The following is a 72089-nucleotide window of genomic DNA, read 5'->3' as shown; positions in this document are numbered from 1 at the left end:
CTTCATCTTCGTGATGTTTTTAAAACTGGAGAGCTTGTACCTCTTAATCCCCTTTATCTATTTTGCTCATCCCCCACCTTCCCTCTGGCAACCAGCAGTTCTCTGTATTTAAGAGTGATTTTATTTAGTTCGCCAGGGTAGCTTGATTGGTAAAGGATCTGCCTTCGGCTCAGGTCATGGTCCCAGGGTCCTGGGATAAGTCCTGCACCGAGCTTCTTGCTCAGCAGGAGCCTGCTTCTCCCCTCTCCCTCGCTGCTCCCTGTTTGTGTGCTCTCACTCAGTCTATCTCTCAAATAAATAAATAAAATCTTAAAAAGAGTGTTTTTATTTATTCATTTCTTCATTTGTTCGTTTTGTTTCTTAAATTCCACATGTGAGTGAAATCATGTGGTATTGGTCTTTCTGTCTGACTTATCTCATTTAGCATAGTACCCTCTGGTCCATCTGTGTTGTCGAAAATGGCAAGATCGCATTCTTTCTTATGGCTGAGTACTATTCTACTGTGTATATCTCTCTCACATGTGTATTTATATATCTCACGTCTTTATCCATTCATCTGTCCATAGCTACTTGGGTTGCTTCCATATCTTGGCTATTGTAAATAATGCTGTCATAAGTGTGAATGCCTATATCTTTTGAATTAGTGCTTTTGTTTTCTCTGGGTAAATACCCAGTAGTAGGATTACTGGATCATATAGTATTTCTATTTTTAATTTTTGAGAAACCTCCATACTCTTTTCCACAATGGCTACACCAATTTTTATTCCCACCGACAGCACATGAGGGTTTTTCTCCACATCCTCACCAACACTTATTGTTTATCTTTTGGATTCTAGCCATTCTGACAGGTGTCAGCATACCACATATGCTCTATCTACCCATCAGTGGGTTGCCTCCAATTCTCCAATACATGGGTTGCCTCCAATTCGTGGCTATTGTGAATAGTGCTGTTAGGAGCATGATTATGCAAATATCTCTTTAGACCCTGCTTTCAATTCTTTTGGAATATATACCCAGAAATGGGATTAATATAGCATATGGTAGTTTCATTTAAAAATTTTTAAAGACCTCTATATTATTTTCCATAGGAGTTGCACCATTTTACAATCCCACCACAATTTCTCCACATCCTTGTCAACACTTGTAATTTTTTTTTTGGTAATAACCATACTCACTTGTGAAGTGATATTTTCACACCAATTAGCATGGTTTTCATTTGTTCAGATGATTAGTGATGTTGATCATCTTTTTACATGCTTCTTGGCCATTTGTTTATCACCTTAGAGATATGATTCTTTGTCTGTTGCTCATTTTTTTCCTATTTATTTATTTATTTATTTTTATAATTATTTTTTTATGCTATGTTAATTCACCATACGTATATCCTTAGTTTTTGATGTAGTGTTCAAGGATTCATTAGCGTATTATAACACCAGTGCACCATGCAATATGTGCCCTCCTTAATACCCATCACTGGCTACCCCAGTCCCCATCCCCCTCCTCTGAAGCCCTCAGTTTGTTTCCCAGAGTCGATAGTCTCTCATGGTTCATTCCTTCTTCTGTTTACCCCCCCCTTCATTCTTCCCTTCCTTCTCCTACCAATCTTCCTGCCATTTCTTATGTTCCATAAATGAGTGAAACCATATGATAATTGTCTTTCTCTGCTTGACTTATTTCACTTAGCATTATCTCCTCCAGTCCTGTCCATGTTGCTGCAAATGTTGGGTAATCATTCTTTCTGATGGCTGAGTAATATTCCATTGTATATATGGACCACATCTTCTTAATCCAGTCATCTGTTGAAGGGCATCTCGGCTCCTTCCACAATTTCACTATTGTGGACAATGCTGCTATGAACATTGGGGTGCATATGGCCCTTCTCTTCACTACGTCTGTATCGTTGAGGTAAATAACCAGTAGTGCAATTGCTGGATCATAGGATAGCTCTATTTTTAAATTTTTAAGGGACCTCCACACTGTTTTCCAGATAGATAGATAGATAGATAGATAGATATAGATAAAATGTTACCACCAAAGACCTTAATAAGGTTAAAAAACTTCCAAATTTCCAAAAGAAGGATGTGCACTTACGTACTATGCAAACAAAGAAAACATAGATCGTATGGCAAAAGATAATTTTAACACACATATGCACAAACACAGGCACAAAATAAGGAGATAAAATTTGGGGCAATCTGTTATAGCAACCAAAATTCATTGCCACTTGTGTAAAATAAAAATTGCTGATTATGAAATGCATGTAAGCAAAATGACTAAAGATATCGAAAATAAAAATATGGCCCAGTACACATTTGGGACTTATAGTTAAATAAATAAATAAATAAATAAATAAATAAATAAATAAATAAATAAGAGAGTCAATAAAATAAGACCTCACATATATAACATGTATTAATACTTGTCCCCAGACTTCCTTTGCATCAAGTTAAAAAATGAACAAAATGTACAGATCCCACTAAAGCTGTTTTTTTCTCTTTCCTTTCTCCCAAAGTTAACATCTAATCTGAGCTTGATGTGGACAATTTGCATGCATGCTTTTTACTCACCATAAATATGTGTTCATAAATAACATAAACAATTGTTTTATGTAATTTTCTACATTGCGTGGTGCTCAAAACCCAAGCATCTTTTGTTTTAAGGCTTTTTTTTTCCTTCAGATAAATTTTCTTACCTTTGCCACCATCTCCCACACCGCCATCACCCACACATCAGGTAGGAATTCACCCAACCCTTTTTTTTTTTTCCTGAAAACCTAAATTGTACTTCACATTGGTTGTTGCTAACTTTGTATTGTGTATTTGTATTTCACATTTAAATTTTACTCATATAAGCCTCCCAACAAATCACACAAAGTATAACATAGTAGATGCTTCATAAATATGGACCGAATGACTGTTGAAATACTCATAAGACAAGAAGAGCGTATCACTTTATGAAATAAAGACTGAGAAGTTGATTTTAGCCTTCTATCCCATGTACCTCCTCTATATTTGATAATACGAACATGATAAAAGAACTGTGCCATTCTAAAAATAAGTACAATTCTTAGGGTATACAAGCAGGTGGTGGTGTTTTGTTTTGTTTTTTTTTCTTTAATTAGGCTCCACACCTAACGTGGAGACCAACACGGGGCTTGAGCTCATGTCCATGAGATCAAGACCTGAGCTGAGCTCAAAAGTCAGATGCTGGGGTCGCCTGGGTGGCGCAGTCGTTAAGCGTCTGCCTTCGGCTCAGGGCGTGATCCTATGTTCTGGGATCGAGCCCCACATCAGGCTCCTCTGCTGGGAGCCTGCTTCTTCCTCTCCCACTCCCCCTGCTTGTGTTCCCTCTCTCGCTGGCTGTCTCTCTCTCTGTCAAATAAATTAACAAAATCTTAAAAAAAAAAAAAGTCAGATGCTGAACCAACTGAGCCACCCAGGCACCCCTATAAATGTGGGTTCTATCAATATTGCTCTTCATTTTAGTGGCTGGACTTCAGGCAAAGGCTAATAGGGCTAGCGCTGCTGGCACACTGCCTGACCATAGCTATAAAAATAGAAATGTTTCTAGGAAGATATCTGTGGTTTTCCTGTGCCTAAAGGCAACTGACCTATTTTGTCTGCTGTGGAAATTTCTGAACTTTAAACATGAAACATTTCTGTGCAGTTTCTTTTTCTCGTCATAACGTTGAAAATGTTCTCATATTGCCGTAATCCATTATGAAACAAGCTATAGACAGTGCGTTAACTATTTGAAAAAATTTGTATTTTGTCTTGAATTAATCAGCGAGTTCAGCTGGTGTTTAGATATCTTTTTTTTTTTTTTGTAAGATTTTATTTATTTGTCAGAGAGAGAGAACACAAGCAGGGGTAGCGGCAGGCAGAGGGAGAAGCAGGCTCCCTGTTAAGCAGGGAGCCCAACATGGGACTCAATCCCGGGACCCTGGGATCATGACCTGAGCCAAAGGCAGACACTTAACTAACTGAGACATCCAGGCATCTCATAAATATCTTTAATTTTTGCAGTATGATCAGCTTATTATTAATAATACCAAGTTCAGTTATAGACACCCCAAACCATCTTTTGCAGCCAAATATAATCATTAGCCTGGTTTAAAAGTGGAAAATTCATTAGGATATGTTATGGATTGAATTGTACTCCCCCAACCGTCCCAAAAAAATAGTCATATATTCACAACCTAGCCTTAGCACCTCAGTGTGTGACTGTACTGGGGGAAAGGGTCTCTAAATAGATAATTAAGTTAAAATGAGGCTGCTAGTGTGAGCCCTTATCCAATATGACTGGTGTCTTTATTATTTATAATCTCTTTTATTTGAAGAGATTAGGACACAGATGCAGAGAGATCATGGAAAGACAGAGAAAAGACAGCCATTCACAAACCAGTGAGAGAGCTCAGCCTTAGAAGGAAGGAACCCTGCTGACATTGTGCTCTTGGACTTCCAGCTGCCAGAATTATGAGAAGATAAGTTATCTGTTGTTTCCGACGCCCAGTCTGTGTGCTACCTTGTTACGGCCGCCCTAGCAAACCAACGCAGGCAGCGTTCCACATCTACTCCCCAGGGCAAATTGAAACACAGGACGATCACAGCACGTGCATTACACATTCATGCAGCACTTCAACGTATATCCACGTAGTTATTCTCTGGCATTACAAAACAGCCATGCTTCAAGGGAAATTTTCCATTTAATACAAAACATAGCTATTAACACATTGCAAATAAATCATAAACATGCTTTACGTGCAAGGTCTGCAGGAACGCGGAGCGAGAAGGGATAAAATGTATCTGTTTTTACAGAACACTGAATACAGACGTAAACAAAAAAAAACCGGATGCTTGTGCTGTGCAGCTCACTAATGAGAGAGAAAACAAAGCAAAGAGATGACAGCCGGTAGTAGCCAAATGCTGAGTTCTTTAGTGGTTAGCAATTATTTCTCTTACTTCTCTGAAACCTGCATCTTACCCTTCAATATTTTACAATTTTCTTAAAGGGCAATGAGTTTAATTGTTTAAATCCAGTAGGAATCATTTTGTTTATAATTCTGTATCTGAATAAGCTAGTGAATAGTGCACATAAGTTCACAAGTCGATGTTAAAGGAAGGAGAACATAAGTAAGGCCATGCTGTTGCACACTTGAATTCTTAAAGATTTTATTTATTTATTTGACAGAGATAGAGACAGCCAGCGAGAGAGGGAACACAAGCAAGGGGAGCGGGAGAGGAAGAAGCAGGCTCCTAGCGGAGGAGCCTGACGTGGGGCTCGATCCCAGAACGCCGGGATCACGCCCTGAGCCGAAGGCAGACGCTTAACCGCTGTGCCACCCAGGCGCCCCTACACACTTGAATTCTTAGAGACGTTTACTCCATTCCCATCTCCCAATATCCCCCTGCATTCCTCCAACAATTGACCAGTTTCCAATTCTCTGGGTGGGAAGATATTCCATTGAAAATACTGTCCTTGCATGTTGAGTGTTTTCAGATAATATAACCTCCTTTCCCTTATTTGTCATTACCGAACACTAGTCTTTCCCCGGGTACACATCTTTTATTTTGTATTTTTTTCTACTGGGACAATAACACATAAGGACATAAAATTTACCTCAACAGTTTGTAAGTGTAGTTCAGCAGTGTTAACTATATTCACATTGTGAATTGCAAATCTGAAACTCTCTACCCATTGAACCAATGACTGGTCCCCCTCCCGCCAGTAGTCTACTTGCTGTTTCTGTGAACTTTATTACTTTAGATGCCTCATCTAAGTGAAATAATACACTATTTGCCTTTTTGTAACTGGCTTATTTCACTTAACGTAACACCCTTGAGATTCATACATATTGTAATGTGTGACAGGATTTCCTTCCTTTTTAAGGCTGAATAATATTCTTTTGTATGTATATATCATATTGTTTTGGTCATTTCTTTTTTCTTTTTTATTAAGTGTAATTAACATACAGTGTTATATTAGTTTCAGGTACACAACACATTGATTCAACAATTCCATGCATCACTTAGGGCTCACCGCGGTAAGCGTAGTCACCATCTGTTACCATATAACGTTATTACAATATTATTGACTGTTTTCCCTACGCTGTACTCTTCATCTTCGTGATGTTTTAAAACTGGGAGCTTGTACCTCTTAATCCCCTTTATCTATTTTGCTCATCCCCCCCCCCACCTTCCCTCTGGCAACCAGCAGTTCTCTGTATTTAAGAGTGATTTTATTTAGGGTCGCCAGGGTAGCTTAGTTGGTAAAGGATCTGCCTTCGGCTCAGGTCATGGTCCCAGGGTCCTGGGATCAAGTCCTGCACCGGGCTTCTTGCTCAGCGGGGAGCCTGCTTCTCCCTCTCCCTCTGCTGCTCCCCTGTTTGTGTGCTCTCACTCAGTCTATCTCTCAAATAAATAAATAAAATCTTAAAAAGAGTGTTTTTATTTATTCATTTCTTCATTTGTTCGTTTTGTTTCTTAAATTCCACATGTGAGTGAAATCATGTGGTATTGGTCTTTCTCTGTCTGACTTATCTCATTTAGCATAGTACCCTCTGGTCCATCTGTGTTGTCGAAAATGGCAAGATCGCATTCTTTCTTATGGCTGAGTACTATTCTACTGTGTATATCTCTCTCTCACATGTGTATTTATATATCTCACGTCTTTATCCATTCATCTGTCCATAGCTACTTGGGTTGCTTCCATATCTTGGCTATTGTAAATAATGCTGTCATAAGTGTGAATGCCTATATCTTTTTGAATTAGTGCTTTTGTTTTCTCTGGGTAAATACCCAGTAGTAGGATTACTGGATCATATAGTATTTCTATTTTTAATTTTTTGAGAAACCTCCATACTCTTTTCCACAATGGCTACACCAATTTTTATTCCCACCGACAGCACATGAGGGTTTTTTTCTCCACATCCTCACCAACACTTATTGTTTATCTTTTGGATTCTAGCCATTCTGACAGGTGTCAGCATACCACATATGCTCTATCTACCCATCAGTGGGTTGCCTCCAATTCTCCAATACATGGGTTGCCTCCAATTCGTGGCTATTGTGAATAGTGCTGTTAGGAGCATGATTATGCAAATATCTCTTTAAGACCCTGCTTTCAATTCTTTGGAATATATACCCAGAAATGGGATTAATATAGCATATGGTAGTTTCATTTAAAAATTTTAAGGAGCCTCTATATTATTTTCCATAGGAGTTGCACCATTTTACAATCCCACCACAATTTCTCCACATCCTTGTCAACACTTGTAATTTTTTTTTTTGGTAATAACCATACTCACTTGTGTGAAGTGATATTTCACACCAATTAGCATGGTTTTCATTTGTTCAGATGATTAGTGATGTTGATCATCTTTTTACATGCTTCTTGGCCATTTGTTTATCACCTTAGAGATATGATTCTTTGTCTGTTGCTCATTTTTTTCCTATTTATTTATTTATTTATTTTTATAATTATTTTTTATTATGCTATGTTAGTCACCATACAGTATATCCTTAGTTTTTGATGTAGTGTTCAAGGATTCATTATTTGCGTATAACACCCAGTGCACCATGCAATATGTGCCCTCCTTAATACCCATCATGCTTGACTTATTTCACTTAGCATTATCTCCTCCAGTCCTGTCCATGTTGCTGCAAATGTTGGGTAATCATTCTTTCTGATGGCTGAGTAATATTCCATTGTATATATGGACCACATCTTCTTAATCCAGTCATCTGTTGAAGGGCATCTCGGCTCCTTCCACAATTTCACTATTGTGGACAATGCTGCTATGAACATTGGGGTGCATATGGCCCTTCTCTTCACTACGTCTGTATCGTTGAGGTAAATAACCAGTAGTGCAATTGCTGGATCATAGGATAGCTCTATTGTTACTTTGAAGTAGTCACATTGACCCAGCCAGAGGGTCATTTAGATGCCAATAGAAAAAGTTTCGTTTTTATTTGCTTTAAGAAATGGTACAGTAATGGCTCAACAGACATCCTCCCGGCTTCCTGAACCTCTCATGGGCAAGTGGAACTGGCATAAGGTGGTATCTAAGTGTGGTTTGGATTTGAATTTCCCTGATGTCTAATGATTTTGAACATTTTTTCATGTGTCTGTTAGCCATTTGTATGTCTTCATTGGAAAAGTGTCTGTTCATATCTTCTGCCCATTTTTTGATTTGATTATTTGTTTCTTGTCTATTGAGTTTGAGAAGTTCTTTATAGATCTTGGATACCAGTCTTTTATCTGTAGTGTCATTTGCAAATATCTTCTCCCATTCCATTGCTCATTTTTTGATCAGGCTCTTTGATTTTTTGTTGTGCTGTAGATGAGTCATAGAAATTCCTTATATATTCTGGATATTAACCCTTTATCAGATATATGATTTGCAAACATTTTCTCCTATTCTGTAGGTTGATTTTTCACTATGTTGTGTCCCTTAATGCACAAAAGATTTAAAGTTTGATGGGGTTTTTTGGGGTATCATATAAAAAAATCATTGCTAAGTTCAATGTTATGAAGATTTTCCTGTATGTTTTCTTCTAGAACTTTTATAAATTTAGGCCTTGCATTTATGTTGTTAATGCATTTTGAGTTAATTTTTATATGTCATGTAAGATAAGATTCCAACTTCATTCTTGTGCATTTAGACATCTACTTCCCAATATCATTTGTTGGAGAGTTTCCTTTTTCCCCTTGAGTAGTGTTGGCACACTTGCTGAAGATCATATAGCCAAAAACATGGGAGTTATGTCTAGGTTCTCTATTTTATTGATTTAATTTTCTGTCTTCACACCAGTACCACATTGTTCTGATTACTGGAGCTTTATGATATGTTTTAAAATCAGAAAATGCAAGTTCTCCAACTTTGTTCTTCTTTTTCTGTTTTGTCTATTTGAAGTTCCTAGAGAATTTTAGGATGATTTCTTTCTATTTATTTTTTTAAGATAGGAGGGGCAGAGGGAGAGAGAGAGAATCCCAAGCAGGCTCTAAGTCCAGCACAGAGACCAACATGGGGCTCAGTCATGATCATGATCTGAGCTGAAATCAAGTGTTGGACACTTAACTGACTGAGCCACCCAGACACCCCATTTTTCTTTGTATTTCTGAAAAAAAAAAGTGCCACTGGAATTTTGATAGGAATTGCATTTAATCTAAAGTTTATTTTATGCTGTATGCACATTTTAACAATATTAAGTCTTCCGANNAATCCATGAACGTGGGCTGCCTTTCCATTTATTTATGTATGATTTAATTTCTTTCAGTAATGTTTTATAGATTTAACTGTACAAGTCTTTCATTTCCTTAATTGGGTTTAGTCCTAAGTATTTTATTCTTTTTGGTGCTATTGTGAATGGATTAATTTTCTTCATTTCCTTTCCTCCCATGTCTGCCTGCAATACTGTAGCTCTGCTTGCTGCTCACCTCAGTTTTCAGTAGCTTATCTTGAGCTGGTCCCCTAAGCACTCTGAGTCAGGCAAGACTGAAACCAGTTCCTTGAGTAGCCCTCAGACAATCCAGAACGTTGGGTGCATGGTCCACTCTTTTTTTTTCCGCCATCTTGAAGGAGGTTAACAGGGTTTCCACCTGATGTCTCCACAATATGCTGTGTAGGGGGAAGGGCACTAATGAGTGTACCAAATGCTGGGAATTATCCTACTCCTTTCGGTGGAATGTTTTCTCGGTTTTACATTGGCCTGGTGCTGCAGTTTCTCAGCTGGTCTCTAGAGCTCTTACAGAGGTATTCTGGTCCATATATTGCTGTCAATTCAGTGGACGAAGGTGGGCCTGTAGTTTCCTAGTCTGCCTTTTCTTTTATATTATAAGCCTGGAAGGGATTTTCTTGTCTCATGATTACCACATATTGCCTCTTGTGTTTTCACCTTCTCGCACCACATTATTCTCCTATCGCTCGTTTCTCCATTTGCTAGCTATCTTCTGGCCTCTACTATATTTCTTCACATTCAAAAGTAACTTTGTTTTTATTCTACTCTCTTTTCCTGTCCACTCCAACTCCCACCATTAACCTAGGAAAGCTCAATGTCAAAATAAGTGATATAATAAAAAGAAATCTATCTTTATTGTTTTTTGAGCTACTCAATATTTTTGCTACTATTACACATTCTGAATCTCAGAGTTTGTAATCATTCATTCTCTGAAATATTTAGCTTTAACATCGTGTATATTACATGTGTGCCTATCGCTGTATGTATGTGTATGTGTGTATATATACATACACAAACATATATAGTCAGGAATGTACTGTCACATATATATACATATAACATATATACATATATATGTGACAGTATATTCCTAAATTCTGATATGCTTTTTGCAAAAGTGCCATCTAGATGATTAGATGAACAAAACTAAAAAAATTCTCCAAGTGTGAATTCTCATAAAGGGTTTATTTCGTATGTATACAATAATGATTGCACAATAAGGGTCTTTTGTGATCAATGATTGTAAAGATGGCTGTAACAAGCAAAATGAATCATCAATATGTTGGGTAGTACATATGGACAAGTAAAGACTCATCTTTTGTTTTTAATTCTCTTTGATCCAGCTCATGCTTTTGCAGTTCAGACTTTTACAAGCTTCTGTTTGAAGGAAACACTCTGAAAGGAACATTGAAATAAATTATTTTTCATATGGCCATTGTGGATTCCTAATAGTCACAATCATGCTGCATAACTTTATTTTTTTAAGATTTTATTTATTTATTTGAAAGAGAGAGAGAGCACGAGCATGGGGAGGGGAGAGGGACAAGCAGACTTCCCACTGAGCAGGGAGCCTCTATCCCAGGACCCTAAGATCCTGACCTGAGCCAAAGGCTAATCTTTAATGGACAGAGCCACCCAGGCGCCCTGGTGCTGCGTAACTTTGAATTAAACTTTAGTGCACTAAAAGCATTATTTAAATCCCCTGATTATCAGACTTCTGTTCACTCTTTTGATCTTTCTCAAATATCCCCACACTTTTTACTTGCTACATCAGTGTTTCTTTACTTGTGGTTCATGAACCACCTGTGTTACCTGGGATGATTTTTTAGCACATCCCCCACCTCAGACTAACTGAATCTTAGGAGGGGAAGAGTATATGTGACGAAATTCTACATTATTAACAAGTTTTCAGGTGCTCCTTATATAGCCACTAAAATTCAAGAACCGTTGTTCTATATAGGTGACCCAGTATACCCTTCCATAATCCTGGCAGATTATGTTTACTCTAAAAACGTAGGTGACGAACGTGACAAAACCAAATATCATAGCACAAAGAAAGTGACTCTTACTACCAAATAGTCAGATCCTTAAAGAACATTGTCACTGAATCACTCAAGAGTGCATATAAGCGTATTATCAACCTAAGCTAGTTTTAGCGACCCAATATATCATACTCAAGACGCAGAATTTTGGGGGAGGCTGAAAGGTTCACCTTCTAAATAATGGTGGATAAGCATTGGTGCATCCCTCTAAAAATTAAACTCTCACAAGAAAATTTTTAAAAAATCTTAGGGATTTTTAAATTCAGAATATTATCATCGACAATGCTGGATATATTTTTATAATATATGAGCATATATTTTTCATATGTCTCTAAAAACAGCAACCCCTTTTGTTTTTCCCACCATCAGCTTAAGGGTGCATAGATTATAAATGTAATGGGGCACATGGGTGGCTCACTCGGTTAGGCATCGGCCTTCAGCTCAGATCATGATCCTGGGGTCCTGCGATAGAGGTCCTCCCCGTTGGTCCCCTTCGGGCTCCCTGCTCCGAGGGGAGCCTGGGTCTCCCTCTCCCTCTGCCACTCCCTCTGCTTGTGCTCACACACACACACTCTCTCTCTGTCAAATGGATAAACAAAATCTAATAAAAAATGAAAAGAAAAGTCATATTTTTCTTTTTGGTCACTCAACTCTCACACATGCTTACTTTTCATAATTATCAGTAATCTTTAAGGACTAAGCCTATGTCTCTATGGCAGGCACAGAATGAAAACTTTCTGGGGTGAAAAGACACGTTCTGCCTGCTGGGGAACCAAAGCCAGGAGACTGGTTTCACTGTCCAGTGATTTTGAGCGTTGGGTACAATTCTGCCCTGATTACAGTAAGTGACTTTGAGGAAACCCCTGGTTTTCTCTCTTCTCGTTTGTACTGTAGGAATGTCAGACTTGGTGGCATCCAAGGTCCTATGCCTGAAAATCCTTGAAAGAGGAAATTCCACAGACTCAAGTGCTCCACTTTCTGTAATTCTGGCAGCTTTCAATTTTTTTACTTATGTGGAGAATTTGTTACACTCACAAGTGCCTTTAGAACTAAGCTAAGAGTGGTTTATGGATGCTTTTTAAAATTATCTTATTAAGAGGCCATTTCCACATTTGAATGCCGTTTTCCATATTTTACAACTTTATTTGGAACACAAATATTTCAGGAAGAATTTAGAGCTTTTAAAAGGCATCCTGCCATTTTTTGCATAAATGTTTATTTTTTGCGACATTGCATTAACTATTATTTCTCTCGGTTACTGAGTCTTTTTGGAGAGTCCCTTAAATGCGTACGCTAGATGAATGTCTCATTTGCCTCATCCTGGTCCTGACCCTTAGAAAGATACTCAAAATGGATGGTTAGAAGGACAACAACAAAAGCTTGACCAAATTTTGTCAAACAACAGACCAATTAATTAAGCAAAGTAGATATTACATATCTAAGTATATTGGACACCCAATAAGTGGATTGTCTCACTAATTTTGGAGAAAACCCACAGCTAAAAATGCAGGTGGGAGGGGATACCAGAGACACAACAAAGCATTTCAGACTGGGCACTTCCTTTTGCTGATCTTAACTCATAGACCTTGGAGTCTGTCCTTACACACAAGTTCAGTGCCGTATTCCCCTGCTTGCAATGGATGGACAAGTGGTGTATGCTGACTTAAACTTATCCAGGGGTTCTTGCCTTGCAAGTTCATCAGCCCCATCACTTCCTCAGAGTAAGTACCTTTAATTTTCCTTTTGGCATTTGTTTATCTTCCACAGTTAGAATTTCGTCTTGTATTTATGGTTTTATTTTATTTTATTTTATTTTATTTTATTTTATTTTATTTTAAAGATTTTATTTATTTATTTGACAGAGATAGAGACAGCCAGCGAGAGAGGGAACACAAGCAGGGGGAGTGGGAGAGGAAGAAGCAGGCTCCCAGCAGAGGAGCCCGATGTGGGACTCAATCCCGGAACACCAGGATCATGCCCTGAGCCGAAGGCAGATGCTTAACTGCTGTGCCACCCAGGTGCCCCCATGTATTTATGGTTTTAAATCACTGCTCTGAGGATGAGCAGCAGTCCTATATAAATGTTACGGTAGTGCAGCATCGTTTGTCTGTAGGTAGCAATAACTGTGAAGAAAAGCACACACCTTGTAGATTTCGTTTTTTTAGATCAAGATATTAGTGTGGGGGCACCTGGGCGGCTCAGTGGGTTGACTGTCTGCCTTCAGCTCAGGTCATGATCTCATGGTCCTGGGATCAAGCCCCGCATCAGGCTCCCTGCTCGGTGGGGAGCCTGCTTCTCCCTCTCATGCTCCCCCTGCTTGTGCGTGCTCTCCTTCTCTCTCTCTGTCAAATAAATAAATAAAATCTTTATTAAAAATATATGAATGTGAAAAGTGAACATCACTTCTATTACTGAGCCTCGGTTAAAAACCAGGAAGAAATATTTTACAAATATGAACAAAGTAATATTTTAGAGACACATTGCTACCTTGCTGTAATGGCAACCTACCTTATTCCCAATCTTTCCACAAAATATTAAGATTAAGCTCCAGTGAATTTACTTCCATAGTATTTTTTCACAATGCAAAGTATAAGCTTAATGATTAACATCCTTCACTCTCCAAAGAGAAGAGGGAAAAAATTCTGGAAGAAAATCATATTCAAGATCAAAGACTTCAATATAATTACAATGTGATGGTTTCTAACTTTGAAACGATACTTGAAAAGTATCACAGTTTAGAAGAAGATAAGCCATGAGACATAGTATCATTAACGAACAAACCTATTTGACACATGTTGAAATCAGCACTTTTCCATGTCAGTGAAAAAAAATGGGGAAGTGTAATATGAAGTAATAGGTGAGGGATGCCATGACCTGGACATGGATGAAAAAAGACCAGAAACTAGGCAGGAAATACATATGAAATTACCATGACTTTCTGAAATCTAACCAAAGTAATATTGGGATTTTTATCTAACCTAGTATTTGTTTCATATTGTGCTAAGCATGTAGGCTATATCCTTTTAGGATGATTTGGCATAGGTTTGAAACTATTAAATTATCAATGTTCCAAATTGGGAAAAATGTTTAGAGTTACCAAATAAGTTTCACTATACTTTTCATATGGGAGTTAAGGAGAATTGAAGGATTTTAATAACTACAGTTGGGGGTTAGTGTAGCCACAGTTATTTTTTTATGGCAAAGAGTAAGTCTTCTTATTCAGATCTAGCAAAAGTGGAGAGAAAGGAAGATGGTGTTGAAAGGGAATGTCAGAAAAACGGAAGAAAAATAAAGGCAGAGAGATTTTCTTCAAAAGCTACTCTCTATGACCCCAAATCAATGGGTCCAGAAAATTTGTCTAGTCTGATCATATTTTTATCCTACAAAATACCATCCTGAAAGGGAACCTAAAAAAGGTAGAATAAAGTCAACAAAATGTGTCATTAAAAAACATTGACCTGATATTATAATTACTGTGAAACCACTACTGAGTTTCTTGGCTAAAATTTTCAGGCTGTGGTTACTGTAAAATAGTGAAAACAACCAAAGGAGTCAGTAAAACCAGACAGAGATGTGAGCGTTGACCTATTTTGTTACAGCCAAGGGGTTTGGTCCTTAGAAAAGTAAGGTGTTGGCAAAATGTCTCTAGGGGTTATTCATTCATTCAAAAATAAGCACCTGCTATGTGCCAGAATGCGAGCACAGCAGTGAACAAAATAGAGAAAAAAATCTTTTCCTTTATTGTGTTTATATTATACTACTATAGACACATAGAGATAAACAAAGAACTAAGTATATGTAAAAAGATCACGTGATATTAAGTGCAATTGAGAAAAGTAAAAAATAGAAATAGAATTTAGCTTTGGGGGAGAGTACAGTATCATATGGAATATTTCCAGAAGGTAATGCCAAGATGACATTTGAGTCAAGACCTGAAAGAATCGTGGGACAAATTTTTTTATTAGAAAATGACTCTCATTATTTTTCCCTATGAAATCCAAATTTTTAAAGATGTCTAGAACCAGATACCTGGGTGGCTCAGTCAGTTAAGCATCTGCCTTTGGCCCAGGTCATGATTCTGGAGTCCTGGGATCGTTGCATTCCCTGCTCAGCAAGGAGCCTGCCGCTCCCCCTGCTTGTGCTCTCTCTCTGTCAAATAAGTAAATAAAATCTTTAAAAAAATAAAACAAAGATGTCGAGAACCAAAATACATTGATACATTTATGATTAATTTAGGCTCCCATTTCATTAATTAATACAGTCACGATTTCTGATGAACATGAGATATAGAATATATTGTAAATGATATGATTACAGAGAAATACAAATATTTGATATTTTGTTAGACTATACAATGTTGTAGACATAAGTGTGTGCTATGTTCCATTCACTGAAATACTGAAAATAATATGCAGCTTCACAGAACACTCTTCCTTGAATGCCATACATCTGACTCAACTTGGAGATAATTGTTTTAGACAACAATAAAGTAGAGGAATCCATGTCCAAGAGTAGAATTGTTGTATATCACCGGAACCTAAAATTGTGCTTAACACTAAATAGAGCCTCAATAGAGTTCTTTCTAAAATACCTTGACCGGACGAAGGCCATCCTTTTTAGCTAAAATTCTTTGACTCACTCCCTACAATAGGGTATGTGCTTCATTTTCACACAACACTTGGCAATTTTCAAAACTTTTTCACACCTATCCCATTTGATTATTACACCGATCATTTGTACATAAGATGAGCATAAATATTTCTGTTTTATCTATGAGCGAACTCTCAGTGGGGTCTGACTGAGAATCCACCTTATGGGTCTCTGGTAGCTTGAACTTCCTAAAAATAACAGCCCATGTTCGACAGATACCAAACGTCACAGTAGTAAAGGCTGATAAATATTCTTTCCTGCCCCCAGCTCCCAACCTGAATCGGTCTATGCGTGCTCCAAAACACCCTTGCTTTTTGTCCTGGATGAACTCAACTGGGTTAACTGAGTGTATTTTCTTAACTTCTCAGACGTCTGTCAAGGTTCATCTTGGCATCAGTTTGCTCTGAAACTTGGTTGTTCAGCGGTTATTCTTCTTACTTTGACGGTGATTGGGTTGAGTGTTTCAGGTAAGTGAGGCAAGATCATTTGCTTCAGAATACTTGTATTATTTCTATCACAAATATTACAGTATCAACATCATTTGGCTACCTCAAACTTAGTGAAAGACCAATAAAATGAAAACAATTACAAAACAATGCTTTTCACAATGCTCGGCCCAAATCTACTCTGCAAACTTCAGCCTTTCACATTTCTCTTCCTACTTGTTCTGATTATCTTCATGGGGTATTTCAGATGTGCCCCCCGAACCTAAAAAGGATCACAATTACAATCAAAACATGACCGTGACAAAGAAAATTAAAATTTTCCCTTATTTACAGCTTTTGAAGCACCTACTAAATTCCAGATTGCACTAGGCAATCTTTCCCATGGGGTAGGCATGAGATGAGAAACTTGGTCAGGAGTATAAACACCTTAGGAGTAGATACCAGGTAAGTCGGCGTCTGTGAGTTCACCGTTCCATGTGTTTTCTTGTTTGTTTGTTTGTGTATGTATGCTGTGTTCCAACGAGACCCTTTGCTACAACATTACTATTGCTTTATCTTCTGTCCACGTTCAGCCTTGTTGAGATAATATAGTCTCCTCAAGTGATCAATATAACTTATCTATTTCACCACATTCAGCATTTAATCTTCTTAATGCTTTCTCCTTATTTACTAGTGATATTCTTAAGACGAAACTCATCAGTAGAAGAAAACCGAGTGGACGTTCAAGAGAACAGGAATGAAACAACAGGTAATTTGGTAGCTTGAACTTCCTAAAAATAGCAGCCCATATTCGACAGATACCAAACCTTACAGTAGTAAAGGCTCTTAACAATCCGTATGTTAAGGTGGCATTTTCTTTCTGATATTTTATGTTTGACAAAACTGAGGGGTCGAAAGGGTAAGCAACTGACTTACGGTCATACATCTAGTAAGAGGGGACAAAGGAAGTCACACCTGTGACCAGACATCAGAGTCTATGATCTTAATCACCAGCTCACGCTGCCTCATGAGAAGGTGCTGCTAGAATATTCAATAATGAATAGCCAAATACCATGTTAAAAAGTAAACTATACACTCATGCAAAGTATTCGATGATCTTAATGAGCATGTCAAAGAGTTAACTTTTGTCCAGAGCTAATGAGTGGAACTCAAACATAAAATGAATTTTTAAATATTTATTGTGTTCATTACTCTTAATGTTCATTAATCTTAAGACATCAATCTTGCTCCACCAGGTAGTGTGAGTTAACAAAGACACTATTGTTGAATGACCGTAGCAGAATGTGATCACAGATTGAGCACATTCTCACAGAGCAGAAATGTTAGGAAACCTGGAAATTCCTTCTGGAAAATGTTATCCAATAGAGTGCCTTAAGTTAGCAAATAGATAATTTGGCAATTAGAAACTTTCCATAGAATTTGTTGTTAATTTAGTGAAACCAATGATTATCTGCCTTGCAGTTTACATGTTGTTTAAAATAAACATTTTTTAGATACCTACATTTTGGTCATATAGTGGAGTCAGTGCTAGTGATGAGTTTAAGGAAACTTAGGAATAGTTTTGACTCTACCACCATCTGATTGTGTGGACTTAAATTATTCTGTCAGTGCCTTAAAAAGTAAGATGTGGCTGTTTAAATGATGGAGATGGTCTTTCCCTATTCTAATATTCTGTGATTCCATTTATGCTCAGTAAAACTGGTCGTGAATTTCCAATTCTTGATACCAGAAACAGTAAGCCTCAAAAACCTCAAAATTATAATAAATTCATTTGTTGTTCTTACAGTGATAATCAGAGACTTCTATGCATTTATAATGACCTGTGCATGTATGAGTAGTTATGGTGGGTGGAGACAGGATAGAAATATAACACTTATTTATTTCATCTCTCTGTTTACTTCAGAGAAACTAAATCTGTTAAAGTGCCCAGAAGGTTGGCGTCTACTCCCAGAAAAATGCTTGTTTTTTTCTCCTACTCCCAACACTTGGAAAGACAGTCTGACTGATTGTTCCACAAAGGAATCCAGTTTGCTGCTTATTCAAGATCAGGAAGAATTGGTAAATAATTAAATAAGATACCTTAATAAAACTTAGCACTTTTTTCTAACCATACCAGGATCTTTGGGCTTTAGCCCAAAGGTTCCATGCAGATAGAAGTAACAACTTTAACTTCAAGAAGCTCACAGTCTGACAGACTACACACAGGTGTAAGCAAATAATTGAATATAAATTGATGCCTGAAGCAATATGAATATAAATATAGAGACAATAATGTCACAAAAAAGCAATAGTAATTAACTCTGATGGGGAGTTAGGAAAGGCATCATAGACTACATGAGATTTGAACTCTGTTTTAGAGAGTGAGTAGAAAAATGCAAGCCATGAATAGATAATGCAGATTCAATATTCAGTCATTTCTTTCATTTCATTGATAGAAACTCATACGAAAGCAGATAAATGAAAAGGGAATGCTCTTTTGGATTGGACTAAATTTAACGTTATCAGAGAAGAAATGGAAGTGGATAAATGGTTCATTTTTAAATTCAAATGTGTGAGTATTAGATCAGCTAATTTGAATATTCACTCTATATCGGGTTTATATTACAAGATAGTAACACTGTTCTGGAAGATTGAGTCTTGTGGTTTTAATTTAGTTTAGAAATTTTCAAGAGATTCAGAATAGACTAAGATGAATGATGTTGAAGTTGGTTGGTTGAAAATTCCATATGTGAAAAGACATCAGCCCATTATAGCAATATATATTTTTATCTGCACGGGGGTTTTAGAGGAGACAAGGAATAGACTAACTTTTGAGAGGGGCACATGCAATTAAACAATCTCTAGCTGGAGGCTTTTAGCGTGCAAACATTTTTAAGTAGTGTTTTTCAAATTGTGGGACAATATACCTTAGTGGGTCACAATCAGCACTGGAACAGTAAATATAAGAAAAAAAAAGTAAATATCAGAGTGCAGAACCCAGACAAGCCAAATCCTTATTGATTAACATATATTTTATATGTTATATGTATTCTATACTGTATTCTTACTATCAGCTAGAGAAAAGAAAATGCTATTAAGAAATCACAAAAACAGAAAACACACAGCACTGTACTGTATTTCTCTAAAAAAAAAAAAAATGCATAGAAGTGAACCTGTGTAGTTCAAACCCATGTTGTTTAAGCGTCAGCTCTATAACCCGTGGCGTAAAGGAGACAGTTATTTGAGGGAATGGGATTAATATGGCATAGGCCACAAAGGATCTAATTGCTGCTTTCCGTTGGGTGTCACCTTATAGTTTCTTGTGTAAGACAGTCAAGAGAACTAGCAGTGTAATAGGAGCTTTGATGGTACACAGGTAAATTACATATTTTAACAGAATTCATGGTTAATTGTACAACAAAGGAAGAGTATTTTTTTTTCCTCAGAAGCAAAAGTATGTAGGAATTCAATAGTTTCTGTAAAGAACTTTTCGATAGATTTCTCAGAAGAGATGATATTATGTTGCATTTTTTTGAGTCTGTGAGTGACTCAGTCAAATCCGTATAAATTATAGTTAATGTTTTTATCATTGAAAAAGCATGAGGAACATGAGGTAAAAACATGAAGTTTAAGACAGAGGAGCACGTTCAAGTTTATCTAAACTATTGTAATAATTTATATGGAAAAGTATGAAACATTGAAAAAAAGCCAGCTTAATTAGCAAATTTTCACATTGTTTGACCCATATTCTCAACTGTTTTTTTAAATGTGATTCTTTAAATATTTTTTTAAAATAAGTGTCCTTGGAGGCACAGTTGGTTAAGTGTCTGGCTCCTGGTTTCAGCTCAGATCATGATCTCAGGGTTCCGGGGATAGAGCCTTGTGTTGGGCTCTGTACTCAGCACAGAGTCTGCTTGGAATTCTCTCTCCCTCTGCCTCTCCCACTGTGTGCTCGCTCTCTCAGTCTCTCTAAAATAAGTAAATGAATGAATGAATGAATGAATGAATGAATAAAGTAAGTGTTCTGGAGTAGAATAAACTCATGAAAAGGCAAGCATCCTTATTCTGTTAAATAAAATCTATCCTCACACCACATGTACACCACAAACCACACAGCAAAACATACCAAAAACAACACCCACATACACCAAACACACCACACACAAGACACACTCACTACACATACACAACACACATATACACCACACGTACTCCACGTATATACCACACACACAGCACAGACACACACATAAAAATCTATCCTCATTTTGTATACACTTCCTGGGTATTGTATTCTATACTTTATTTACATATAAATAAAAACCTGATATTGACTTATTTTTATTTTTTCATACATAGTAATGGTTAATTTTGGTTGATTCAATTTAGCAGCGTGTGTGTATTTATTTTACTAAGATTCATAATTAAATTGGAAAACACTGAGGTGTCTGTGAGCAGAAATATGAGGAAAGTGGATGGATTAAATTCAGCTGAACATTCCATTTTACTCTGGGATAAAAATGATGCTTTGATTAAGATGGCAGTGATCAGATAAACCTAGAAGGTGTCGGGTTATAGTAGAAAGGGTATCAGATTCTGCTTTCATTTTAACGGTCAGCCTGGCTTGCTGGTAAGGAGAAAAATAGAGGGTGGTGATAATTTTTCTTGCAGGACTGTTTGGGGATTAAATGAGATGAGGTTAGAGAACCAGCTGAGGAAAGCCTGGGAAGCCATTGAGGGCCTTTTGGAAAGACAGTCATCGACCTGGACCTCTGAGCATTGAAAAAGTTATCTTGAACGCAGAAGAAGGGATCAAAAGGGTAGAAGAGGTAAAACATGGCGGACTTCGGCAACAGCCCAGTTGAGAGAAGCTCATAATTTGATGAGAGTGTCAGACACTAGGGAGGAATCAGATTGGCGGCTCAGGCCCAAGGGGCTGTATGAAGAAATGCAATGAAGTAACAAAGAAAAGCTGTGACAGAACCCTGTCCACTGCCACCGTTCCACTTGGTTTGAAACACATAAGTGAGTCTTGAACTCACGCCATCCCGGCACCTGACCCTAATGCTGCCTATTCCGTTGTTGATTCTACCCCCACCCTCACCTACAGTGAGCCACAAGCCTCACGCTTGTTGAAACTGATGGCACACTGAAGAAGATACCCACCAACTTCTGTTTGGAATGGGGAAAAAAGGAAACTTCGGACCGCATACCACACAAACGAAGCCTCTTTTCCTAGCTGTGTCCAAAGTCTGTAGACCCTGTATGCCCATCACTCAGTGTGTACTTAATATGTTTACCGAGCACATACTTCGTTTAAGCATTGTCATACTGTCACATGTGCCATCTCAATGTCTCCCCCAAATATTAGTGGTTATGTCCTGTATATTTAAGAAAACTGAAGTTCGGTAAAGAAACTTTTCACATGATATGTTAATGATAGAATAGGAATAAGATGAGAATCCCAGTTTCCAAAGCTTGTCTTCTTTGTATGTGTTATTACGAAGCTTGTTAGAGGACGCTTTTCCAGTGAAGATGAACTTGCAATTCCAGAGATTTATATAGCTTTAAATTAAAAGTTTATTCCAGAGCACCTAGGTGGCTCAGATCTCAGAGTCATGGGATTGGGCCCCATGCCTAGCCCAGAGTCAAGTCCCACGTCAGGCTCCACATTCAGCATGGAGTTTCTTGGGAGTCTCTCCCTCTCCCTCTGCTCCTCCCCACACTTGGGATCTAAATAAATAAATAAAATACTTTTAAAAAAAGTTTATACCACTATATTTGTGACTGTGTACTTACTTTATACTTAATAATTGAACATCCCATTGTTTCCTGAAAGTTGTAGGAGACACTGGCTAGATGAAGAGAATTAATTGTGTGAGAAAATCCCAAACACTAAGAGAGGCTTTTCTTTTTCTCTGCAGATTACAAATTACTGGCTATACTAAAGAAAGGAGCTGTGTTTCCATCTCACAGAAAGGACTTGTCTCTGAGGACTGTGACACAGAAAATCGATGGATCTGCCAAAAAAACTAAAACCTGTCAGAAATAAAGTATGTTCTGACTCTTGACTACATGACCCCTCTCAATTTCTTTACTTTCCATTACAGGTCTCTGCAATTTTAACTATATATCCGGTTTGTTTGGTTTTTTTTTAAGATTTTATTTATTTATTCGACAGAGAGAGAGACAGCCAGTGAGAGAGGGAACACAAGCAGGGGGAGTGGGAGAGGAAGAAGCAGGCTCTCAGCGGACGAGCCTGATGTGGGGCTCGATCCCAGAATGCCGGGATCACGCCCTGAGCCGAAGGCAGACGCTTAACGACTGCGCTACCCAGGCGCCCCTTAACTATATATCCGGTTAAACAGCCCTAATGTATAATTAACAGCACAAAGTGAACCAATACTGAGAATTCTAAAACTGTGGTGAATCTTACAGAAGTTCTTGTCTAATCTACTCATTAAATGAATGAGGAAACAAATATATAGGGAAAACAGGTATCATTTTAAGATACAGTGATATTCTATGGAAAGAAGCCCACAGCAGCTGAGAGGAAGGGTTTCCAGTCCTGGCAGATACGTGCGGCCTTCATTCACCCCCACTATGCCTTAGCTCACCTCCAGAGAAGTTTTAGGAAAAGATTTCTAAAGTCCTGTGAATATTTCATAGTCTGTGATTTTTCATATTATTACACAACTGGATTGTGGCAGAACATTGACTTAAGCCCATTCTCTTGACTCTGATATCAGAATCTCATAACCAAAGCATCTTGGGAAGGGATCTAAGCTCTTCCTGCCATTCCAGTGTTCTCCCTATTTTTTCTCATTACTTCTCTATCTTCCTTCTCTGTCTCCTTTCTATGGCTCACATACAAGCTGTAGGAAATATGTAATTAAATTTTCCATTATTTAATGGAAAATAGTGTTTTTTCAACGAAAGAGAAATGTTTATTCAGATAAATATCATGAGTTCACTTTTTTAAAACATGCCACATCTTCTTTGGAGATCAAATAAGTAATAATACTGGAGGCTGATAATAAAATTTCTGAAAAATAGGTATCTATTTAGTCTGATCATTCAAAGCCAATTTGAATTATATAAATTCGTGTACATACTATAATGACTAAAATAACATTTCAATTTCTGTTCTCCATAATGATTTATAATACTTGTTAATATACAATTTTAAAGATACCAAAAACACAAAGTATAATTCATTTCATGTCAGTTAGGAACTAAATTACTTAGGGAGACATTCTAGACAAGAGCCTCATTATGAATAGTATACATTAACAGTGAGATTTTGAAGTGTTTGACACTTCTGAGGAAGAGACCTGTAAAGAACAGAAATCTGAAAAGAAGTGTATCCATAATTCACAATGTACATTTCCACCCCTTGAAAGGATGTTCAACGCAACCTTCTAAAGCGAATCGGATACGGCTCTCTTAATCCATCCAGTTAATCCAGAATTCATTCCAAACATGGACCTCTTCCTTCTCCTATACTTGTTGGATCCCAAATGAAGTGCCCCTAGGGGACACATCTGTAAGAAAGTTTTACAGTGAAACTGACTCCAAGAAGTCAGGTTCTGTCCCTAGGATTTGCTATTGAAGTACCGAAAGATCACGTAAATTTACCAGTGGCCAGGATACTGGAGATCATCTCAGACTCAAACTCTGGCAGCTCCCTGAGGAAAGCATGTCTAACCATATTCTAAGCGGATTAAAAATTATTAGATCTGGGGCGCCTGGGTGGCACAGCGGTTAAGCGTCTGCCTTCGGCTCAGGGCGTGATCCTGGCGTTGTGGGATCGAGCCCCACATCAGGCTCCTCCGCTAGGAGCCTGCTTCTTCCTCTCCCACTCCCCCTGCTTGTGTTCCCTCTCTCGCTGGCTGTCTCTATCTCTGTCGAATAAATAAATAAAATCTTTAAAAAAAAATTATTCGATCTAAGGAATAGTTTTGGTTACAGTATTTGAGTCAATGTTTATTGACATAAACTAACAGCAACCCTAAAACACGTCAAAAGAAATACTTGCTACGTCATTCAAGATCTGCCATCTACATTTCCTCTAAGCGGCCCATACGCTCTGTGTGCAGGCTCCCTACCGATCTCTGAACACCTCCTGACACTGTACGATTTCATAGTTTAATACATGTTGTCCCGTGAGTGTGAGGTCCTCTTTTCACACATCTTTATGCGTTGACTAGAAAAGCCTGAGTAGTTGTGGATGGCTTAAATCAAATGTGAATTCCTCTCTGAATGTTTCCTCAAGCTTCTCTGTCTCTCACAACTTGTAATTTATTTCTCTTCACTTTTCCGTAATATAATTACGTTTCCTCTTTGCTATATTAAAATAAGTTGCTTTTATGTTTTTGAGGCTGCTTCCATTGCTCTCCTGGCCAGCCTTGCACAAGCAGCAGGACAGAGCGATGAAAGAAAGAAAAGGAAGTCCCTGACTCATCTGAATACGGTGAGCTAAGCTGAGTAATGGCGCAGTACTGACTATTCATTCTGCAGTAGATGGACCTTGAGGCTGGACCAGCGAGATTCCTGCTGCTTATTTCCTATGCCTTGTGGTTGGATTTGAAGTCCATTTGTTTCTGTTTTACCTTCCTGTCCGCTTATTCCACAGCACACTTTGATAGGTGCTGTGCATGGTAGAAAGGAGTTCTCGTGGTATCATGTAAGACTGAGGAATCACAGGCCTGTGCCTCTGAAACGAATAATACATTATATGTTAATTAACTGAATTGGCATTTAAAAATGTTTTTAAAAATGTAGTTCTCGTGGAAAAACCCTTATGGTGGAAAAAAATTAAAAATAAGATATTCCTTAATGAATCATCGAGCCTTGCATCGGAAACTGGGGATGTACTGTATGGTGACTAACATAATATAATAAAAAATCATTAAAAAAAAAATAAGATATTCTTGACGCATTAGCCTCATTTTTAAGCAGTCATTGTTTCCAATGCACGAATGTGGAGGCGGCCAGGCAGGAAATTCTTTTCCTTTGTAAGTATAGAACAAAGGAAAAAACACCTGAAACGAATGTTGTGTGTCAACTATACTCAAATTTTTAAAAAAATTTTAAAAGAGAATTTTGCCGTGGAGAAATGACACAAACAATAAACAGATCTATATCAGAAGAGGTTTATCCATTTTTTCCCCATTGCAACACCTTATTTCTTTCATAACATATGAAATGGGGTAATTATTTTGTTTATCTGTTTATTGTTTTGTTATTGTTATTATTTTGTTAGGCCAACTCTTGATCTCAGCTCAGGTCATAATTCCCAGGGTTCTGGGATCGAGCGCCACCTGGGGCTTTGCACTCAGCAGGAAGTCGGCTTGAGGATTTTCTCTCCCTCTCCCCTTGCCCCCATTCATGCGTGCTCTAACTCTCTCTCTCAAAATAAATAACTCTCTCTCAAAATCTTAACAAATTATGAGCTCGATGAGAGGAAGGACCTGTGTAGTATTATTAACCAATGTGTGGTTCTGGCACATAGTTGGTTCTCCATAAGTATCTCCTGCACAAATAAATTATTGTACAATCAAATCTGTCGATCGAATGAGCTTGCTGAGATGGTTCTTCCTTGGGGTCTCTAAGGCAGTTGGAGTGAGATGGTGATTGGGACTGGTGTTATCTCAAAGCAAAGCTTTCCTCACCAACCTTTGTGGCTATCGATCATGACTGTTGCCACGAACCTCAGCAGGGTGGCTCAGTTACAAGAATAGTTCTTCTAAAAAGACCAGGTTTCAAATAATAATACAAGCAGCATAGAGTGACTTGTCAACACGTAGGAAGTGACCCACTGATAGAGCTGGAGCCCAATCCGATTTCCTGGGTATATGAAGTCAATTGCATACCTACCTCTCTATCTATCCCGACACAATCCAATGGGGCCCTTTCAAAACAAGCATTTGAACGCTGCATACTCAGAGCGTGCTTTGGATTTATCATTTGTGATTCACGGGAAATTTTCAATATTCAATAACTTTAGGAAATAGGTAACTGCTGCATGGCTACAAATTCCCAGGCAAAGACATTCAGGAAGCATAGTCTCTAAATGTACTCCCAATTCTGACTTCAATTACTCTCCAGATAGCTTGTTTTCTTCTCCAAGTTTTTATTCAAATACTTTTACTCATTAGTAATGATTTTCATGCTGAGAGCACAAAAGGCAGTATCCAATTATTACTACATTATTTCAACTTCTTCTTTGGTGCTAATGCAAATATAGTGATTTAATTTAATAATTTATTTGTACATGAAGTGATTTTGCCCAACCAGCAATGGAGGGTGGGTCCAGGATGCGAGCTCCTCCATCACAATGATCTCTGCCTGTCTCTTCACTAATGTGTCCCAAGAACCTAGAAAGATGTCAGGCACATGCCAGGTACTCAGGGAATACTGAATGAATGATGATTTAAAAAGAAAAATAAACATTCTGTGTCTGAGTTTATTTTGTAAGCAATTGTAAGTAGTTAATAAAACGATGTCTCAGGGGGCGCCTGGGTGGCTCAGTCCATTAAACATCTGCCTTCAGCTCAGGTCATGATCCCAGGGTCCTGGGAGGGAGTCCTTAGTTGGGCTCCCTACTCAGCAGGGAGCCTGCTTCTCCCTCTCCCTCCGCCCCTCCCCCCACTCATGCGCGTGAGTGTGTGCACGTGGGGGAGGGGATGCATGTGTTCGTGTTTTCTCTCTCTCGAACAAATAAATAAAATTTTTTAAAAAGATGATGTCTCAGGAACTGCTATATGAGATGAGGATGCCTTTGTTTGTGCTGTTTTTCTGAGTGAATGCCCTTCTTTCCTCTGTACCTGTTGGGAACTTTGAATATTTTTAAGACTCAAATTAAGTCTACCTTCTGTAAAGCAATCTGTGATTGTTTCAGCTGCAGGAGATGCTGTTTTCTGTGAAATATTTTTGCACTTTTGGTCTTGGTCACATACTTGGTGTTAAATATATTATCAATTCCTTTCTTTCTCAATTTTGTTATTATGCTAAGACAAATATAGTCTTTAAAGTCATTCATTGTATTTATTTAAAAATTTTCACACTACTTAGCATATAATTGAGCTGCTTCTGGCTTATCAATATTCTTTCCTGAATTAGCATCCATTGCAGTTATCAGACAGAGACAGACAAAGGCAGCCCAGAGGAAGAATTGCTAAAACAAACCAAAATAATATCCGAAATTTCTAACCAATCAAATCAGAGCAAACAAATCAGCAGTAAATTAGTATTAAAATTTTCAGATTTAATTAATGGAATTATATAATGCTAAAATTTATTTAAAATAGAAACAAGTTCAAGTACAATTGTACTTGCTACCTGAGTCTGTTAAGTTTTCCAACATGACAGATCACCTCAAAACTCAGTGGATCAAAACACAATGATTTAGTTTCCTTATGAGACTATGGTTAGCTAGAAGTTTCTACGGATCTGATCCTGGTTCCGCTGATATTGTCTGGGCTCACTCATGCATCTGTGGGCTGCTGACCAACCAGCTGAAGGCTGAGTGGTCTAGGGGGACCTTAGTCACCTGTGGGGCAGTTGGCTCACTGTCCATTTGGCTAGCAGGTCCAGGCATTTCTTATTTGCCCTCAGGTTATCACAAGTTATTCAGATTGTGGCTGGGAGAGTTCCAAGCGTTAGAGGGGCCTACATGTGCAAGTGGACTCTGTCACTCTCCCCACATTTTGTTGGACAAATCAAGTCAAAAAACTACCCCAGATTCAAGGAGCGGGGATAGTACACTTCTGATCTTATTTGGAGAAGGTGTCAAGTTCCATTCCAAAGGGCATGGGTTCGATGGAGGGACAGAGAACCAAAACTGGTGCTATTTCTTTTTGCTCAACTTACATATAACCCTTTAAAATGATTTCTAGTTGTACCATACTTCACACAGTGTGTACAGAAATTTCTTCCATTAATTGGGATATTGGGGGGCACCTGGATGGCGCAGTCATTAAGCGTCTGCCTTCAGCTCAGGGCGTGATCCCAGCTTCCTGGGATCAAGCCCCACATCAGGCTCCTCTGCTAGGAGCCTGCTTCTTCCTCTCCCACTCCTCCTGCTTGTGTTCCCTCTCTCGCTGGCTGTCTCTGTCAAATAAATAAATAAATAAATCTTTAAAAAAAAATTGGGATATTGGTACTAGATGTCCACAAAGGCGTTTTCCAATGGAAGGATTCAATAATTCTATGACTTTATCCCCAAAAATTAGAACGGTGGGAGATAAAAGGAACTTTCAATCAATAAAATTTGTCAATCAGTTTGAAAACATGTTTTTCCTATGGAATGGACTTCAGTTTTGAGGTAGGAAAGAAATGCAAATACTTTGCTAACAGTGGATATGATAAAAGAGGGAAGATCTCGTTGCTTTGGAAGCTACCAGGAAACAGTAAAAAGACCCCAGCCTCCTGGACATGGCATGTCAGAACTTTAGCAAGGGTCATGAACAAGATGAATTGGTGCAGTAGAAGAAAGATGAAATTCACAGGATAATTTATTCAGAACCAGCTGTATTTCTTTTTCCCCTCAAAGAAATTTATCATTTAAATCTTTCCAGATCTTTATCATATGTCCTATTGCCCACTGCCTCTTCATCCCTCATAGCCTTGTTGCTTTTCTCTTTCCACCTTGCTTACATATGGGATGGCAATGCATAGGAGCAGAAGAGGAGTAATTGGCTCTAATGAACTATCTCTGTAGTAACGATTACAGAAATCCAGTATATGTATATATGTTTTCAGGAACACCTATTCCTGTGCTGCAAATAGATATGGTGCACAGGAATATTTTATGGCATCTCCAATCATATTTGTAGGTCTTAAGAAGAACTATCTTTCCTTCTCCATAAGAAACTTGTCACAGCAACATAATGTCAATTGAGTTTATCAGGCATTTCCTTCCAGGGTCAATGCCTCTGAGGACTAAGACGCAAGAAGTTCATTAGTAGAGATTTAACCCTATTCAAGTTGAACCAAAAAGAGAAAGGACTTTTTTTACAGTTGGAAAGAAAGTGAATGATTCCTGAGTCTAATTTTTTTTTTCATTTTACATGTGAAAGCTACTTATAGTTGAGGTGGGTATGGTCACAAATTAAGCATTAATGGAGCTATAGGACTAAATACTAGATTTCTCCCCATCAGTCCTTGCTTCTTCCTATTTCAGTGTTTCTTCCACTTTCCAGCATGCCTACGTGAATATTAACTACTCAATTTTAAGTGTGCATTTCTTCAGTGATTCTTACTCCCAAGATTTTTACACATTTCTCCAGCTGAACATGTTGTGTTAAGAAGCATTCTTTTCTCGACTCTCTTTTCGCTGCAGGCGTGTCCCTGTATAAATTCAAAAGTGAGTCTATCGCCACCTTGTGACCATTACGTGCAGCTGCAACTTTAAAAGTGCGGTTTGCGGGAGGCACCTGCGTGACTCAGTAGGTTAAGCCTCTGACTTTTGGGTTCCGCTTAGGTCAGGACCTCAGTCCCAGAATTAAGCCCCCAGTTGGGCTCTGGGCTGAGCGCAGAGCCGGCTTGTCCCTGTCCTCTCTTTCGCTCCCCCGCCTGCTCGTGTGCTCGCTCTCTCTCTTGCTCTCTCTCATAAGTAAATAAAATCTTTAAAAAATAAATAAATAAAAGTGCAGTTTATAGAGGGAAAGTTTCACATTTACAAAAAAAGTTCAATAAACACCAGTATTTTCCTTACCTAGATCTAATACTTACCACAACTCTTCCAAATGATTAATATCAGCCCCAAGTCATGTCTTATTTTTTTATGTTTTGCTTGCTTCAGAGATGAGATAGGAGCTCTGAGAGACTGTTGGTGAGCTCTTATTTTTTTTTTTCTAAAAGTCTCTTCTAAACAGAAGTGTCATATAGGTTATGCAATGAGAAAACAAATGGGTTCAAGTCCTAATCCTGTCACAAGAATTGTATGATCTTGAATAAGTGAGTAAAACTCTTGGATATTTAATTTATCCACCAACAATAAAAGCACTCAATACAATAATATTCTTTCTGGGTAGGAATTTGACCCCAATCCTACACTTAGGATTATACAATGTTGTCAATATCATTTATTATACATACTCTGTAGTTATTGTTCAAAATTCTTTTTAGTTCCAGAATTATTTAGAAGAGTGATCTCTTTTTTTCCAAGCATTGAGTTTTTTGTCTAAACTGTTTTAGTGGTTTCTAAAAATAATGACAATATGTTTAACTTTATGCTTTGTATTTTTTTGAAAAAGAAATGGTGTATTCTCTGAGGTGCATAATTTAAATAGCTCATGAATCTGCCCTAGTATTTGTATTACAGTCTGTTATATCCTAATGAGTCTTTCGTCAAGTGAATCTATGGAATACGGTATGACAAAGCTTCCCACATTCTATACATTCCACATATATTTTAAAACATTTCTGTAGATATTCTTAATCTATACCGCAGAACATTAAAGTTCAGAATCAAGTATTCATTGAAGAAATAGTGGCTGACCTACAAGCCTGCCAATTTTTGTCATTTGGGATATGTCAGTGAGCGCGGTAGGGAAAGATCCCAGACCTCATTGAGGTTCCATTCCACATGGTTCAGAAAAACGAAAAAATAAGTAAACACGTAAAAGGTAATAAATAATAAAGAAGGAAAAAGGAAACAAAGGGAGATGGATGTGACGGCTGATGGTGGTGTAGACCGCTTACTAAATAAGATGTCAAGGTCAGAAATATTGAGCATAACCTTGAAGAGAGCAGGAGATAAAACAGCGAGGCAAAAGACTATCACAGTGGAAGCAGATCGAGGTAAAAGGAAGAGTCAATGAAAATCGAAGGGATGGCCGGCATGTTCCAGGAAGAGCCAGAAGGCTGGAGCTGAGTCGCGGGAACTGGTGTCAGCAAGATAACAAGGTAGGATGGCATAAAACCTGTAGGTCGTTGTAAGGAGTTGGCTTTTCTTCTGGGGAAATGGGAAGCCACTGTGGGGTTTAGAGCACAGCAAGGGCTTGATCTGGTTTACATTTTTATTTTAAGTGTTCAGTGTGATTTCTGTATTGACAAGAGACTATGGAGGGCAAAGACAGAAGCAAGGGGACAGGTACGAAGCAGCTGTGATAATGTAGGAAGGCAAAGATGGTGGCTCAGCAAGCAGGGTGACAGCAGCAGGGGTGGTGGGAGGGGCTTAGATTCTGGATATATTTTAAAGGTGAAATTAATAGGGTTTCCTGACAGATTGGTGTGGGATGTCAGAGACAGAGGACAGTTGGGAATGACTCCAGATTTTATGGCCTGAGCATGGGAAGGAGATCTGTTATTAAGTGAAATGGGGGAAGATTTTGTGCAGAAGCAGGTTTTGGGGTAGATTAAGAGTTCCGTTTTGGACGGGTGGGACCCAGATGCTCATTAGATATACAACTAAACATTCCTAGTACGTAACTCAAACACAGGTTTGGAGTTAGGGAGAGGACTCTGGGCTGCAACCGGAAATATGGGGGTTATTTGCATATAAAGCTAAGGAACTAAAGGAGACCATTGAGAAAGGAATGTTTACAGAGAAGAGAAGAGGCCAGGACTTCACCCTCGCGGCACCCCAACACTGAACAATGGAAGTAGAAGAATCAACAAAGACTGTGGATAAGACACTCACGAGAAGGAAAACCACAAAGGGCAGTGCCCTACGAGGCAAGGGAACCAAAGGCAGCAGGAAAGAGGAAGCGTGTGAAACGGTGATTTTTCTTTTGCAGTTAAGATGTTATCGGCTATACTTTCTTAAGTCGGTTAGGTAGAAGCTAGAGAGGAGCAGTGGAAGGACGGCCCGAGGCAGAGTCCCAAGTCCCTGAAGGGGAATGATAGACGTAAGCCGGAGGCAAGGACGACGGTGATAAATCAACTACACATTATAAGCCTGGGAGCTCAACATCCTGACCTTGGGGCTTCCAAGACCTTGGGCCTGTTAGATCATGAGCCACAGGGGCCAAACGTTTGTCCTCTTCCACCTCTGCCCCAGGGTAACCCCTAGACTCATTATAATGCATTTGCATACCAGGTACCCCCCTACCTGCTGGAGAAAGGCTGCCCGACCATTCAGTACAAACCTAGTAGGTCAAAAACTTCCCCTGACGGATCCCTCCTACATTGTTGGTGGGAATGCAAGTTGGTACAGCCACTCTGGAAAAGTGTGGAGGTCCCTTAAAAAGTTAAAAATTGAGTTACCCTATGATCCAGCCATTGCACTACTGGGTGTTTACCCCAAAGATACAGACATAGTGAAGAGAAGGGCCATATGCACCCCAATGTTCATAGCAGCAATGTCCACAATAGCTAAATCGTGGAAGGAGCCGAGATGCCCTTCAACAGATGACTGGATTAAGAAGTTGTGGTCCATATATACAATGGAATATTACTCAGCTATCAAAAAGAACGATTTCTCAACATTTGCTGCAACATGGACGGGACTGGAGGAGATAATGCTAAGTGAAATAAGTCAAGCAGAGAAAGACAACTATCATATGATTTCTCTCATCTATGGAACATAAGAACTAGGATGATCGGTAGGGGAAGAAAGGGATAAAGAAAGGGGGGGTAATCAGAAGGGGGAATGAACCATGAGAGACTATGGACTCTGAGAAACAAACTGAGGGCCTCAGAGGGGAGGGGGGTGGGGGAATGGGATAGACCGGTGATGGGTAGTAAGGAGGGCACGTATTGCATGGTGCACTGGGTGTTATACACAACTAATGAATCATCGAGCCTTCCATCGGAAACCGGGGATGTACTGTATGGTGACTAACATAATAAAATAAAAAATTATTATAAAAAAAAAAAAAACTCCCCCTGACAACCTGTGGGACGAGTTTCCCGAGGGACTGGAAGCAGCTCCGTCAGAGACCAATTGAGAATGTACATTCCCTTTAACCTTTCGTCCACTGCTTTGTGCTTGCTACTTTCCTTCTGGTCGTCTTTATTCTGAGCGGGGATCCTCCCGTAAAGCTTTTCGTGGGGAACCTGAGGACCAAGACTGCCTTTCACACAAAGCCGACCTCTCCCTCACCCCTAACAAATCCATGAATAACTTGGTAATGTTGTTCAGTGTAGTATTCTTAGTTCAAAATCTTAGTACAAACAGACACAAACCTCTGTCGGTGGTGTCTTGCAGTCGTCTCGTTATTACCGCTCGGAACTGGAGACCAGCCTGGTTTTGTTCTTGGGAGTAAATCTGTGTGCTTATTGCTGGTCCCCAGTCTCCAGTCCCACCCGTATCCTTTTCTTACAATAAAAGGACAATTTTATAGGCTATTACTAGGCATCAATCTCTCTCAAGAGAGAGTTTTATTATATACTGATTTTCAGTTTGTGTCAGCTAAATCCGAAGACAAACCTAACTGCTGGGTTTATTTTGCTGGTCTACTTTATCCTAAAATAAAGGAGTATTAGTGGGATTATGGAAGAGTCTTGTAGCATTTCCCCTGGGCTCACTGCTCTTCTAGAGACCATCAGATCAAGATCTTCCCTTTTGCATTGATTTTTTTTTTTTTTTTTTACTTTCCTGCACTGTATCTCTTACATACATGGAAGATTCTCTAGTTTCCAGGACTCCTGCAAGTTTTCTGTTTTTGTTTTTTATTCTTCTTTATATTTTGAAGGTTCTGGAAGAGAATAGTTTTTTGGCTACGTTTATGCTTCAATCCTACCCCGTAGCTAGCTAGATTGCGGCACCATTTCCAGCTGTCCAATTTACTGTCCTTCGGGAAGAAAGAAAGAAAAAACAATTTTTAACAGTCTTTTTTTTTTCTTAATGCAGAGCAATTCAGGTCTCCTTAGCCCTAACCCCAAACATTTTTCTAGGCTTCTTTTATACATACAATGATATATTACCGTACTCTTCTAAACATAGCCATATACTATGGTTTCATCTGTTTCCTCTCCAAATGTTTTGTTCAAAAAGTAAAACGTAGGGGCGCCTGGGTGATGCGGTAGGTTAAGCCCTGATTCTTCGTTTTGGCTTAGGTCTCAATCATAGGTCACAAGATCGAGCCCCACTGCAGGCTCCACGCTCAGGATAGAGTCTGCTTGAGACTCTCTGTCCCTTTCTCTCTGCCCTGTGCTCGTATGTTTGTTCTCTCTCTCTCAAAAAAAAAATAAATCAATCTTAAAAAAAAAAAAAGTAAAATGTAGTATAGATCTTTGTTTCCCGCTGATACAAACTATGTCTGTCTGCCGTAGTGGCGAGACTTCTACCTTGATTTCCCGCGTCGATGTCTGCCAGCTTAAGACAAGGACAAATCTGAGTTAAAGCTGGGTTGACTGTGTGCTATAGTAGGGGATTCCCACACCATAGGAACCCACAGGTGCAACGTTTTTGACAGTTTGGATATTTGAGCAATGCCAAGACTCCCCAGAGCATATGCATGTAAGCCCGTTACCTAAAAGGCAGAGACGCAGTGCAGCCAGAGAAAGAGTATGTAGGCAAACATTCGGGATCCTGGAGACTTCCAGGCACAGTCACCCCAGCGTTCTTATTCACGCATAGCTTGCATTCTATTTCCAAACTGAACTATCAGTGTCTATGCAAGGAACTGTAGTTCTGGGAAAGCTCAGGACAGAAGTTCCCATCTGGGTTTGTATTCCCCATTGGCCACATTACTGTCAGGCTGCCGAACTGGTTGTGGCCGGTTGAAAACCATCAACAAACTAGCCCTAGAGGTCACCACGGGAGTTTTGAAGTTTAAACAGCGTATCATAAATCCCACTGCGCTTATGCTTGCCAAGAGTCAAAGACAGACGGCCAACAGTCCCCAGAGATAAGGCTATAGCTTTTCCTGTCCAACTGTAAGTCAACTTTATCTTTCACAGTGGAATATTTTAGTAGGAGAGTAGGAAGGGCTTGTTATAGGATTTGGCCTTATGCCAGGTGATTGAGGGGAGGGTCCAAGCATGGTCTTGCTCTGGATTGGTTGCTTTCAGAAACTAGTATTTCGGTCCGCACGGCGATTTGATTATTGAGTATTGTAGAGCGATAGGGCTAACTTGCAGCTGTTTTGTGGTAGTTTTAGCATTGTCTCCAGAGGTGCCTGGATAAATGCACTAGTTAATAATTTATTATGTGAGGGTTAACATGCCAAAAAGCACATGCATGTGTCCTCTATCAGCTCGACTCCATTTCTCACTGAAAATGTAGAGATTGATGTTCCGTACTGGGTTAACCTGGTTTCAGAGGCAGTTTTGTCTATGTGACCAGTGGGCGATAAAAGACCTCTCAGGAGACTTGTCCCTTGATTCCCCTGAGACCAAGATATCATATGCCCATCATGGTAGTTCCTGTTCCAGAGAGACAAAGCATGTTCTGTGTGAGAGGAAGAGGACCCTAGATGGTGTACAGGGATATTTAGGACCTGCGGATATTTGCCTTGTTTTCTTTCTCCTATGGACACAGACCTTTTGTCTTATCAAAACTTTGTCCAGTTATGCTATTTGGATATTCCTTTCACTTGTATAACCCTGTTTAATTGCTGAAGGTTTCTCAGTAGTTTTAATATAGGAGGCAGGAAGAACATAGCAAGACTTGAGCTACAATTGAGAAAGAAGCTGGAGTCACATATGTCTCTGAGAGAAGACGATATTTGATGAGTTTTGTAGTTTGCACAACGTTCTGATTTATGTCTGTACTAACTATGAGGAGGAGTGGCCTTGCTTGTGTCTCACTTTGACACGATCCCAGAGCGATCTCGGGTAATATTTGTATTCTCAAAATTACTGTGTTCATCAGGAACACCAGCTAAGAGCCGTCGGGGATGGTTTTTTTCTATCTTAATCCCCTGCTTTTGGTTAAAGGCAGATGAATTCAAGCCATAGGACACTAATCTGTGATACCTAGGCCTTCACCATTGCTGAAGTTCTGCAAAATTGGGAGATTTTCTAGAGAATGTTGTTTGCAGTCAGGTGAGAGTTACTCCTTCACGCAGTTGTTATAAGCTGTGGAATCGTGTGATGTAAAAATGGGTGTGCGGTGGCATCTACGACGCTGGATAAAATGCAGTCAACTGCCAACAGAGACATCTGCCAACAGCAAAACTGTATTAGTCGTTGAAATAGGTAACAAAGCAGGAACCTAGATAACCAAACCCAGACCATTGAAACATGTCTCAATATCCTTCTCAGTCAGTTTCAGAGACCCAGGTGGCTTTTTCTGTTAGCTTAGTCATGGGCTGTTTACTTGCCTGTATTTATGAGGTATAGAAGGGAGATTTGCTATGGCACAAACGACACCCTTGGGAGTTCCTTAAGAGGAAATCATAGGCCATGTTACTTCGGTTGTGAATTTAAAATGGTTTGTTGAGTGGTTTTTTGTTTTTGTTTTTTAAGACTTTATTTCTTTATTTGACAGAGAGAAAGAAAGGTCAGGAAGAGGGAGTGGCAGGCAGAGGGAGAAGCAGGCTCCGCACTGAGCAAGGAGCCTGATGTGGGACTTGATCCCAGAACTCTGGGATCATGACCTGAGCCAAAGGCAGCTGCCCAAACAACTGAGCCACCCAGGTGCCCTTTGTTGAGTTTTCACAGCAGAAGTGGTGTCTGTGTGAGCAGTGGTAGCCCGTAGATGGGCACAGTCCCCATTGGTAATAAAAATATCATTCATTCTGGGGCGCCTGGGTGGCACAGTGGTTAAGTGTCTGCCGTGGGCTCAGGGTGTGATCCCGGTGTTATGGGATCGAGCCCCACATTGGCTCCTCCGCTAGGAGCCTGCTTCTTCCTCTCCCACTCCCCCTGCTTGTGTTCCCTCTCTCGCTGGCTGTCTCTATCTCTGTCGAATAAATAAATAAAATCTTTAAAAAAAAAAACCATTCATTCTAACAGGAGTGAATCAACCCTTAATTGGTCCCTAAGGCAGTCACATTTTCTGAGCAGAGTTAAATCATTCCTGGAGTATCTCTGAGAAAACAGAAGAGACACTATTTTACTAATGATAGTTCTGAAATTAGTATACTTTCAGTGGGCTGGATTTAGCTGCTAAGAATACAATGACCTCAACAGAAGCATTCCGTTGGGGCAATGGGGGATTCAAGGCCCAATTTTTACAAGATTAAATATTACAATTAACAATGTAAGGGCAATTTAAGTACCAGACAAGACCTGCAAAAGAAAATCTACCTTTTGAAATCTTTTCACAATGTTTCTCAATCTTTCTTCAATTTTGTCCCCCTAAGGAGCCCTTTTGGGCATTTTGTTTCTAATTGTCATACCCAAGAAATTTTATACCATAGATTGAGATATGCTATATACCTGTTTATGCATTGTATATATAACCATGCTTATACATAAGAAAGTAAGACATTTTCAAACTGTAAGCACTTATTTGTGCTCTCTTAGAGGTGATGTCACCCCTGTTGAGATGCATGTTTTAAAGAAACAGCTATTGGATGCTTGACAGCAGGAACAGATTGGGGATGACAGACCTGCCAATCAGTTCATCCAAAGTGGTAGCTATGGTCAGAAAATTCATAAAAGCTTGTTTTCTCTTGAGTGACAGGAGGCCACAGTGTGTCAACAGTAAAAAGATGGAGAAAGACTCCCCTGGGGCAGCTTGTTGGGAAATCAGTCAGTCAGTCAATAGGGGGTGTTAAAATATAATAGTAGGCAAGATTAGAGAAGAGAAAACTGAAAGAAATAGGATGGCCAGGAATCAAGACATTATTTTTATTCTATCCTCTTGTGTGGAAGTTTTCTGCTTCCTGTGGATACCTCTTTTTAGAGTACACTTAAGAATCTACAATTTAAAGACCCCAGTGAAGTGGATACCAGTGATCAGAGCAAGATGATCCCCGGGGTCAAGAGAAGATGCTGTCTGTCTTCTTAAGTGGGAAACACGGACCCAAGGACCAACATTTTGGAGTTTTACTGCAATACTAGTTGTTATGGTACCAGGTTAGATCCTTTCCTTCAAAAGACAGGGATGGATTTGTTTATAGTGTTCCTTTGAGGGGACTAAATCTCAATGTTCATGCTATGAAGGCATGTGTTGAGTGATTATTTTAGAAAAACTGTATGTATTTAATAAGACTGGTTGTATCTAGTTATACCTGTTCATAATAGGGATGTACCCTCATGTATGGGGCAGCCTGTTACTCATCTATGAGGGAGAGTCTACACCCTATGTATCATCAAGGCTTATGTCAATTCCTTCGGCCATGGAAGTTCTAGAGTCTCTGAAAGCTTTGCCACTTTTTGGGTTTTTAGTTCCATTTGTTCTCCTACTTTTCACTGAAGGTTGAGGATAGGAACAATAATTTTTAAGTAAAAGGTAAGGCCTTACAAAGGTATTTGACAACATTCTCAGTGAAAGGTAGTCCTTAAAATAAGCAAATAATGACCAGGCATACTAGAACATGATCATTATTTGTTTAAAGGTTGATCTTTTTTTTAACCTGGAAGGCCCAGAGGAGAATAATTAACTCAGTCATGTGGATTAATTTAGATTCAGGAAGTCGTTCATGTTCCAAGATTGAATATAAATCTGTAGTTGGATAGCCTGCTTGATAATTTGAAGTTTTTGCTTTTAAGTGTAAACCACTATAAAATAAAATTAAATCAGGATTATCCAAGGAAATTACAAAAGGCCTGTGTAAAGCATAGAACATTTTCTTTCTTTTTTTTTTTTTTAAGATTTTATTTATTTATTTGTCAGAGAGAGAGCGCCAGCGAGAGAGGGAACACAAGCAGGGGGAGTGGGAGAGGAAGAAGCAGGCTCCCAGCAGGGTAGGGAGCCCGATGTGGGGCTCGCTCCCACGACCCTGGGATCAGGCCCTGAACTGAAGGCAGACGCTTAACGACTGAGCCACCCAGGCGCCCCCACCATAGAACGTTTTCTAGCAGAGATTAAACCACTGAGGAGTTTTGTTAAGTAGAGGCAGGAGCACTGCTGGGTTCCGCATGTTACAGTGGTGGATTGCTACATTAACAAGAGTCAAATATGAGGACTTTAATATTAACTCCAGGTGCCTTCAATTAACAAGAGTACTTAAAACTAGGATCCTAGAAACAACAGCTTTTTGTAGATAATTATTATACCAGTCTTTGTGCTTAAACATGAGTGTCCTTTTATCAAGCTTCTTTTCTGTAATCCTTATTTACAATCCTTGTAACACATTCACAATATATTACTTAGGTTATATGTAATAAATCTAAGAAGATGTACTTTCTCCTAGATTTATCAGTTCTTTCAAGTTCGGTAAACAAAGTATTCTCACAGTAGTGTGAAATAATCAAGGATCGAGGCTGTCAAACAAACTTAATTATTTTTATTATTCCTACCCTACTTCTTTGAATAAAATAAAGGAATAAATGTGATACCTGGGGGCCACTCCGGGACCCAAAAATTGATTATACATAAAAAGATATCTCAACAGTTCTATAATTCCTATTTTGGGACCTAAATTTGAGAAAGGCAAAATTAACTATTGCCAAAGGAAAAAAAGAGATAAATAGAATACTTTATTTATTATAAATAGAATACTCTATCTATTAAGCAAAGATGAATAAGAACATTTAATATTAAAAAAAGGAATTTTATTAAAATACGTCAAGATCAAGTTTAGTAGAATATATCGGTAAACAAAAAGAGCATTTGTTATGTGGGCACAGAAAAATAGTCATTTCACAGAAAAAGAAAAAAATTCTAATTTTGTTCATGTGTAAAATTTATGTGAAAATTTGCAGTAAAGGATTTATTAACACATTTCTATGTATGCATTTACACATATAAATATATATGTGTGTGTGTGTGTATAAATATACAAATGGAAGATAAATTTACTAAAAATTAAAGTAAATCTAACTTAAAATATAATTAACAAAGAACATTAAATAGGACACTCTCTGTATTATATTGCAATATAACAATGTTACATTGGAGCACCTGGGTGACTCAGTCAGTTAAGCATCTACTTTTGGCTCAGGTCATGATCTCAAGGTCCTGGGATTGAGCCCCCCATCAGGATCCCTGCTCAGTGGGGAGCCTGCTCCTCCCTCTCCCTCTGCCCCTCCCCCTCCCCCTGCTTGTGGTCTCTCTCTGTCAAATAAATAAATAAATAAAATCTTTAAAAAAAAAACAATGTTACATTGATAATATAGGACAATATTCATATTATATTGAAATTGTCATCTTAATAAAGTGCAAAAATGTCCTTAGTGAGCAGATAAATCAAATTATCTCGTATACAAATTCATGTTTCTCTGTAAGCATTGAAGCAAAAATGTTTAATCATTTAGATTAATTACCATATTCAACCACGTTGATTATTCTCTATATTATAGGTAGGAGTCACTCAACTACTTTCCGGATTTCTCTCAGACAGAATCAATCCACTGTACAGCTGTATATTTGGCACATCCATAGGAGGAGGAAATTCAGGAACCTCCAGTTTTCCATGTTGGTGACATCCATCCTCAGTGCTTATCCTGAGCCAAGACATCAGAACAGCCTTCCTCAACTGGGTTCTATGAGAGAAAGAAGTCCCATGGAGAGTATTAATCGATAATACCTATATTATCAATATTTTCAAGGATGGCACATAGAAAGTACCATTTTGAATGCATAGGAGAGAAGTTAATTCATTTCTTCCATTAGGGGTTTGGGGCTGACTGCTGTTACAGATGTCCAGATGAGAAAAGTTGATTTATTAAGTTCCAGGCTTGTCATTCCTTTGCTTTAATTTTCTTAGTACTCTTAGAAGTAGGCAGCCCCGTATTATACCACAGTAGGGTAAATGCGGTCCCCAAGTGCTTGCTCTGGATGGGCAGTTCATTAATGAGAAACAGGAGATTATTTAATTAGCTTTTTCATCAGTGTGTGATAGAACTGCTGAATTTTTATTTATCAATAGTTACATGATTTTCATTAGTTTCTACTTCATTTAGAGTAGGTAACTGTTACCTATGATCTTCTTCCTAACTTTCCCAAAGATAGGCAACCCAATCTTGGCAGGCCTAACAGAGCACAGATCCATCTCCTGATTATTATCCAGTTTCCAGATGTGGTTATAATTGATATGCCTAATAATGATTAGAGGCCCCACATTTGGCTCACTGATCTGTGAAATAAGCACATCGGACTAGGTGTGAAAAATTTCTTATCTTACCCTCAGTGAACTAGAAGTTGCCACTCATCTCAGTTTCCCCCACTGCCTCCTCATTTCACTCATTTCTTTTCTTTTCTTTTCTTTTCTTTTCTTTTCTTTTCTTTTCTTTTCTTTTTAAAGATTTTATTTATTTATTTGACAGAGAGAGACAGCCAGCGAGAGAGGGAACACAAGCAGGGGGAGTGGGAGAGGAAGAAGCAGGCTCCCAGCAGAGGAGCCTGACGTGGGGCTCGATCCCAGAACGCCAGGATCACGCCCTGAGCTGAAGGCAGACGCTTACGACTGAGCCACCCAGGCGCCCCTCATTTCACTCATTTCTGACTCCAAGTCTCATAACAGTGCATATGATTGGTTAAATTCACATTACTTACCTGTACGCTGACTTCAAGGTAATCTAGGAATGGAATTTTCTAACTTCTTTCTTGGAACTGAGACATGTATGTTGGAAAATTACCAAAGTCTATGAGAAATCCACCAAATGGCCCGAGGTAGAGATTTACACCATGTTATGAGTCCTGACAAATGTGTTGCAAGATGAGTTTAGATTTAAAACAAGACGCATTGGGACACTGTTGCAATGTGATTTAGGAATGAGTTATATTGAAGGGCGTGTTCTTCTTTCTGCCAGAAATGGAATATACGACTCTGGGAGCAAAGATGTGGATATGGCAGTGACTACTATAAAATGCTTGTTTTCCATCCCTGGGACTGTGAGCTTTTCTGATTTAGTTGTTTTAGAACCCAGGAGAGAAATATGTTTTCATTAATACACTTAAGAATTCCACTGAACTGGGGGCACTGACAGTCTTATAGGTACATCAAAAAATAAACCCAACAGAATGAACCTTTGGCCTAAATGCTTTGTGTTCATTTAGATACTTAGGATAGGATTGATCCTCCCTAGATGTAACTCATCTTGCTGACTTGGGCTAGAGAACACATAGAATTGAATATATGGGGAAATTGTCACTCAAATTGATTTATTAAGCCAAAATTGTGTTTAGAGGTCTGTACTTCAGTTATATAATGGGAATTGCATCAGAAACACAAGAAAATTCTATAACTACCGTAATAAAGATCTCAATGGCTCATATTTTCAAGCCAACATGAGCTGGGATCATGTATTCATTTTTGTGCTTCTTTTGGTCAGTCCGTGGAACGTATCTAATACTCTACAGTATTTTTTAATTTAGTATAATCTAACAAGAATACGGGAGGTAAAAATTCTTATGGCCAAAGCATGGTACATAGTTCACTGAGATTTAAAGATATTAGTGTTCTTAAACCCTAACAAACCCTGCCAAAAAGGACGTTTTTTCAGTAAAATATTGACCTAAAATAATGGACTTATATTTTAAATCCAAATATATTATGAAAATATATTAAAACTCAAAAGAAAATTATGAGTTTGGATTTTTTTTAAGTCCCTTTTGATGACATATCAAAAATTTTTGAGAGAAACTTCCAGGGAATCTGCTTACTATGGAAGTATACAAAACTAATTTTTATAGCCTTAAGATAAATATAACTGTGTTCCTATTTTATACACAACATGTGTAAAGTAGAACTCTTACTTCTCTACTCATATTCCACTTCAGAAATTAGTTTTAAGTAATCACTCCGTAGCACTAGCTAAAATAAAGGATTCATTCTTTATTCCTCGTGTTCTTTTATCCTTCACAGCAAGTTCAGGTTCCTTCCCTCTCATACATATTCCAAATTCTCCTCTCTTCTCCATCTTCCCAACTACCCTCCAACACAAAGCTACATTACCTCTCTTTGTATCTCTCCAGTAACATCCTTAGTGGTCTACCTGCTGCCATTTTTGGTTCCCTAAAACCTATCCTCAAAGAAGCTGAAGCAATTATTTGTAAAAAATCAGACTCGCAATCATTACTTGAATGACATTCTACCATAATATATAACATAATTCATTCATTAAAAAATATTTATTGAGCAATTATCAGATGTTACAAGTTTCAGTTCAAGACACTGAAAATATAAGACGACACAGCTTTTTAGTCTCTGCCCTCATTAAGGTCGCACTTAAGTAGAAGAGAGCAAACATTGACTCACCGATTTCAAATGCAATACAATAGGAAGAAGAAATCATAAGTGGTGCCATGGGTTAAGAAAAAAAGTGATGGGATTATGCTGGTTTGAAGATTTCATTTCCTATTATCTTATACCTGTGGTCTACTATAGAGGTTTTCCAAGAAATGAAAGATAAAACCATCTTTTTTTTTTTTCGGTGGGAACTAAAGTTGATTTTCAAGGTTTTTTTTAATATTTTTTTATTATATTATGTTAGTCACCATACAGTACATCCCTGGTTTTTGATGTAAAGTTCGATGATTCATTAGTTGCGTATAACACCCAGTGCACCATGCAATACATGCCCTCCCCACCACCCATCACCAGCCTATCCCATTCCCCCACCCCCATCCTGAAGCCCTCAGTTTGCTTCTCAGAGTCCATAGTCTCTCATGCTTCATTCCCCCTTCTGATTACCCCCCTTTCTTTATCCCTTCCTTCTCCTATTGATCTTCCTAGTTCTTATGTTCCATAGATGAGAGAAACCATATGATAATTGTCTTTCTCTGCTTGACGTATTTCACTTAGCATTATCTCCTCCAGTGCTGTCCATGTTGCAGCAAATGTTGAGAAATCGTTCTTTTTGATAGCTGAGTAATATTCCATTGTATATATGGACAACATCTTCTTAATCCAGTCATCTGTTGAAGGGCATCTCAGCTCCTTCCACAATTTCGCTATTGTGGACAATGCTGCTATGAACGTTGGGGTGCATATGGCCTTTCTCTTCACTACGTCTATATCTTTGGGGTAAATAACCAGTAGTGCAATTGCTGGATCATAGGATAGCCCTATTTTTAAATTTTTAAGGGACCTCCACACTGTTTTCCAAAGTGACTGTACCAACCTGCATTCCCACCAACAGTGTAAGAGGGATCCCCTTTCTCTACATCCTCTCCAACATTTGTTGTTTCTTGCCTTGTCAATTTTTGCCATTCTAACTGGTGTAAGGTGCTATCTCAGTGTTGTTTTGATTTGAATTTCCCTGATGGCTAATGATTTTGAATATTTTTTCATGTGTCTGTTAGCCATTTGTATGTCTTCATTGGAAAAGTGTCTGTTCATATCTTCTGCCCATTTTATGATTTGTTTAGTTTCTCGTGTATTGAGTTTGAGAAGTTCTTTGTAGATCTTGGATACCAGTCTTTTATCTGTAGAATCATTTGCAAATATATTCTCCCATTCTGTGGGCTGCCTCTTAGTTTTTTGACTGTTTCCTTGGCTGTGAAGAAGCTTTTTATCTTGATGAAGTCCCACAAGTTCATTTTATCTTTTGTTTCTCTTGCCTTTGGAGATGTGTCATGAAAAATGTTGCTGTGGCCGATGTCGTAGAGGTTGCTGCCTATGCTCTCCTCTAGCATTTTGATGGATTCCTGTCTCACATCCAAACACTAAATGGATGAAAACCATCTTCATCATAGAGCACAGCATGGGGAAAAAGACCTTTCTATTTGAGTAACTGAAAAAAGTCCACCAGATCTTAAGTGGGGCAAACAGGTTTTGAAAACACAATTACGTTTGTTGCAGACTTTTGTTGAGCTCAGACTTTGTTATTGCAAATTAGGGCTTGAAAAATAAAAGCAAGTTATAACTAGAAAATTTGCATTATTCTAAAGTTATGTAAATGAAATCCATATAAAGCAAAAGTGCCAGTTCTCCACATCTTTAAAGAAACCACCTTTGTTTAGTCTTTGACCTCCATCAGGTACACTGGCTCCACACAAGGCCTGCCAGGCACCTCAAGCCTCAGGGTTATTCTTGATAATATCCGTAAGTAGACTAAAGTCCATTGTCCTAGATATGGTAATACAGAGGAAAGTGAATGTGATTTGACTTAAGTATTCAAAGAGGAAGTATTTTCATCTATTTTTAGTAACATTTTTTGTTCAATTGCATATTTTCAAAGGCATTATCAAGACTGTATTCTTATAGAGACAATGAAGCAAAAACTAGTTGGTTCAAAATATTAGCGTGTTTTAGCCATGGACCAATTGTTTAAGAGGAAAGATTTCAAAGACATGGATAGAATGGGATTTAAAATACAGGTGGAGGAATTTACCTTAAATGAAGGACGGACATTTAATCTTCTGACATTAAAAAAAAAAAAAAGGAATTGAGGGAAAAATGGATTCAAATGTATTTGAAAGTTTGTGAGAGATGTGAAATCATTAAGTGATATTCTCAATTTTATTGATGCAATGGGATAAAACTTTGAAAAAGAATTCACAGGTCGTACTAAGTGACTTTCCTGGCTGGACCATCACCAGTTTTGCTCTACAAAGGATTAACTTGTATAATTGTGTTATTTCAAAACTAGGCCATGATTAAAAAGAAAAACACATTTATTCTTGGTCAGGGCTATCTAGAAAAATAAGGATTTTACAATTTAAAAAATGCTCCATTTCTTTTGTTGGATGTAGGAAATAGATTGGTAGCTTCTCTCTTTACTTCTTTGTAATACTTCAAAGATATCACGGGTCAGTAGACAAAAGAATACACACACCATTCATATCCTTACGAGGCTTTCAACAAAGATTTAGTCATTTGTGACTTTAGAATAATCCCAAATAAGTGCTTTCTTATTTACACAGTCTTTAGTTTACAAAGGAAAATGCCTGGCTTTCTGCAAGGTCAGTTACCCTTAGATTTTTTTGTCCCAGTGAAGGGGTTTGGTAAGGAAGAAATCTGCCCGTGTTTGCATTGGACTAGATTAATCAAATATTGTTGTACTAATTTTGCACAATTCCAGACCAATTAGGTGGAGTCCAAGTCACAGCAAGCAACTGATTCTCCTTCCTCCTTCCGGAAACAATGGAATCACCGCCCTGGCACCAAGCAAATGACCATTTGCTCTCCCACTAAACAATTGATTCTATTTATTTCTTGGAATATCATTTAGTCTAACCTCAGAGGTAGGATGTATAAACATAGAAGGAATCGGAGACTGTGTATTGCGCAATCACCACCTTCTACAAAAGTAGAGTGGAGCTCAGGTCAAAGAGTTTTTACTTTCTTACACCCCATGTCTTACCTCCCCTTAAATGTCCTAACATTTGAGTTTTTACAAAGATTAACACTTTATCTTTAATAACACATTTAATCCTCAGAGGAACTCTAAGATTGGTACTGTTATTTTCTTTATTTTGCAAATGAGGGTATCAGTTTCCAAGAGGTTTCAGCATGTCCAATACCAATCCATTGGAAGTCAGAGCCTGGATTTGAACCCTGTCAGGCCCCACAGCCCACACTCTATTTTCACTATCATTATGACTTAGTCACATTTTACATATATTTTTCAGTGTTAAGAACATAATGTAAACCATAATCAACTTTATAAATATTTTATTTATAAGTTTAAACAATAGTGAATCCTATCTAATGTCTACTCATCACTGATGCGTTTTATGAAATGTAGCAAGCTATTAACACTGAAGCCATTCAATATATGATACCACTAAAATAAGCATGTTTTAGAAATTTTATACTACAAAATTTTCTCCCTTTCTACTCAGATAATACTAACAAATCTTAATTACAATGAATAAATCATTCCCCCCTCCCAGGCATAAACAAAACCTAGCTTTTTTAAAAGGATTTCCATCACCAGGCATATAATAATAATAGCAGATAATAAATATGATGAATTAGTAAGTGGAGAGGAAAGAACAAATTCATGCGCATCACTGAAACCTGAATTTTTTCCTGTGCAATTACAATCTGGAGAATTTTCTACCTAAGTGGTAGTGAAAAATATATTATCTGAAACTGTCATTACTTGCAACAATATTACCATATACTTAGAAAACTCAAAGGAATCATTTGAAATATTCCTATAAAACTTGGAGAAATATTCAGAAATCAATGGTCTTCATGTGAAAAATAAAACCTCTTTAAAATATGTAAGATACTTTAGTAGTAACAAAAATAAAATTATTCTGACTTAACAGAATAAACAGTAACTTATTAAAATATCCCTGAAGGAAACAAAGGAGACTTGGCAGAGTGAACAGACAAGCAATGTCTTAGATGGGAAAATCCAACGTTTTCTAAAAGCATCAATTCTCCCTAATTTAATGCAACTCCAATAAAACCGACAACAGATTTTCTTTTATCCTGGAAATAAGCAGACTCTAAAAAGGTTATGGTAAAAGAAACATGAGTCAAGAAAACTCTAAAAAGCAAAAACACAGAAGTAGGAGTGGGAATGAGAGAAGGCAAGCATGAACGGTATTAGAACATATCAAAATTTTTGATCATGTAAATGGGTGCTTGTTTATGTTGTACAATGTTGTACATCTAAATAATTATCAAACTGATCAAAATGTAGATATAAAAGCCATAAAAATTCTAGAAGACAATATGCTGAGAAACAGCAGCGATTCAAAGAAGGATAAGACAGGTTAGCTGTGAAGAAATGAGGGAGCAGGGGACGACCGCAAGAGTGCAATCGTCCGGAGCCCCTACAGCCTCGCATCTATTGGCAATAAACACAATCAAGGGTAATCAAAGGGGTCTCATGGTCTGTAGCACATCCTGGTTGAATGAGCACAGTCCTTCAAAGTTAATGATTCAGGAAGTCTTCGGTGAATAGCAGTACATCACGGTGAAAGCCATGCAAAGTAAATCATGTAAAGGGAAGCAAGTGAAGCCTATTCTTAAACATGTTTCTATGGACCCCTATCGTCAGGAGCAATCAGGTTTCGGGTGGGGCAGCATTCCACCCTGAGGGGACCAGGCCTTGCCCCGGGCTGCTGGTTATCTGAGAGGGTTCGGGGAGGGCTGAGTTCTGCCCTGAGCCGACTGGGGTGTTCCCAGCTGCTCGCGCTGAAGCCCCAGGAGCTCACAAACATGTCTATTACATCTTTAGCATAAGCTCTCAGCCGGGGGTGCTGTATTCCCTTTTTTTGCAGAGGCAGTCAGATTTGGCCACTTTACGTTCCACCACTCCTTGGAAGCTTTTCTCATCTGAGGACTAAGCATATTACAAAGATAAAAATAGTAAAGCTCCTAGTAGTACAGTACCGCTCTTAAACCACTGGAAAGGATTTCACCGGGACAGTGCCCCGTCAGTATTTTCTGCCAAGCTTAAGCCTGGTACATTTAGTAAGTCAGCAAGAGCGATGACCTGAACGGTATCCTGTAGCTGCTTAATATCAATAGTTACCATGATTAGATAAACCTTTGAACTTTGTCCCAGGGGATTTCGGAAGCAGTGTTAATGGAGTAACACAAAATGTGACATTCCTGTCACAAAGGCGGCGCCATGTGTAAGTCAATATTTTGTATTTCATCTACATGTGTCATAGTATATTCCAGACCCGAGAGCCGTTCACTTATTTGATCAATAGTTTGACTCCATGCCTTGTTGGCATTGTGATGCCAATCTTGCCCAGCTCTTTCCTGCCACCGCACCTGTGGTGGTGATGGCAATGACGACAAACAGCCATAAGGAGTCTTAGAAGCCTTTTTGAGCTTCTGACCCTCTTACGTAGGACAGCTAACAAGGCTTCATGTCTGGAGAACTCTCCCATGGACGGGGATGGTCAACAGGTAACCATATTCCAACTCTCCTTCGTGCTAGTATGATTGGTCGGTATTTATATCACGATTAGGCAGGTATATAACCTGCAATTTGTGCAAAAAAGCTTTTTGGGACATGTCCAAATCAAGGGGTCCTACCACCGACACATACGGGTCTCTCACACAAGCTTGAATATAGCCTTATCAACGAAAGTTTGTGTTGTTTTCCATCTTTAAATAGGTCCCATTCCAGATCTTAATAGGGGCCTGTGTTGCAGCAAGTTTCCATGTTTGTCTTTTGCGGTAGTCCATAAAAGGAGAGAGGGCAGCTAATCTGTCCCCATGCCACACTATGGGGCCACTGAAAAATAGTATCAATGGAGTATTGAGTACATCGAAGTAAGCTTCGATGGGAGCATTGTCTCCCAGGGGTATTAGACTGCAATCCCCTTAGAGGACCACTCCCATACTACTCCCTAGGAATCAACGCACTGGGCTGATTTGTTCTACATTCCTCCCAATTGGGCTAAACCCCTTCATCCGACCACACTCTGGCCGTTTTACATTGAGGTATTCGTGGGATTTCAGTGTTTTCTTCAGTAAAATGGTAGGCAAAGCCCACAGTACCAAATGAAGTTGCATTTTGGAGGAATTAACGCCTCCAGGAGAGGTCACCAGCCATCCTTGGTTTAATGGTCTTAAGAGATTTTCCTTAAGCAATTTTTTTTAAAAGATTTTATTTATTTAACACAGATAGAGACAGCCAGTGAGAGAGGGAACACAAGCAGGGGGAGTGGGAGAGGAAGAAGCAGGGTCGTAGCAGAGGAGCCTGATGTGGGGCTCGATCCCATAACACCAGGATCACGCCCTGAGCCGAAGGCAGACGCTTAACCGCTGTGCCACCCAGGCGCCCCTCCTTAAGCAATTTTCTAACAGCCTGCCCCGACACCACCCAGAGGCCCAGCAGGAGGCAGCGGCAGACAGGTTAGCTGTAAAGGAAAGCGTGGGTGCAGGAGCCTACCACAAAGCATACGGATAGCCCAAACAGCTGCAACCTCCCGTATTTATTGGCGGTAAACAATCGAACAACCAAGGGGAGTTTCGATCTGTAGCAAGTACTAGTACATCATGGGGAAGGTCACGCAGACGATGATATTACGTTAAGCAAGTGAGGCCTATTATTACACATGTTTTCTATGGACCCTGCAGGCTATTGTCAAGAGCAATCAAGTTTCGGTTGGGGCGGCGTTCCGCCGGGTAGCAGACCAGGCGTTTCTGGCCGCTGGTTATGAGAGGGTTTCAGGAAGGGCAGCATTCCACCCTGAGCACGCCGGGCGTTCCCAGCTGCTGGTGCTCTGACGCTCACATTAAAGCCCGTGGGGTCACAAACATGTTTTCCTATTATATCCTTAGCATAAGCTCTCAGCCAGCGGCTGCTGCCATTTCCCCCCTTTTTTTGTAGAAGCAGAAGGCAGACTTCGCCACTTCGAGTTCCAACACTCGTCCGAAAGCCTTTCTTCGCATCTGAGGACTAAGCATATTACAAAGAGATAAAACTAATATAGCACTCCTAGAAGGCTGGTACCGTTATTAAACCAGTGGAAAGGACTTGAGGGGGACAGTGTCCCACCAGTATTTTCTGCCAAGCTTCACCTGGTACATTTTGTTAAGTCAGCATGAGTGATGCCCTGAACGGTAGCTTGTAGCTGTTTAATATCAAGAGTTAAATTGTTACCATAATGATTCAACAGGTATCTTCAAACTTTCTCCCAAGGAATTTCGGTTGCATAAGGAAAGGGAGTAACACAACATGTTTTAACATTCCAGTCACAAAGAAGGGACATGTAATTTAGTATTTTGTATTTCATCCCCCAGATATATCATAGTATATTCTAGATCTGAGAGCCGCTCGTTTACCTTTTGATCCTAGTTTGACGACTCCATACCTTGCTGGCATTGCAATGCCCACCTTGGCCAGGTCTTGTCGTTTGTTCGGTGCAATGCTGTTCCTGCCACCGCAGCTGTGGCAGTGATGGCAATAATGCCGAGAAGGGCTGTGATAAGGAGTCCTATAAAACTTTTTGAGCATCGGACCCACTTAAGTGGGACCACTAACAAGGCATGCATGTCCGGAGAACTCTCCCACGGACAGGGATGGTCAACAGGCATCCATATTCCAACTCTCCTTCATGCTAGTAAGATGATTGGTCAGTCTCTATACTACAATTTAGGCAGGTGTATAACCTGCAATTTGTCCCAAAAAGCTCTTTTTGGGACATACCCAATTTAAGGAGTCCCACCACCAACACGTATGGGTCTCACACACAAGCTTGAATATAGTCCTTAACAGTCTGAAAGCTTGAAGTATAGTTTCTATCTTTAGAATAGGTCCCATTCCAGATCTTAATAGGGGACTGCCACGCAGCAGGTTTCCATAAATGTTTGTCTTTTGCAGTAGTCCATAAAAGGAGGGGGGCAGCTAATCCGTCTTCATACCGTATTACGGGACCATCAGAAATAGAGTAAATGGAAGTATGGTTAAGTACATAGCATCGTAAGGTTCGATGATGGGAGCATTGTCTCTCAGTGCAATTAGACTGCAAACCCCCGAGGGGACCAGTCCCATACTACTCCATAGGAATCAATGCACTGGGATGATTAGCTCTACGTTCCTCCCAATTGGGCTGAATCCCTTCACCCAAGCACAATCTGGCCATTTTACATTTAGGTATCAGTGGGATTTCAATGTTTTCTTCAGTAAAATTGTAGGCAAAGCCCACAGTAGATATCAAATGAAGTTGTATTCTGGAGGAATTAACGTCTCCGGAAGAGGTCACCAGCCATCCTTGGTTTAACAGTCCTAAGCGATTTCTGTAACGGCCAATGCATATAGGTCTCGCATTAATGCCCAATGTGGTATTAATTTCTTGTCTTCCGCCTAGATCTGCTATCCTTGGGATCCACTTAGATGCATTAATGTATACAGGGATGGCATCATCCCATTCAATTGGCCTGATAAGAGGAGGATTATAGGTACATAGGCCCAATAAGTAAAATTGGTGGCTGGTGCCATGCCACAGAGTGGGATACTTACAGCTACCGTCAGTAAGGCCATCATACTAACAGCCATATTGCCAGAGGTAAAGGGGTGCTGTTCATTGTGCAGCACTTCTGCTTTCTGGGTCAGCTTCTTGATCTCACCCCATGGGGGCATCTCTGCCATCTCGGTTCACACAGTGTGATCTTGGTGGTCTGTAGGGTGAGGCCCTCAAAACTGATTGGGGGACTAGGTCGAACGGGATCTCCTCCACTCATGTCAGACCTTTCCCCCAAGTGACAAGTACCTGGAAGCCATTGATTAGATTGTACATCTTTCCACCACATGGGAGGGGACTGAAAACATGTTTCTAAGTGAGATTAAATGTCTTTCAAAAGCTGCAGAGTCATTTTTGTCTGCTTTAAAAATTTAAGGTAAATAAGGTTTTTGCTAAATATTTCAGTGGGGGTTACATGTAGTCCCCCTTTTTGTTTTTGCAATTGCAGTTTGAGAATTTGGTTGGCTCTTTCTACAATACCTTGTCCTTGGGGATTATAAGGGGTTCCCTTGGAGTGTGAAATAGTCCAAGCATCAAAGAATTGCTGTAATTTGGCAGAAGTATAAGCAGGAGCATTATGTTTTTTATTTTTAGGGAATCTCATTAACAGCAGAAGCACTGGTTAAATGTCAGATGACATGAGGCGCCGATTCTCCAGTTTGAGCAGTAGCCCAGATAAATCGGGAGAATGTATCGATGGTGACATGAAAGATGATTTTCCAAAGGGGGAGAGATAATGGGTAACATCAACCTGCCAGATTTCGTTGGTTTGTAAACCATGGGGGTTAACCCCAGTTGTTTGAGATTGTGTATTTAATGTGGCACAGGTCGGAGAGGATCGTGTAATAGTTTTAGCTTGTTCCCATGTTAAGTGGAAAGCTATGTCGTAATCCTCGACTATTAACTTGTGAGCCAGTGTATGGAAGTGAGAGGAAGCATCCTGAAATGCTGGGTATCAAAGAGTGTCAGCAGTGGCATTTCCTTTGCAGAGTGGGCCTGGGAGATTAGTATGACTGTAAGAGTAATATACAATGGCGCACACGGTTGCTGCAACTGTTGAAAAAAGTCATAAGCTGGGTATCCGATGCTGAAATGGAGACTGTCTTGATGTGACTACTGACGTAGACTGTGTAGAAAGAGTCAGAAAGCAGGTTAAATGAATCAGACGTCCTGAAGAGTAATAACAGCCATTAATTCAGATTTCTGAGCAGGTAAGTGAGGGGTCTCAATTATTTTGGTTTGCGGCCCATAGTAACATGCTTTTCCTCTCGCGGATCCGTCTGTAAATAAAGTTAAAGCATTAAGCAAAGGTGAAGAGGCTATGACTTTGGGTAATATAAAGGGAGTTCATTTTAGAAAATAACAGAGGAATGGAGGGATATTGGGAGGGAAAATCCCCCGCAAATTGGCTAAGAGCAATCTGCCAAAGAAATTATTTTGTAGGGCAGTCTTGATCTGTGCCTTAGAAGGAAGAACGATTGAAGGATCCAAGCCAATTGTTTATAGCATTTTCTTCCCATCTGCAAGAAAGGTCTGATATGATCCAAGTGAACAGTGTTTTTGTGGTGTGGTTTTGTTAAAAGGCTTCACGTTGTATTAGAAGGCTGGTAAGTGCAATGAGGTATATGAAAAACAAGTCATGTTAAAGGCATATTTTGAGTTTGCATTTTGTGAATTTGTTCCTCTACAAACAGCTCAATTCTGAAATGGTTGCCTCATTTAGGGTTCAGGGGGCTGTTTAAATCAGGATCACCTTAAAGATTTTGTAGCGCATAGGTAGGAAGGCCTATTTTGGGTCTAATCCAGTTTTGTCTAATAATTTTTGCATATCACTTAAGGTTTTAATGGCATCCTGTCGGATCTGCACCTTTTGAGCACGTATTGTGATACGATCCATTAGGTAACCTAGGTGAGAATAAGGGGTTGAGGTTTGGATTTTCTCAGAAGCAATGACAAGTTTATGAAGATCAAATTGCTGCTTGAGAACTAAAAACGACAGCTGATTCTTCAGACTTTGCTGCACATAAAATGTCATCCATGTAATGAATTAAGCAAGCTTGTGGATACTGGACTCTAAATGCTTCGAGAATTCGGGCCACATAACCCTGACATATGGTAGCACTATTTAGCATCCCTTGTGGAAGCACTTTCCATTGAATCCGCCTGCAGGGTTTTGTACAAATTTCAACACTAGGGATAGTGAAAGCGAAGCGGGGACAACGCTGTTGTGTGAATAGAACTGTATAGAGAGTCTTGTAAATCAATAACGGGCCAGTTAAAGGGCACCATATTGGGAGAAGGGAGTCCTGGTTGGAGTGGTCCCATAGGCTGATTGCTACATTGACCGCCTTAAGTCTGTAGGCAGACGCCATTTTCCATACTTCTTTTTGATCACGAAAACTGGCGAATTCCAAGGACTAAAGAATTCCTCTATGTCCTTTCTGAAGCTGCTCTTGAACTTAACCTTGTAAAGCCTGTAGCTTTTGTTTAATGGCCACTGCTCGATCCAAATGGGGTGCTCATCCTTCCACGTCAGCGGGATTGGTTCTGGAGGACCCGTTGGAGGTCAAGCAGTGGCCCCTATGAAAAAGGCGAATTGGTATCCACTTTCTTTCTAGGGGTAAGTATCATAAATGCCTCCCACTGTTGGGAGTACATCTCTGCCCCATAGATTGAGAGGAAAGTCTACTATATAAGGTTGAATATATCCCTTTTGCCCCTCGGGTCCCTCACAAGGAAGGATATGAAGACTCTGGTTTACACTGTTGGCTTGTCCTAAACTTGAGAGTTATCACTGGGGGGCCCGAGGGCCATTTTTTCAGGCCAATTACCAGTTCCAATAATAGATATATCTGTGCGAACATCAGTCTGTATTTTTTAGCCGTTTGGTTTTACTTTAAGAATTTTTTCAGTCAGATACACCCCTGATCGACCAGTACTCCCGAAACCTGCGTCACCACACGTTTGATTTTTAAATTTTCCCTTAGTGTACGGCAACAGCAGCACCTGTGCCCTGCAGTTTCCTTTTAAGAATTTATATGGGGTATTTGAAAACAAAGACTTTCTCTGGTATAATCTGAATGACTCCTGTAAGAAGCAGGATACCTTCTTTAGTTAAACTAGATTGCCCCAAAATTAGTCCTGTATCATTCGGTAAGGGGCAAAAAAAACAAGCCTGTGGGAACCTTTTGGGGCATTTGATTGGTAACAGTAAGTTCTCTGCACGGAAGATCGAGTCCAGCGCTCCCCAGTGTAGCACGTAGTAAACCTAAAATTGTCCAAGACTGAAGTTGGGGTGTGCCCCCGCTGGGTTCAGGGCTGAAGGCTTGCCCCGCGAACCATTTCCCTGCAGGACAGTACCATCTTTATGAACTTTAGAGTGGCATTGATTAGCCCAATGACTCCCCTTTTTACATGGGGACAAAGACTAGGAGATTTATTTCGATTGTTTTTTCCCATCGTATTTTTATTCTTAAGACGGCATTGGGCACGAGTATGCCCATTTTTTCCACAACTGAAGCATTGTCCCTTGAAAGTATTTGTTGTTAAGGCTGCCATGGTCTGAGCTAGCAAGTCAGCTTTGTAGGTCTCGGTGCCTACGCCTTGGCACAACTTGATATGATCAATGAGTGCCTTTTCCTTTAAAAGGAGCTATTACTCTTTTACAATCTGAGTTTGCATTTTCATAGGCCAGTAATTGTAATACTATGTCCGCAACTTCTGTATTATTAATCGGTTTCTTAATAGCTTCCTGTAACCGCGCTACGAACTCCGTAAAAGGCTCCTTAGCTCCTTGAATAATCTTTTGAAAAGAGGCATTAGCTGTGGATTTAGACTCAGTTTTTTCTCAAGCACGTAAGCAACATCTGCGAAGCTATTCTATGGCCTGATCATTCATCTGCATTTGTTCCTGTACTTGACTGCAGGGTCCTACCCTCATCAGTTGTTCTAGAGAGATAGGGACATTAGCAGCTCGATCATGAGTCGCAGTGGTCTCCGCACGATCTTGCCACCACGTGCGAAACTGTAAGAACTCCCCGGGAGGAAAGGACAGTTTTTGCTAACAAAGTCCAGTCTGTAGGAATTAATCGGTTACCTTCCGCGATGAACTGAACAATGCCCTGGATAAAGGGAGCATACATACCCTAATTTTGGACTGCCTGTTTTAACTCTTTGAGCACTTTAAAGGCAAATGGTTCGTGCTTGGCTCATATACTCCTTCTGGGTGGTTAGGATCTACCCCGGGAGCCAAACGTTCCCTTCTAGCTACAGGGAAACGGAATCGTAGAGCATCTAAATCTCGTTCTTTAGCTGGAGGTAGGCCTTTTTGGACCGCTGAAAGCAAGGATTGAGACCGTCCTTTACATGGCGGAGCCGTTGCCTGCTTCTGCGAAAGAGAAATACTGTTTCTCTTTGTAAGCGAGGGTGGCGGTGGAAAACCGTCCATTTCTACGGGGGGAGGAGGAGGAGGGGAACAGGTTCTACTTTTCCTCCTTCTGGGACAGCGTGTTCAGGTCCTGTTGGGGACTCATCTTTAGCACTAGGACTCTCAAGTTCAGTATCACTTTCCGAGTCACTTTCTGAGTCTGGAGTTCGAAGTGGTTCCAGAATAGAACGAATCAGGGACCAGGTAGGCCAAACAGTAATGGGAATAGACTTTCCTCGAGCATGTTGTTGTTTAAGTTCATGTCCTACTTTTCCCCATGTTTGCAGGTCTAGGGTCCCTAGCGTGGGAAACCATGAGCAATAGTCTTCAATGGCTTTTAGTAATTCAGAAAGTCTGCCCTCACTAACCTTAACTCCTCCCGCTCTCAGGACTTGCTGCAAAAAAACGTGCACAAGAATGATAATGATCCGGGCTCTCAGAATTACCCTGAGGAAGTATCCGCGACTCACCAGCAGGAAATGTCCAAGACCTTGCTTCTCTGTCAGGGACCCTTCTCCATTGTAGTTTCAGGTCCCTGTCCAGGCGCACTTGCCGCGAAGGAGCGGCGATTCAAAGACTAAGGCACAAACAACCTAGCTGTGAAAGAAAGGAGGAAACAGAAAACAACCGCAAGCAACACACTCCTCCTGAGGGGCTACAGCCTCGCATATTCATTGGCGATAAACAATCAAAGCCAATCAAGGGTAATCAAAGGGAGTCTTAAAGCCTATAGTACATCAAGGTTGAGCAAACTAAAGCAAAGCATATTCTTATCTATGTGCGCAGGGACCCTGCGGATTATGAACAATCAGGTATCTGGGTGGGCAGCGTTCTGCCCTGAGCTCGTTTAGGCATCCCCAGCTGCTCAAACTCTGACGTCTGTCCCAAATCCCATGGGCTCGGCTCCTAAACATGTTTTTCTACTATATCCTTAGCATAAGCTCTCAGCCGGGGGCCACTGCAGGCAGAGAGAGAGGGAGAAGCCTGCTCCCGGCAGAGCAGGGAGAGCCCGATGTGGACTCAATCCCAGGACCCTGGGATCATGACTGAGCCGAAGGCAGTTGCTTAACCAATTGAGCCACCCAGGTGCCCGGTAGCACTGTGTCTAAGAGCAAAAGATTAGAATTAATCTAAGAGTCCACATAATTATATCTCTGCTCTTGCAAAAGTCAGTGATGGTGCACTCCATATAATGATACGGCAAGATTTCTAAAACAGATTAGTAAGTGAAAAAAGGAAAAAGCAAAACAATGCATATGACATGCAAACATTATTGGTAGACAGTTCTACACAGGTCTCTACGCACATTTTGGGAATAGAGACACTAATGATTTTTTTCTTCCAGACTATCTTTTCAAGGATATATACAGTGAACAGCCTTGGATAATATAGACCATGTCTCCTTCCAAAGCAGAAGGCAGATTCATTTGCTGTCCAATAAAATAAAAGTAATGTCTCTTTTATTTTTAAAATAACTGATTTCTAGTATTTCTAGTATTTCTAGATAACTGATCTTCTAGCAGAGGTCAGGTAGGTCTGTTTGTAGCCTACTGTCAAGGTTTCTTAAGGTTGGGCTGCTGAGCTGTGACTCACACCCACCGCTTATGCAGCATCTCTTGGGGTCATCATGTCGTCACGCCAGTGGAAATGGGAGGGACCATGGAAACCAAAGTGAACATGTGATTGATACTGCTTACCATGAATAATAAGGTTGCTTTGTTTCTGCTCCAGGATTCTAGTGTCTTCTGCTAGCATTCATGAAATAGATGGCTAACTTGTCAGCTTGAAAATAAGATAAATTCTCAGATGCTTCACAGGTTTTTGACACTTTGGGAAGATGAAAATGGGATACTGACAGAAACATGCCCTTCTAGAAGAGAAAGGACAAGAGTTCTGTGGGTCAAGCTAGGGAATATGTGGAAACTTCATAGGATCCGCTGGTGAATGCTCTCACTCAAGTTAGTAGGTGAGTAGAGAGAAGCAAGGGTGCTCCACTGTCCTACCGTTAATGAATGCTTAAAGGCTGAGTGGTTAAGAGGTAGAATTGAAACAAGTTGCCGGAATGGTACCTTAATTGCTTACTCTCCTATAGGCAGGAGAAGGAAGGGATGTGTATTAGCCAGAGTTCTCCAAAGAAAGAGAAACAATAGTATACATAATGATGACAGATGATTGACAGATAGAGGATAGATAGATAAGCAGATAAAGTAGAGATTTATTATGGGAATTGATTCATTTGATTATGGAGGCTAAGATATGCCACAATATGTTGTCCCCAACTGAAGGACCAGGAAAGCCAGGGGTATAATTCACTCTGAGTCCAAAAGCCTAAGAACCCAGAGCTCTGATGTCTGAGGACAGAATAGGGAGGCTTCCACTCAAGAAGAGAGGGAATTTGCCCTTAATCTGCCTTTTTGTTCTGTTCTGGCCTTCAATGGATTGGATGATGCCTGTCCACACTGGTCAAGGCAGATCTTCTTTACTCGGTCTACTGATTCAAATGCTAATTGCTTCCAAACACACTCCCACAGACACACCCAGAAATAATGTTCACTGTCCATCCCTTAGTTCAGTCAAGTTGACACATAAAATTAACTATCAAGGATGTTATTATGAACATAAGGCCTCGAGTCCTGTGACCCCAGCCGAGATCCAATGTGGGTATAGCTGCTAAATCAAAGAGTCCTTAATGGTGTCAGCAATAAATATGTCTTGTTTTGATGGGTAGAAGTTCACTACCACTTCATTTGTTTGAGCTGTGAGCATTCCCCATCCTCACAGAACTGAGTGAATATGCCTTCCTTACTGATACAGAGTTTATTTCCTTCCACGCTCCCTGACCCACCCCCATCCTGTTTACCCGAACCTCAGCTGCTCTAAGGGGAAAGGGGACTGGAGGTGGTGCAGAGGTCTCTCTGACCCTAAGGAAGACCAAAGACCATATGCGAGACCATATGCGCCTGAGTATGCTGGGGAATTCTGGAGAGGGGAAGGACTCAAACTTTTTTGACTGCACACCTGAAACCAGGCAGATCTCCGTCATTATCCTTCCTAATCCTGTGGCAGGGTGGGGACATCCAAATTCAACTGATAAGGTTCAAGCCTAGGGGATTCAAACTCAGGTGTGCTTCAGCCATGTGATCGTCTTGTTGAATTGACCGGGTCTTAGATTGTAAGAATAATGATCACTTGGTTGAGTACACTGCTTGCTGAGCTCCCCTGGAGTGGTCCATGGGGGCCACAGTAGAGCACATAATAGGTCCCTGTAAATTTTATTTTTAAAATGCCCTTATTTCTCTTGTACCTGACATTTTTGAACAAAAGATCAGGGTGCAAGTCAGGGATGACTGAAAAAAAAGATATGAAATTGTAGCTACTGAAATGGGACACACTGACTTTTTGGAGGTGGAACAGAGGATCAATTCTAACACCAGGGAGGGAATATCTTAGACCCCAGGGGGCATGGAGAAAGGAGGAATATTAGTGATCTTTGTCTTTCAAAAACCACACCTAGGTGCTTCCTCATGAAGGAACAGGCCCTGGGTGCAGTTCTCTCAAACTGTTCCAAGTGTCCTAATTTTATATCAGTGTCAGGTCTACTATTCTCCACCAAACCATCCTAACCATGTTTTGATTGTCCTTCCTCTTAACTTTCCAGGAAGTCTATCTTTCTGATAGAGAGAGGGATGGCTTCAGCTCCTGCATCTCCCAAGCAAAACTCCTGCAATGCCTCCAGTGTATTCCCCATGCCTGTTCATTATCTCTTACTGGGCTCCATATATGCCACCCAGCTGTTGGCTTGGACAAAGGGAAAGTTGGACTGACTTCCCTCATGCAGCCCCTCAAAAAAGAAAGACTAGCCTCAATTATTAGAACTCACTGAGACTCTTAAGGTGTATCAGCCAGCTGGGAGGCTATGTCAGTCTATGCCTTAAGACTGATGACTGATAGAAGTCCCACTTGGGATCTCCAACAACTGTAAATAATATTTTGTTCTTAGGCGCACCATTGGAATTATATGTTTCATGTGGAAATCAGGCATTAATTTGCCTTACTCCCCAATACACAGTGACTACCTTATGGGTAGTTAGGAAATTGAAATGTATTGGGCTCTAAGGCAAAAGCTGCTATTTCCAGTTTAGTTAGAATTAGCCCAGATATTTTCTTCCCAGATGTTGTAAGAATATTCCTGTTTCGATGAGGTGGTCGTTTAATTTCCTCTATAGAAGAGGTATTTTGGATTTCATAGAACAACAAAAGAATGTAAAATAAAAATGAGGAAATTGACAAAGGTGGCTGATTTTTTTTTTATTTTGCTGTATAAGGAATTAAAAATTAAAAAGTACAATCATTGGGGCACCTGGGTGGCTAAGTCGGTTAAGCATCTGACTCTTGGTTTTGGCTCAAGTCATGATCTCAGGATGAAGGAATAGAGCACCATGTCAGGCTCCACACTCAGTGGGGAGTCTGCTTGACATTGTCTCTCTCCCTCTCCCTCTGTCCCATCCTCCCCACCTCTCTCTCTCTCTCAAATAAATAAATAAATAAAATCTTTAAAAGAAAAAGTACAACCATTTATTACTCTATAAAAGAAAGGACATTTGATACCAAACATGTAGGAAGAATATAACTTCAGAATAAAGAACTTAATATGCTGTCAGGCTTCCTTACCTCCCCAAGGATTAATGCAAACTTTGTCCCCAACATCAGTATCACATTCTCAAATATTCTTGCATTATGAATTGACAGTCATCGCCTTGATGGTTCTCAACAGGGGAAAATTTTGCCCCCGGGGGACATTTGGCAATGTCTGGAGACATTTTTGGTGGTCACAACATACTAGCATCTAGTGAATAGAGATCAGGGATTCTGCTGAACTGAACATCTTACAATGCACAGTCCCGACAACAAAGAACTATCCAGCCCAAAATGTCAGTGGTGTCAAGACTGGGAAACCCTGCTCTAGGAGCTCCAAAGAGTAAAGAAATTCGTGTCCTGATAAAAATGACAGCTCACTCAGCACTGCAGGGCAACACTTTTTAGAAAGCAACATCAGTGTCTTCTTTCCTTCGATTTTATGACTTCTGTTAGGGACTTTGACCTCTATCTGATGCCACGTGGGTCAAGAGTTAGTTATCATTTAATCAGTGCGCTTCTCATTACCCTCTTTCTCCCAGGCTACATTTTCTGGAGAAAGTGTACATGAAAGTATCTGGCAGAGCGTCTGGTATGTAATAAAGACTCAATGAATGCTGCTTTCCTTGTTTTTTTTTCTGTCTTTTCTCTAAATCTTTTTTCCACGTGTAAATCCATGACTGAACTTAATAACATATATGGAACAGCTCACCAAGATTCCCTCACAAAGGAAAAATGATCATCTTACATGCTGGAAAGATGACTGGCGGATTAATAGATGTAAGAGACTGAGTTTATCTGAAATGCTCTCAGAATTTTAATTAGCAAATCTGAATGGCCAGTCTTAGAACTTCCTTGAACCCAGTTTCCAATAAAACAACTGTTCCTGTCATTCCCACATGTAAAACACTTTAATGGATTACAGTTGCCATTTGAACAAAATAAAAACAAAATGGCCTCATGATTTGGCGTCTCAGTTTTCTGGCTGCCTCATTTCTCACTACATCCTCCTCTCGCTTTCTGTATCCCAGCTACTCTGGCCACTCCGAATCCTGTACTTGACAGACTTTCCCTTACTTTTAAGCTGCAGCACACTTTTTCCTTCATTTGAGACCTACTACTTACCCCAACAACAGACATATTTTTCCATTACAAACATAATACCTGTCTTTTACCTACAGCATCATACTTTTAAGGAGGTAGCCTTCCCTGCTGCTCTGGCCACCTCTCTTACTTGCTTGGTGAGCACCTTGCAGGGCTCCTATCAAGGCACTTATCATACTGTATTATAACTGCTTTTTAAAATGTCTCTCCCAGGGGTGCCTGGGTGGCTCAGTCAGTTAAGCATCTGCCTTCTGCCCAGGTCATGATCTCAGGGTCCTGGGATTGAGCCCCATGTCTGGATCCCCACTCAGTGGGGAGTCTGCTACTCCCTCTCCCTCTGCCCCTCCCCCCTTGAGTACGCTCTCTCAAATAAATAAGATCTTTAAAAAATAAATAGAGTGAAATGTCTCCCCTGACATTCAGTTGTAAAGACTTTTAGAGTGGAAGTCACCTATGTCTTGCTAATTTCTGAATTCCCAATACATTTTTCCCTTGAAAAATGCAGATAATAGATATCCAGTAATTATTTGTTAAATAAATGACAAATTCTTTTAAAACAAATTAATCCACTTTTTATATCTTTACCTAGTTAACTAGTTGGAGGGATTTTCAAGCAATGCTTAGTTGATAGGCATTGACAGGACTCCAAAGACAAGAGGAAACTGACAAATTCCCATGTGCTACATAGGAGTAGCAATTTGGCGATCGTGCCCGGGAGGTATCCCTGAAAGATCATGATCAACTCTGAATGGATTCATTGTAGAATGGCATTTGAGCCAAATTACTGAAGTATGTCTTGTCTTGTCCCATGAGTGTCAGAGTAAAAATTCAGCTTACTAAGCTTGATATTTACCAACAGGGACACAAAGTCAGAGCTAGAAAGAAATTTGGACTGACCTAAGGCAAAAGAGACTGTGAGGAAATATGTCTGAAATTATAACACAGGCCATACCAACACAGATTACCATTAAATGTATCATCCCTGTATCACTGTGATATCAGAAAGTAGTAGAAAGACTGATGCATAAGATTATATGAAATCATGTGGCAAGAGTCACATATGAACATATTCCTTTAAATCTCACCATGAGCTAGGTGTCCAGACCAGAAGGATTACTCAAGGTAGTTTGATTGCCCAGATAGTCACAATCAAGTAGGTCAGTTCCACTCAGCTAAGGTTATTTCACTTTATGATACTATCTCTTCATTTAGGAAGCGAAGGAAAACAGACACAAGCAAATAAGGACACAATGTCCCAGTGCCTACCTTGTTCTTCAAAAAAAATGTTATCTTAACTGGTTTTATCAATCTAGTTGATGATAGAAGGAGAAAGAATACCACCAGTTCAGAGGAATTCAGAAACCTGGGTTAGATCATTTTTATCCCCTTTTATTCTGGGGAAGAAAGAGAAAAATCATACTTTATCTCTCATGCCTAACATCAAGCTTCCAAATTCAAAAACTTTTTTGGCCCTAGAGTTTCATACCCTAACCTCTTCCAAGTTCCATTTATTGGAGGTACCATCCGGCCTACTAAATTAAAGTATAACAGCAGTTCTGGGTATGGAGTACATTTAATTGAGGCTTCTGATTTTTAGATAATAATAAAATTAAAAACCTGAAGATTCTTAAGTGACACCTCTTTGGTGGGATCCTTATTGATCCTGCTTTCCTCTAGGCAGAAAACTTCCTAAAATCCATGTTTCTTTTACGTTTGCATGGTCTGGAGTGGATCTTGCACTTCTCTTACCAATTATATCACCATATTCTTGAAGAAAATAAACCATGCATTATTGCTTTTTATGTTTCTACCCAAGCACAGATCTATTATTGATATGTGGTCATTTCAAATATATTATGAATATTTTGTGAAACAGTGACTAAATCTCTGTGAATAGACAAGGTTAGCTGGAGTCTAAATGTTTTGCTAAGGTCACGTTTCTACAAGGGCGATCACAGAAATTTCCAGGTGGATGGTGGTTCCAGCGATGACTATGAATTAACTATGAATACTACATTATATTATCATTCTTACACATTCTCCCTCCATCTCATCCACCCCCCACCTCAGCCTTTTTCTCTAGCGAAGAAAAGGGTTGTAGAACTGAAGGTGTCTCAACCACCCTATGGGCGGTAAGCATGTGGTAAAGACTCCATTTGACATTTGTTCATTGATTTGTCTGTTGGGGTGGAAGGATGTTATTTAGGATTGGTAGTGGATGCTTAGGCAAATGGAAGGATAAAACTGCCCTAAATGATCTTGGATAATCTTATCTTTGTCCCTGTTGAATTTTGTTTGCAGAGTTGAAAAATACGGCTTTGTAAACCTAGTCACATCATAAGTATTCATGTGGCCATTCATCATCCAACTGTTTTTCCTCATCACTTTTATTTTAATCACTCATCCACAGGTGGGTATTGTGTGATTAGAAATTTCTTGGCAACCTTAACAACCAATCAGTGATGCAGAAGATAAACATCTGAGAACAAGAAGGGCGATTTCACTTGTAAAGCAGGTTGTTTTAGGAGGAAAAGGTGATTTCCTTTTCAATGGATTGCAACATCGGGAACTGAATAGTTTTATTTTAAAACATAATTAACTGCCTATATACTACTGCTCTTGAGAAATACTCTCATTTGTAGTGTTGACTTAAACATTTCATAAAGGTGAGATAGAAGTTCAAGATTTTCTCAGGAAACCTGAAATATATTTTAAATTTCTGACACTTAAAATGGAGTATTATTAATTATGTAGCTAAGAAAATCAAGAAAATGTTTTCTTGTTGTTTAAAGAATCTATAAAATACAAAATGTCAAAACATTTTAAAGCATTGCCTCAGATTCACCTCAATGGTGTTAGGGAAATAAACCAGTTTTCCCCCATGCCTGATAAATATCACCCAGCTGAAGTAGGAGAGAAGCTAATCTTCACCAGGCTTTCTGGTACCATTGGCTACCTTCTTTTCCTTTGCTAATGATTTTCCTCTATAATTTTAGCAATCCATGGTATTAAACATCATATATATGATGTAATGATTTCCAAATCTATGTTCACATCTCCAACTTTTTTCAGAGCACCAGATTTATTATTTAAACTGTCTACTGGGTACCCCATCTTTGTTGCACTGTAGTCCCCTCATATGTAATATATACCAAACTTAAATCATCACTTCATCTATATATTCATTTTGTCTTTCCTATCTTGTCTAATTGCAATGGCATTCAACTGGAGTGTAAAAAATGTTTCTTGAGGAGACACTGCCATTGTTCAGTCCCTTACCTTTGTAACTGAGAATGGTTTTTGAGCAGACTCATGTATGGCTCTCTTGCCACTATTTTACTCCTTTCTGTTTTCCATGGAGTACAGAGTCATTATATCTGTTACCCTTCAAGATAACATTCAGTCTCCTTAGCACAAGAAAAAGACTTTTCACAAGCCAATCCAACCTTTTTCAATCTTCTTATTGAATGTCATTCCATACCACATGGTTTTCTCCACCAGTACTGAAACCGTTATTTTTAAAATATACGTAACATTTAATTATAGTTTTATAATTTTCTTCAAAAAGCTGTTATTTCAGAAACAACAAATGTTGGTGAAGTTGTGAAGAAAAAGGAACTCTCACGCACTGTTGGTGGGAGTGCAAGCTGGAGCAGCCACTGTGGAAAATAGTATGGAGGCTCCTCAAAAAATTTAAAATACAATTACCATATGATCCAGTAATTCCACTACTGGGTATTTACCCAAAGAAAACAAAAAGCTAACTTGAAAAGATATATGTACCCCTACAATTTTTGCAGCATTATTTATAATAGCCAAGATATGGAGGCAGCCCATGCCCAACCATAGATGATGGATACAGAAGCTGTGGTATTCATATATACAATGGACTATTACTCAGCCATAATGGATAATGAAATCTTGCCATTGGCTACAACATGAATGGATCTAGAGGGTATAATGCCGAGTGAAATAAGTCAGAGAAAGATAAATATCATATGATCTCACACATATGTGGAATTTAAGAAATAAAACAAATGAACAAAGAAAAAAAAGACAAGCAAAAAAACCAGAATCTTAAATATAGAGAACAAACTGGTGCTTGCCAGAGAGGAGGTGGGTGAGGGGATAGGTGAAGAATTAAGAGTACACTTATGATGAGTACTGAGTAATGGATAGAATTGTTGAATCATTATATTATACACCTGAAACTAATAGTAATTATACTTGAATCCTTTCTTCCTTTCCTTTCTTTCTTCCTTCTCTTCTCCTATCCTCTCTTCCTTCATTCACTTCTCTACTAGAAGGTAAACTGCTTTAGAGAATTGAGTCTTACCCATCTTTTGATCTCTAGAACCCAGCACTATTGCCAATACATCACAAGTACGCAATAGGTAAGGTTGGAATCATATCTGAAGTCTCTGGGACAAGAGCCCATTAACCTGAAGACCACGTTAATCAGATAAAATTATATTTGGGGAAAGAGATATCATAAAAACATGCTAGTCCCAAAGATGAATTAAGATGATGGGGTAAAACATACATTTTCATTAGCAGTGAATTGCCTTGATTAAAGATAAGATAAACAGAGTTATTTAATCAGCATAAAAGTTTTATATTTGGAAAAATGCAAATATTTTAGAGAAGTTTCAATCCTTTGGATTTATCAGCCTTGGGAATAAAGAATTAGTTGCTTTGATCTACAAGCAATCTGCCTTACGGAGCTGTTTGCCTTGAATACTGGTGAGTGAAAGCTGGTGAGCTTCGGTTGTTTGGGAAGCTAGTGTAATTCAATTTATCTTATGAGTCTGGGGAGTGGAGTGGAGAGAGTGTTCTAATAATAAGCCTGAGCGGCTATCAGAGTTTAGGGTGTTGGTCAAAAACAGAGATGAACCGTTTGAGTATTGTTTTTCCCTTTGTATTTGCCTTTGCCCTGTTGCCTGCCCGCCTATTTCTTTTAGAAATAAAGACTAAAACCAGTTCTTTCTTCATGACACAATGTAACATTCTTCAAACCAGATGTTCTAACTCCATCAATACTTGAAATAGAAAATATGTTTAAAAAGAAAGAAAGAGGGGCGCCTGGGTGGCACAGCGGTTAAACGTCTGCCTTCAGCTCAGGGCGTGATCCCGGCGATCTGGGATCAAGCCCCACATCAGGCTCTTCCACTATGAGCCTGCTTCTTCCTCTCCCACTCCCCCTGCTTGTGTTCCCTCTCTCGCTGGCTGTCTCTATCTCTGTCGAATAAATAAATAAAATCAAAAAAAAAGAAAGAAAGAAAGAAAGAAAGAAAGAAAGAAAGAAAGAAAGAAAGAAAGAAAAGAAGTGGGAAAATTCACACACTAGAGACAGTCAAGAGGTGGTCAGTTACATTGGTATGGCTCAGTTTCCTTTTAGAAACATTTTGCAGTCAAAATTATGATAGAGTCTTTTTTTTTTTTTTTGCCAAGAAGTGATGCATAGGTGTGTACACAGTCACACATAAATTTATTACCTTTTCTTTAATTTTTTAATTATAGTTGGTGTAGAAAATGATACTGAATATTGTAAAGAAAATCTTACTAAGAAAATCGTAGGAAATGTTGACCACATATCAACATTTTCAATGTTGTATTCTGTATTAGGAATTTATGAAAGAATAACAACAGTTCCAATTATCTGTAAAATGAGCCTTTATTAAGATATCTATTTGCATCTGTGTTTTGACAACATCAGATATACTACTTTTCTCAGCAGCCTGAAAATTTTACCTTTTGGCAATTGGGATGATAACAGCTCTTGGGAGAGGTATTTTTCTTCCGAGTGCAAATTCCTAGCTATTAATGCTTTTGATACTGCGGTCAGCCCTGGGAGGGAAATGCTAAATTAAACTAATGGACTTCCACGTGTCACACAACTGCTTTCTTTGTTTTCTCTTTTTTCCTGTCCGACCTGTGTTGCTGATTCCAAAAACAGCAGCATCCAGTGAACTTGAGAAGGAAGTTGTATACAAAATGACAAGCACCCCACCCCCGCACCCCACCCCACCGAGTAATGGGAGAGGCCATCTAAATGTGATTGGTGGGTCCCCTGTGACTTGTTCCAAAAAGTAGCTGATCCTTCATCGTGGGTGACTATAAAAGAAAAGAGATAGAGAGGCAGAGTAGAAGGAAGAAAAGCAAGTGGATAGTTGGGGCAGCTAACATCTACTAAGAAAGAGAGAGAGAGAGATTGAATATTTACCTTCAAGTCTTTATTGTTTAGACACCAGGGTAAAATGGTGCCTGTCATTTTTCTGAGCACCTTTTTGCTTCATTTTGCTGTTTCTGTGACCTCAGAACCGTAAGGAAATGTTATACCCTCTATTCTTTCTATAGTACTAGCAAAGTGACCTTATTAAATGTGTTCTGTGTTAAAATTTGATTGCAATTCACCATTTTAACTTCTGAGACTGAGTGCTGGTTTGCCTTATAAATTTTAAACAAGTGTAAGAAGGGAACTGTCATCTTTTTCTTAAGATAACTCTCTCCGCATACTCAAGTTTATTGTAATATAATGAAAAATGTTTCAGGACTATTTCAATAAGCTAAAATTGTTTCTTATGCATGTTCTGCGTTTCTGCTACACTTGTTTCAAGTGCTGATCCCTTTCTTTGCATAGACGGTATATCCTTTGGGTCTCCTCCGTGATGCAGACTCGTTCTGCCGAAAAGGCTTGTCTCCACCTTTCAAACCTTAATGAATCTGTATCCCTGAGCATCGTCTTAGAACATGATGGATATAATACCACTATTTTTGACCAATCTGTGGAAGAGGGTAACTTCTATGCTTGTGCAGATTTCCAGGTAAGGCACTGGATTTGCCCTTTCAGAACTTCTGTTGGGGTGATGAAATTATTATAAAAATCATTTTAGGAGAAATAACAAATCTTGATTTGGGATGAATTGTGGAAGCGAGGGAGTAGAACTAGAGAATTCCTGAGAGTAACCCGTGCCACAAAACTTGTGAAATATTGCCATTTTTCTTTCACAGGGAGTGATAATAAAATACAATCACTTCTTTTTAGATAGAACCATTTAACAATATAAGGAAAGAGAATCCAGGTAAAGAGAAGCAAGAGTGGGACTCAGGGCAATGAAAAAAGAAAATGGAAGGCTAGCAGACGTAAAAATAAGTTTATTAGAAACATGCTAAATAAAGAAATTGTAAAAAGTGGTCTCCATGTCTCCCATTAAGAAATAATGTGCTCTCTGGAGACTCTCAGCTTGAGAAACCAAATTAAGACATTGTTTACCAGCTTACCATCTAAAAATTGTTTTCTCATTCTCTTCTCTTTCACGTAAACAGGTTTCTCAGAAGTCCTCTGAGCAGTTGGCTTTTGTGACATTGTTGGCTAAGGGAGAGACGCTTAGAATCTTCGAGAGGAGATCTGTAGCACTCACTTCAGAGGAGACGGTAACCTTTATGCAGACGGATAAACCCATCTACAAACCTGGAGAGAATGGTAAGTCAATGTTCATGTTTCCTCTGTATCGCTGGCCTCAGGAACACATTCTTCAAATTTAGAGCAATCCAAACACGTGAATGTCAGTCTTAAGTTTAAAATGTTACGGGATCATGGATTTCTAGAATGTCTACTGGTTGTCTAGATCAGTTATGAAACAGTGCCCTCCAACTCCATTAATTGAATGCTTTGCTTCTTAAACTCGTGCATGCCACGTTCACTCTTTAAAAATCCTAGTGACAGCCTTCCATAATACAATGACAACGAGCATGGGACGTGGAGTAAAATTATTTGGTTTCAGTTGTTGCTCCCTAATTTACCATTGGGCAAGCTAATTAAACCTCTGTTTAGACTCAGTTTCCTCTATAGAATAGAGATACTAAGAAGATCTAACTTACTGAAATACTGTGAGAATAAAATAGTCAATGTAAAATAGTACCTAGCACCCAGTAAAGACTCAGCAAATGACATTATTATTACTATTCATACCAGTAGAAATAATCACAAATCTGATAACCTAAGCAGAGTCCTTCTAATTTTCTTTATTATTACATTAGGTAAAAGGTAGCAGAAAGAACACCGAACTAGGATTCTGAAGGATGTGGTCTTTGTTTTGGCTCTGTGGATAAATTATTGGGTTTTGCCAAGCAAACTCAGCTCTTTGAGATCTTCAGTTTTCCATATGTAAAATTAGGGGGTTGGGTGACAGCATCTATGTATTTTCTTCTACTATTATATATTTGCATGATTTAGTTAAAAGACATAAAAGAATTGAAACAATTCATATAGTGAGATGCTTTGCTGCATTATATCCTCTCGCCTTGTTAAGATGCTATGATGACAGCTATGCATACAAAGGTAGTTAAAATGGTCTTTTTGGAATTAATTTAATGTTTGCTAACATTAATATGTTTTTCCAGGAAAATTATAGGAGGAGTGTAACTCCTACTATAGATATTTCACATATGTCTTTCTATGATTAATTCTGGCACCAATTTGTAAGGTATCCCTGTGGGCCTTTAGGGTAGAAGTTTCTGGTGGCAGCAGCAGCTAGTGTCAGGTTTGGTAGTGACAGAGCAATCGGCAACAGAGGAATTACAAATGTGTAATAAGAGATCTTTCCAAATAGAACACAAATTTCAAAGGGTCAAGTGAGGACTAGGGGAGAAGGGAGTGTAGCATTCTGGAATAGCATGACAATTAATTTCTATATCTATTTACAGGCAGTCATACGCGGGAGAGAAATAACAACAACAAACAATATTGTCCCCTCTTCCTCTCTTCTTTTAGTTCAAATTCGCATTGTGACACTGGATACCAAGTTCAGACCTGTTGAGGATTTGGTGAGTTCAATAATTTCTAATGATACAACGAAATTGCAGCAAACGAAACAAATCCATTGCTGTATAAAGTGTCATCAGGAAGCTTTCTGTAAGTACAGAAATCAGTTCTGACATGGAATATTCCACAGGTATAGTTTCAATGCTGACCCCTGAATTTAAACCTTCCCTTTATAGTGAGTTAATTTGTACTTTTTTAGGTCTTCCCATCCTATAAGGGAAAAAAAATGGGTTTCATGGAACCTGCTTTCCACTTCCCTGACGAGGTTCAGGATTCCCTCACATTTGGGATTTTCCTGGCATGCTTAGCTATAGAAACTTTGTCTTCTGGGAAAGTTAAGACTGTTTCAACACTAAGTCAGATAATCTCAATAATGCAATATCTGGCAAAAAAAAAAAAAAGCACTATTACAATATTAACTTGCATTTTTTTTTCTTTTCAGTATCCATTGATCACCCTTCAGGTAAGTGAACCGTTTTATTACAATTTCTCAAGACTATTTTCTGAAAGCACTCATTTTTAAAATATTCAGATAAATAATGATGTGTCTAGTTCTCATTACATGTAGTTAGAAATTAAGATAACTGAAATAAGGGGAAGAAAAACTTTTATCTACATACACAGTGTAAGGCCTCAGAGGAAGGCTGCCACGTTTAGTGTAGGTCCTGTGTGGCAAGTGCCGTAATGAGTTTTCATGGAAAATAGAAGATTGGCCTCCTTCTAAGGGAGGTTTATATTTAAAATTGCTTAGTTTTGGCTATTCGCCTTTCTCAATCTTAATTTGACCACATCTTGTTTTAAGGAAATAGAAAACATAAACACCTAAAGATTTGAAACTAATTAGGTGATATTGTTACAAAATGGATGCTTTGCTTTCAAATCTCTATTGCAGTGTAGTGTGA

The 72089-nt window shown here is 39.2% G+C and overlaps 2 protein-coding genes across 3 annotated transcripts in view; both read left to right on the top strand.

Annotated features, from left to right (window-relative positions):
• Positions 1–12836: 12836 nt before the first annotated feature.
• On the top strand, positions 12837–25145 carry KLRB1 (killer cell lectin like receptor B1). 2 transcript variants are annotated; one of them, XM_040642141.1, is made up of 7 exons: positions 12837–13002; positions 16300–16398; positions 17051–17125; positions 18281–18435; positions 18813–18928; positions 22281–22409; positions 24737–25145. In XM_040642141.1, the coding sequence occupies exons 1-6, from the start codon at positions 12918–12920 to the stop codon at positions 22390–22392; spliced, it is 642 nt and encodes a 213-aa protein (XP_040498075.1). In that variant the 5' UTR covers positions 12837–12917; the 3' UTR covers positions 22393–22409; positions 24737–25145. The 2 variants fall into 2 exon arrangements, with proteins under 2 accessions (XP_040498075.1, XP_008695708.1); XM_008697486.2 differs by lacking the exon at positions 24737–25145 and having other exon boundaries at positions 22281–22427.
• A 43475-nt stretch (positions 25146–68620) lies between these two features.
• The window catches only part of LOC103669181 (ovostatin homolog 2-like), a 63947-nt gene continuing 60478 nt past the window's right edge, over positions 68621–72089 (top strand). Inside the window, exons 1-5 of the mRNA XM_040642604.1 lie at positions 68621–68685; positions 69004–69187; positions 69690–69846; positions 71137–71189; positions 71630–71650. Coding sequence (XP_040498538.1) covers positions 68621–68685; positions 69004–69187; positions 69690–69846; positions 71137–71189; positions 71630–71650 — 480 coding nt within the window. The remainder of the gene's footprint in view (positions 68686–69003; positions 69188–69689; positions 69847–71136; positions 71190–71629; positions 71651–72089) is intronic.

This window comes from Ursus maritimus, unplaced genomic scaffold (assembly GCF_017311325.1).
Source record: "Ursus maritimus isolate PB19 unplaced genomic scaffold, ASM1731132v1 scaffold_26, whole genome shotgun sequence".
In the NCBI taxonomy this organism is placed as follows: Eukaryota; Metazoa; Chordata; class Mammalia; order Carnivora; family Ursidae; genus Ursus; species Ursus maritimus.
The sequence above is the reverse complement of the archived record's forward strand: the minus strand, read 5'-3'. Positions and strand labels throughout refer to the sequence as shown.

Excerpts from the sequence above, each read along its gene's own strand:
- KLRB1 (XM_040642141.1), top strand. The coding sequence starts at position 12,918 with ATGGATGGACAAGTGGTGTATGCTGACTTAAACTTATCCAGGGGTTCT. Across the intron at positions 16,399-17,050 it reads GATTGGGTTGAGTGTTTCAG|TGATATTCTTAAGACGAAAC; the intron begins GTAAGTGAGGCA and ends CTTATTTACTAG. Across the intron at positions 18,436-18,812 it reads TTCAAGATCAGGAAGAATTG|AAACTCATACGAAAGCAGAT; the intron begins GTAAATAATTAA and ends TTTCATTGATAG.